General features: G+C 41.9%; 2 protein-coding genes, 1 non-coding gene and 1 pseudogene across 3 annotated transcripts; 2 read left to right on the forward strand and 2 right to left on the reverse strand.

The window, feature by feature from the left end:
* Nucleotides 1-338: 338 nt before the first annotated feature.
* Nucleotides 339-440, forward strand: LOC119065756 (U6 spliceosomal RNA). Its single transcript, XR_005085644.2, has one exon. It is a non-coding gene; the product is annotated as a U6 spliceosomal RNA (small nuclear RNA).
* A 2,963-nt stretch (nt 441-3,403) lies between these two features.
* On the reverse strand, nt 3,404-9,469 carry NANOG (Nanog homeobox). The gene is made up of 4 exons (XM_037167836.2): nt 9,319-9,469; nt 5,889-6,148; nt 3,966-4,052; nt 3,404-3,829 (listed from the first exon to the last, which is right to left on the reverse strand). The coding sequence occupies exons 1-4, from the start codon at nt 9,467-9,469 to the stop codon at nt 3,404-3,406; spliced, it is 924 nt and encodes a 307-aa protein (XP_037023731.2).
* Nucleotides 6,550-7,505, forward strand: LOC128626883 (40S ribosomal protein S8-like; annotated as a pseudogene).
* A 46,480-nt stretch (nt 9,470-55,949) lies between the features above and the next one.
* Nucleotides 55,950-59,861, reverse strand: DPPA3 (developmental pluripotency associated 3). The gene is made up of 4 exons (XM_037167790.2): nt 59,743-59,861; nt 57,245-57,516; nt 56,977-57,009; nt 55,950-56,211 (listed from the first exon to the last, which is right to left on the reverse strand). Exons 1-4 carry the CDS (start codon nt 59,810-59,812, stop codon nt 56,101-56,103), a joined length of 486 nt encoding a protein of 161 aa, XP_037023685.2. The 5' UTR covers nt 59,813-59,861; the 3' UTR covers nt 55,950-56,100.
* Nucleotides 59,862-71,784: the final 11,923 nt, after the last annotated feature.

Consider the following 71,784-nt stretch of genomic DNA (forward strand, 5'->3'; position numbering starts at 1 on the left):
GAGAATCTTACTGTTTTTGCACGTACGATCCTTTCAAACATATTTCTAAATTCTGACTTGCAAAGTTGAAGATGTCATGCTTAGTGAAGAAAGTAGTTTTCAAGAGAATAGAATGCGTGTCCCTGGCCCGGTGGCTCAGTTGGTCAGAGCACCAGCCCAACACACCAGGGTCGTGGACTCGATCTCCCATCGAGGCACGTACAAGAAACCAGCAGTGAATGCCTAAATAAGCGGAACAATTTGATACCTCTCTCTAAAATCAATTACTTTTTAATAAAAAAAATACATGGTATAATCCTGTCACAAAGTATATATATATCCATTAAAATTCACACCTAGTGCTCGCTTCAGCAGCACATATACTAGAATTGGAACGATAGAGATTAGCACGGCTCCTGTGCAGGGAAGACACACAAATTTATGAAGAGTTAAAAAAAAAAGTACTTGTAAAACCACCCATATACAATAGCTGCAGAAAGTGTTTATCATTGAATAGATCTTTTTAGTAGATTATTATGTAGTTCTTAAATTTGTTTTTAATAGCAAGTTTCTTTTCATTTTACAAGCAGAACGTACAATTTTATTAAAAGATAAATCAAAAATGTTCGTTGGCCCTGGCTGGTGTAGCTCAGTGGATTGAGCATTGGCTGTGAACCAGAGTCGCTGGTCGATTCCCAGTCAGGGCACATGCCCGGGTTGCAGACCAGGTCCCCAGTAGGGGTCACGTGAGTGGCAACCACACATGGATGTTCCTCTCCCTCTTCCTCCTTCCCTTTCCCTCTAAAAATAAATATAAAAAATATTTTTTTAATGGTCTTTTCTTCCTTGATTTAATTTTGCTATTTGCTGCCTTAGGTTTTTTTTTCAATCTTTTCTTTCCTTTTCTTCTCCAGTATCCAGCATGATGCTTTGAAGGTGTCCACTTTGCTCCTCTAAACGTTCCTTAGTTCTTAGCCCCACCCTTGCCTGTTCCCAGTGTCTAATAAACCGAAGTTCATGCAGAACACAAGCAGTTAAGCAGGGCTGTGAAGAATTGCTCCATGACAGGAGCAAGTACTGCAGAGCGAAACTGACGTTTCCTGGGCTCAGTCACTTTGTAGTAATAGTTTGTTTTCCCAAGTTTCTAGGCTCTGGTTCACCATTTAGTATTTCCTCAAAATTTTTGTCTACTCTGTGCATTTAGTTAGAGCCAAACACTTTGTAAAAATGTTAGTGACAAATTTTCTTAAAAAAAAAAAAAGCTGTAGCCCTGGCTGGTGTAGCTCAGTGGATTGAGCATGAGCTGCAAACCAAAGGGTCACCAGTTTGATTCCCAGTCAGGGCACATGCCTCGGTTCCCAGGCAGGCCAGGTTCCCAGTGGGGGCCACCTGAAAGGCAACCACACATGGATGTTTCTCTCCCTCTTTCTCCCTCTCTTCCTCTCTTTCTAAAAATAAATAAAAATTTTAAAAAGCTGTAGTTTAATCTACTTTCATTTAATCTTTTATTCATACATTCAAAATTTAAGTGAAAAAGGCAGGTGGCAGGAACAGATGGATGTTTCTCAAAGTCACAACTGAATCTGCCCTTGAATTGTAAGACTAAAAACTGGCGACTTAAAGAATGGCATTTCGTATACTGTTTTTGTAGTTAATAAACTGTTTTGTTTGTTATCTACTTGGTTCATAATACAATGCTTGGCACAAACAGACACCTGACGGTTGAAAGGAACAGCATGTTGTCCTTCGGTCTTGGCAGACATGAATTATCCTGCCTTCCTTTTCTTCTGTGAAATGTCTAGGTAATTGGATTGGATGACATTATAGAGCAATATTGGAAAATTGGGAGAACCGTGAAGAAAACCTACTCTGGTTATTCTCTGCATCCCTGATGCTTCGGAGACCCGGAGGTTTCCATGGAGCCAAAAGTCATGAATGAAAAGTGCTCCCACAGTCCAATCAACCGGGGACAAGCCTGGGTGGGTAAAGGGCAGTAAAAAAGGGTTTATTAGTGTAAGTTATAGGGGACTGCTTAGATTCTTCTAAGATGAGAACATAGTTTACCTGAAAAAAAAAATTATATTTCAAACTAGCCCTAGCGTTTACTTATATATTGGTCTCTGATCCATTTTTTTTCCGTCTTAACATACTTATCAAGTCATACATTAAAATGACACATTAAATTCTGCTGTGTAGTTGGATCTATGAATTTAAATGTCAAAAAATAAAAACATTTTATTTTTAAAATGCTTAAAAATAAGCTTATTTCAACATAGTTACTTCTGGCAGGGTGTAACTTCACTGAATGAAGAAAAGCAGCCACAGAACGTCCTGTGTGATGTTCATTCTGGGGCTGCACCCCAGCGTTTGCCTCTCCCGGCTGCCTCCACACCCAAGAGCTCCGCTCCTCACTTTCCAAATCCTGCAGATGTGCCACTGTTCACTGAAAATAGGCACAGATTTTGTTTCAATATTACACATACCAGGAGGATGAAAATTTGTTCAGGTTAGTCAGTCATCTGTCATATCCTTGCTTTTTCTTTACTCATTTATGAAATAACAGTCTCCCCAGTGGCTAGAGAAAATTTCAGTTAAAATTCCCCCCATCAAAAATGCAGTAAATACCCATGTTGAGCAGATTTGTACTCATTAGATCACTGGGTGAAAGAAAGTAGGATAGAGCCAACTAATGGGAAAATGGATGTTTTATTTATTTGTATTTAAACTTATGAGCCAACCAGCCAAACTGGTAATATGATGATACAGCAAAATACAAAACATCTATCACAAATACTTGAGTAATAAATTGGGGTTGGTAGTAAAACAGCAAAAGGGGCAGAGGAAATCAGTGAAGTGTATTGGAGCGTAACCTCACTCTCCTGAACTGAGGTTTGTAATTGGCCTCCCGATCCCAGAAAACACACATAATCTTTCATTGCACGTCTTTGTACTTTTACTTTCTATTCTTTTTTTTTAGAGAGGGGAAGGGAGGGAGAAAGAGAGAAGCATCAATGTGTGGTTGCTTCTCACGTGGCCCCTTACTGGGGACCTGGCCCACAACCCAGGCATGTGCCCTGACTGGGAATTGAACCTGCAACCCTTCAGTTCGCAGCCCACATTCAATCCACTGAGCTATGCCAGCCAGGGCTACTTTCTATTCTTGAGTTTGAGATTCTACACCCTAGATTAATTCAAAATAGTATTGTATTTGATTATCTATAGCCAGAGGCATCTTATATGTCTATAGCAGCAAGGCTACAGAAATCTGATTAGACTCAGCATACCTCACCCCCACTGCTCCAAGCTGACGTAATAGACATAATGAGAAGCAGCCTGTCGAGGCAGAGATACATGGAAAAATCCCAGGAGAGATACAGCCACTGCCCAGATGGAGACTGAATATACCTGTCGTCACACTGAATGTTCAGATGTTTGTGGAGTCTGGCTGCATATTCACGTAGTAATCGGGGAATAAATCCGTGGGTTGCTGGGTGCTATAATACATAGGGGTTGGCAGTACTGCATCATAGCTTTCCCCAGCAGTTTCCAAGGTGACCTCTAAATCACTGATGGGAGGAGTCTGCTGGAACTGGATCTGGGGCTGCAGGGACTCTTCCCCGTAACTATAGAACTGATTGGTCCAGGCCTGATTGGTCCAGGCCTGGGGGCACCAGGTCTGACTATTGCAGGAATGGTAGTTCCAAGACGGGCTGTTCCAGGAATGGTTGCTGCAAGAGAGGTTACTGCAGGTCTGGTTGCTCCACACTGAAAGGTTTCCAGAAGCGTTCACCAGACATCCCTGGTGATGATAGGAGGAGAAGCCCAGATACTCTGTAGCTGCTGAGCTCATCTGAAAGAGAAGGGTGTGTTAACTGAAAGGGTACAGGAAAACTCAGAACTGTCTGTAACCGGCATTGTCTGCTTCAGCAACAGACAAAACTAAAATGTCATTGAAAGGGAAGAGCAGGAAAAAGGTTTCCTGTTACCTGAGTTAAACGGTTGCTGTTCTTTGGCCAGTTGTACTTCTGCCACCTCTTACATTTCATTCTCTGGTTCTGGAACCAGGTCTTAATCTGCAGGAAAAAAGTGACAGGACAACATAAAATGGTAGTAACGCAGATGTACTGGGGATCAGAATACTATTCACATTTCTCCTCCCTGACAACTACAACTATCTAAAGCTCAGGAACAAAATTTTAATTTCTGGAAGTCTGTCTAAAAACAGATGGCAAACCTATTAACCTGAAAGTGCACATTGAAATGTCTACTCATCTTTCTTTAGTTTACTCATGCCATTAGTCAGCCCTAATCTGTTTGCAATAAAAAAGCCCCCTCCCCATGAACACATCACATACCATACTTTGCTTTGTATAATGTGCACTTTTGCCCAAATTCTTGAGGGAAAATAAAGGATGCACATTATACATGGGTTGTACTAATTCCATATCTATATAAATGTTTTTAATTATTCTATTTATGCTTATGTGTTAAAAGTGTAACTCTAAAAAACATCCTGGCTGGTATGGCTCAGTGATTTGTCAGCCTATGAACCAAAGGGCAGCTGATTCGATTCCCAGTCGGGACACACGCCTGGATTGTTGGCCAGGTCTCCAGTGGGGAGTTCGCAAGAGGCAATCACACATTGATGTTTCTCTCCCTCTCTGCCATCCTTCCCCTCTCTCTAAAAATAAATAAAACCTGTAAAAAAAAGTATAACTCTAGAAAGTAATAATGATATCCATACGCAAAATAACAGCCCGGAATATGATAATCAATTTTGTTATAAAAAATTTCTTGTACATCGCATCTGTTCTTTTATTTTTGTACTTATTTGTTACACAAAATTTCTTGTACCATAATATGTTCAAAAGTAAATGCTAAAATTCCTTTATAGCCCTGGCTGGTGTAGCTCAGTGGATTGAGCACGGGCCTGCGAAACAAAAGATTACGGTTCGATTCCCAGTCAAGGGCACATGCCTGGGTTGCAGGCCAGTTCCCAGCAGGGGACACACGAAAGGCAACCATACACTGATGTTTCTCTCCTTCTCTCCTTCCCTTCCTCTCTAAAGATAAATAAATAAAATTTATTTTAAAAAAAAAGCAAGTATCTAAATATAAATAAATGAATCAATAATTAAAAGGAAAGGTTTCCTCCCTGAATGAGTGCGCATTATACACGGGACCACTTTATTCATGGAAAAATGCAGCACTTCATGATGATGGGGGCATTTTAACTCAGGAATTATGAAACGCACAACTAGGACAGTTAGAAAATATCAAGTTATATGGCAGGACACCATACACTAAAATTCCACATGGTTTGTAAACTTAGGTTAGGAAATGAGATCACGGAAGGACCAGACGGTGTGTATACACACATACACACGTGTAAAATAAGGCCGTGGACTGGAGGCCTTTCTAAGTACGGAACCACAGATAGAAAACGATAAAACATTTTACTGAGTAAAATGCCAAACACGTGTATGAAAAAAGAGACGTGTGTGAAAAATGATTAACCTTATTAGTAATCAAATGCAAACAGATAAAAACAAAAGATGCAATTTTTATTTTAAGGAAAACCAGTTTTGGTCAGGGGCTCTCCTAACCTGGAAGACGAAAGTATGTACCTCTTTCGATTAAAGCAAAATTGGTGACATTTTCACAATTTTGATTTGTGCAACAGGGAAAATTGTCAAACAAATTAGATACATTCCCACAGAAAACTGTTTAATGAAAAGAAAGATGGTTATGAAACATTAACAAAAACATTTCATTCTCATATTAAATTGTGGGTGGTACATAAAAACAAAGGGCACAGAAAGATGCTAGCAATGCTTAGCCATTAGTCAGTCATTAGCTTTATTTTTTTAAATTTCTTATTGCAGAGAAAACAACCCAAACCACCTTACCTGTTTGTAGCTAAGGTTCAGGACGTTGGAAAGTTCTTGCATCTGCTGGAGGCTGAGATACTTCTGTCTCTGAAATCTCTCATTGAGCACACAGAGCTGGGTCTGTGAGAAGACGGTTCTGACCTTCTGTTTCCTGACCTGGCCCTTTTCCTCCTTCGCTACATTGTCCTCTATGGAAATGGGCAGTATTATGTTGGGGCTGGTGGAAGAATCAGGGCTGTTCTGAATAAGCAGGTCCATGGAGGAAGGAAGGGGAGAGACTGTTGGGAATAAAAACGACACTTTTCTCTGAAGCCTTTTAAATACTAATACGCATATTTATTTTCAAAGCATTTTTAAGGTCTTCACAACCTCAGAGCTAGGTAGGAACAAATAATTTCTAAGTAACCTGAATAATATGCCAACCTTTGTACAGTTCAGTAAGTGTATCAGTGTTATCGTTTTGCATGCAATGGTCCTGGCTAATCCTAATGAACTTGGCTAATATTGCTGGGGAACAGAGTGGGATTCAAACCTCTGGGACGACACCCTGGCTGTTCATAAAAGTCAAAATGGATTACTTGACTCCTGCCTACTGTCCCTTCATAACTTCCTTTAATAATCTTAATACCTACATAATTTTTTAAACTGATGATCAGCTTTTCCCAGCCGGTGCTGTGCCATGGGCATGTCTCAAGACAAATGACACAAGTGACAAAGACTGGGGGCAAGAGCAAACCCCATCACAAGAAGCAAAACTCTGAGCTGGGGCATCCTGCTGCCAGCGCTCAGATTGGCCCCACTGCATACACACAGTCCACGTGTGGGGAGGCAACAAGGAGTACCACCTGTGCCTTGAGGCTGGTTGTGAGCAGCTTCTCCTGGGGCTCCAAGTGTTCTCCATGCAGAACAAAGATTACTGATGTTGTCTGCAATGCACCCAACAACAAGCTAGTCTGTATCAAGACTCTAGTATAAAGTCTGCTTGGTGCCCTGGCTTGTGTGGCTCAGTGGGTTGAGTGCCGGCCTGCCAAGCAAAGGGTCACCGGTTTGATTCCCAGTCAGGGCTCATGCCTGGATTGCAGGCTAGGTCTCTAAGAGGGGGCATGCAAGAAGCAACCGCACATTGCCGTTTCTCTCCTCTTCTCCCTCCCACACCCTCTAAAAATAACAAAATAACTGCATTGTACTCATTGGCCACACAGCAGACAGTGGAAATCCCACTGGGCACTGCCCTGGGCTGCAAGAAGGGCGGCAAATTGAATCCTAAGAAGGAAGAGAATTTATTTTTTATTTTTAAAGATTTTATTTATTTATCTTTACAGGGGAAGGGAAGGAGAGGAGGAGAGAAATATCAATGTATGGTTGCCTCTTGTGAGTCCCCTGCTGGGTACTGGCCTGCAACCCAGGCATGTGCCCTGACTGGGAAGGAAGAGAATTTAAACATGATCAAAGAAAATTCAGAAGAAATATGATGAAAGGAAAAAGAATTCCAAAATCAGCAGTCTTCTTGAGGAGCAATACCAATGGGCAAGCTGCCTGTGTGCATCGCTCCAGGACCAGGCCAGTGTGGCCGAGCAGGAGGGCAGGGAGCTGGGGCTGCAGCTGAAGAAAATCAAGGCCTGGGACAGCAAATGAATGCTCCTCCCTCCCATCTCAGCTCAGGTAACAAAGGTATTTAATCCAAAAGATAAATAAACAACTAAACCAATGATCAGATTCTGGGAATCCTATACCATCAGCAATTACAACCCATTACTGAATACCACAACCAACAGGAGATGTGATGTTTGATAGGCTTCTGTTCCGACCCAGACTTTCTTAGCTCTGCAACCTCATCTCCAATATTATTCCTCCCTCAGTCAGTTTCTTCATTGACTGAATGAGGTAATAGACAAAAATGGTCTAGCACAGGACTTGGGTATATTGACTTTGTAATATATTTCCTGTATTACCTACATTTAGGTAGGCACTTTGAGTCTTTTCTGCACTAAGGAATTCCCAGTTCTCCTACTCATGATATAAATGCACAGGCTTTAAAAGGCAAGCACTCGCCCTAGGTGGTGTGGCTCAGTGGGCTGAGTGCTGGCCTGCAAACCAAAGGGTGGCCGTTTGGATGCCCAGTGTAGGGCAAAGGCCTGGGTTGCAGGCCAGTTCCCAGTAGGAGGCGCGTGAGAGGCAACTACACGTTGATGTTTCTCTCCCTCTCTTTCTCCCTCCCTTCCCCTCTCTAAAAATAAATAAGTAAAATCTTTTTTTTAAAGGCAAAAAAATTCACAATCTTGTGCTTCTTGCAAACAGATCTAAGAAGGAAAGCCCTCAACTAATGACTAGAAGTGGGGCAAGTTTTAAAAATTAACCACCTACACAAACTTGTACTTGGCTTGTAACAGAGGACTTGCCCACCTGCTATTTCTCGCACAATCCAGCACTGTTTTTTCAATGTTGAAATTATCAAAGGACATTAACACAAAGTTTAAGGCAACAGGATAGCATTAAAGCCCAGCACTCAAACATAGTTATAACTCTTCCATGACTTAAGTTTTACTGTTGTAATAAGTTTCTATGCTAATTTTTACACTATGTTAAAAATGGCATTCTTGGCTCTAAAAGTTGATTTACCTTTTCATTTCTAACAGAATGATTTCCAAAAAGGTGTTGCTGCCTTTAAGTATCCCAGGCACCTCCCACCCACCATTATTTGGAAGCCTAGGTGCTAGAGTGTATAGGTTTTGAAGCCAGACTGGATTTTAATTCCCAACTCCAGCCACTTTGACTGTCAGCAGACTAAACCTTCTGGAATTATCTACCCTAATGCAAACACTTCCTTGGGACTTAAGAGATTTGAGATAGCATGTGGTCACAGAACTTTCCACGAACTCCCATACATCCAGAGGGTGGGAGAAACGCCAGCCTGCTACTGTCGTGGAAAGTAGAACATTTCAACAAGGTGAGATTCATGTAACCAGCCAAGCCACCTCTGGCATTCCTGGAGATGGACCAGGAAGGTGATGCTCACCAGCGACAACCCTGCCCCCACAAGCCCCCCAAACTGTGATGTTCGTTACCACCTCTGGCTTAGAAACATTTCCTATTACCGTGTGCCTGGCACAATGTTCTGATTCATGCATCAGCTCATTTATCACAACACATTTGTTTCCACAGTGTCTACACACAGAAATTCTCAAATGCCCAGTATGCAGTTGAACTGCCGCATCCCATGCTCCTAGTCTCAGTCCACAACCCCTGACACCTGGGACGCAGGTGAAAGGGCACACATGCTACATTACAACGGAAAGAGAGGTGTCACGAAGATTAATAAACAGATGACACCTGTTGCTGTTAGTGGGTGTAATTGCTCACAGGAGGGAAAGGATGACCCTTACCCGCTTGTCCTCCTTCCTCTCTCCCTGAAGGAACTCAGGCTTTCAAGGATTCAACTTTTTCTTACCAGTCTCTGTGTGGAGTGTCTCAGCAGATGACATAGGCAAGGATGCATAGTCTTTGTCAGGCTCATAAACCTCAGGCAGTGGCGAAGGTTCCCTAGAACTGGACGCTTCAGGGCAGGGCAGGCTTTGGGGAGAAGCCGAATCCACACTCATGCTGTCGAGATGAAGGAGAAAAACACGTCAGGAAGCAGATGGTAAGGTAGAAGAGCTTAGAGAAATACGAAGATAGCCAGGTGTAAAAGTATCAAAAAGGATGAAGTGAGTCACCTTACTTGTAACCAGAGCCAACCAACCCAACCTAGGAAAAGGTGGAAACGTTGGGAGCTCGAGATTTATAAGGGAGGCTCAGCCGCATTCAGACCCGCCCCTCCTGGCCCCACACCCACACACACCCTCTCCAAATCTCAGTTAATCCCGTCTGCCAGTCTCCCCAAGGCCATTGTAATGCAAAAGGTAGCTGCGGAATAACCCAGACTGGGTGGGGAACGCGAAAACTGGGGCCACAGACACAATAAACCCCGTAATGAAACAAACGCTTCTTAATTCATCACTTTTCTACCTTTTAAAATCAAAGGTGTACTTCCAATTCCTGAGGCTATGTCAGGTGAATGCAACTCCCACTAGGACAATTACTTTCTTGATTTCTGGACCCCTAGAAATTGGGCGAGTTATGCAGAAACTTCAACTTCCTCAGTTTACCTCTTTGACTCACCCTGAGGTCGAAATAAAACACATTGTGTGTTGTTAAGGCTTCAATTGATGTTAAAAATAGTACTTGTTTGCAACTTCCACTGAAGTTGCTTCTTGTTTTTATTTTATTTTTTTTTAGCTTTCAGAAAGACAGCCTAGTCTTTCCAACGGGACTGTTGTCTTGTTTTCCGGAAAGAAGCTGCGATCTGCTAACCTAAGATGCTTGGGTGTCCCGGTAGTAATTATGCACATACCACTTCCATGGAAGATTTTTTAGTTTGCTTACACATGTTACTGAATAGAATTTTGGTTCAGCCACTTTAAAAAGTCTCAATTTTCTCATCAGTAGATAGGGACAAAAGTACCTTCTCTGTGTTGTTGTAAAAATTAAATAAAGATAAATGCAATATTTGACACAACAGTGACCTACAAACAGTGGCTGTTCGTAGAAATTCTATCAGAATCCTGTGCCCATGACCTTCCAGTTTGAAATTATCTTTTGTCGGGATTTTTATTCTAATCCAATGGAAAACATGATAGAATGAAACCACAACCTTTTAATTTTACCGGGGGCATTACTAGATGTAAAATAATGAAATTTACTGACCAACCTATTGAAAAGAGGGAATTAAAGAAGAACATCCTCTAGACAAATGATATTCCTGTAATGGACTTGCCGAAGTGTTTGTGATAGGTTCCTTTTAGAGTCAATGTTTGCCTTCCTGTCTATCCCTCTTTCCCAAGCAGTCATAATTTTATGGCCTTTTCCCCTCCTTCTTGGCTCTTTCTTTAATCAGTTTTTTCTTCTCTAGCCTGGCAATTCAGTCAGATCCTTCAACCCTACTCCATCCTCACACTCTTCTTTTGTTGGAACGTCTTCCAAAGAAACAGTTGTTAGAGTGGGTTCCAGCACTAACATATTTATGACAAAGATAACAGTCCACAGCTTTCAATTTCCCTACCCACTTGCAAATCCAACATTTAAGAAACTTGAGATTTCTTCCCCTTTTTCAACCTCCCATCCCTAAAACTAAACCCTTAGCAAATCCCTGTCACGTGTTTTTCTAAGATATAACTCTTAACCAATCCCCTCCGTGCACTTGGCTTCTTGGGTCTCCACCTAGAGCCACTGGCTTTGCGGCCCTGAAAGCTGATTTTTGTTCTGGTTGTCCATTGGACAACCAGATGGACAAGCTTGTCCGATGCTTGTACTGGTTCTAATCCAGTACAAGCTGATTTTTGTTCACGATGCAAAGATGTCAACTTGTGAGCGTAGGAATATTGCCCAAGTCCAAATGAGGGGATGAAATGTTAAGTGATCTTTTCTTCCCTTTTGCAGAGCATCATTCTGGAAAGCAAGGGTCTGGAATAGGGGAGCCAAAGAGAGGGTACATGGAAAGACTTTGTGCTTTAGGCAGATACTCTCTGTCTCATTAGAAATAGGATATGAGCCCTGGCCAGGTAGCTCAGCTGGTTAGAGCATCATCTGATACACCAAGGGTGAGGGTTCCATCCCCAGTCAGGGCACGTTCAAGAGGCAATCAGTGAATGCATAAGTGATTGGAAAAAACAACAAATTGATGTTTCTCTCTTTCTCCCTTCCTCTCATTCTCTCGCTCAAAAAAAAAAAAAATCAAGTAAAAAAAAGAAATAGGATAAGATTTCTTTAAAAGAGGGAATGCAAAGTTATGGATGTTAACCAATTATGGTAATCATTTATTGACATGTACATATATCAGATTATTCTGCTGTAAACTTTAATATAATGTTATATGTCAATTTACATCTCAATAAAACTGGGATAAAAGTAAGTAAGGGGGAACACCTTACTTCCTGGCTCTCATTTAGCAGTTTGGTAAATGAGAGCAGTTAAAGCCACCATAGTTCTCTTGCAGTTCTCTAAACTGCAGGTACCAGAAGCTTTGTTCTTTGCTGACGGGGTTCTTTGCATGAAAGACTGGGACAAATTCACCCCATCGTCCGGCCCAAGTCCCATTGTATCCAGTGTAAGAGCCTCCGGAGTGAAAGGTCAAGAGGAAGGGGGTGGTAGCTAGAAGGCAGACTTACTACATTCTTTGACCAGGAAAGCAATTTAAATAAGTTGAGAATTCTTCAGAAGCTGCCGGAGACCTTGGGTTTGTTTGGGTAGGCTGTGTGGGTGGAGGAGGGGTGTGTTGTCATGTGGTAGAGTCCAGGGCCGTGAGTGTGACTGGGATGAAACCCTTATTCTACATTTGACAGGCATACCTTGGGGATACTGCAAGTTCCACTCCAGACCAACACAATGAAACAAATACTGCAATAACATGAGTTACATGATTTTTTGGTTTGCCCACACATAGAAAAGCTACATTCATTCCAGTGTTGCCTGTAAGTATGCAATAGCATTATGTCTAAAATAGAGTGTTTATACCCTAACTTAAAAATACTTTTTGCTAAAAAATGTTAACCATCATCTGACTGTTCAGCATCATAAATCTTTTTAAAAATTCTTTTAAAATTCCTTTTTTAACAGAAGCAACATTGGTTTATAAGAGTGCATAAGTTTCCGGTGTGCAACATTATAATTTGACATCCGCACGTCCTACATCATGCTCACCACCCATCACCACACAGCTGCGTCCCTTTATTCTATTTCTCTTCTTCACGCCGTTCCACTCTACCTAATAAGCCCATTCTATAAGCAACCGTTCCTTGCTGATTATGTATGTACACAGGTACGTGTGTGCATATTTAGTGATTTAATAAACATTTATTGGTCAGGAAATATATTTATTGCTTATTTGTTGAAATTATAGTCAAGAGACCCAAGAGATAAAGAAATGGCCCTGGGTAGTACAAAAACAAATAAACAAACAAACCTGTAAATTTTAAATGAAATCTCCCCTTGTCATTGGTTTACATTGCTCTGGTATTCCTCCTCCTAACCTGGTGGTTTGCTCTCAGTTTCCTTTCTGGTTCTTCCTTATGTCCTGTGTGTCTGAAAGTGTACCAACTCTTAGTTCTCAAACTTCTTTTCCACTTACATTCGCTGCCTGGGTGATCTCATTCTGTCATAGGGCTTTAAATACCATCCACATGCTTTTGACTTTCAAATGTGTATCTTTACCCCAGACCTCCTCCCATATCTCAAGTCTCATATATCCAACCCCTGACTTAACATCTTTACTTGCATTTCTAATGGGCAACACAAAAGTCACCTTTGCAAACCAAACTTCCAATGTTCCTCCCTATACAAGCTCTTTATAGTCTTCTCCATCAGTGGATAACAATTCCAGCTGTTTAGTTGCTCAGGCCAAGATCTTAAAACTATCTTTGTTTACCATGTCATCAAAATATACTTACAATCAGCCCTGGCTGGTGTGGCTCAGTGGACTGAGTGCCGGCTTGCAAACCAAAGTGTTGCCAGTTTGATTCCCAAACATGCTTGGGTTTTGGGCCAGGTCCCCAGTTAGGCATGCATGAGAGGCAGCCACACATTAATGTTTCTCTCCTTCTCTTTCTCCCTTCCTTACTCTCTCTCTAAAATAATCAATCTAAATATATATATATAACCATTTGTGTATATATATATATATATATATACATCTTTCTTTCTTTTAATTTCTTTTAATTTTTGCTTCTTTCTTTTAATTTTTTTCCTCCACGTTTTATTTCCAGTGAGTGATTTTTTTGATCATCACATGGACTAGAGCTCAGAGAACCAGAGGAGCAAGAAATGGTTATTTCTTTTAACATATATTTATTGTGTTACTGCCTGTGTCACAGAAGAGCTGGGGCTTGAAATTACCTCCATCCTCCGGCCAAAGAGTAAGTTTACATTGGCAACCTCTCTGACATAAGCTGCACTTAACTTTCGGAAGTATCACAAGGCTACAAGGGCTACCACCCTGTCCAAACTGCCATCTATCGCCAGGATTATTCTAACAGCCTCCCAATTGATTTCCTGGTTTACACCATCACTGGCCAAAATGAAAAAAAAAAAAAATTTTTTTTAAGACAAGTCTCATCAAACTATTTCTTTGCTCAGAATCTGTCTTCAGCATTCTCACAGTCAGAGGAACAAGTCAAACTACTGAGATTACATGAATGCTCCTCTAGTCTTGTATTGGACCTCTGTCTTGTCTCCTCCCATTCTTCTCAACCCCATGAAGCTGGATTCCTTGCCGATTCAGGAACAAGCCAGCAAAGCTCCAGAATCAGTGTTTTTGCCCTTACTTTTATCTCTTGCTGCTCCATTTTCCCCTCAGAAATCTAACCAGCTTTATCTTTTCCCTCTTTTTAAATCTTTACTATTGTCTTCTCATTGATGTCTCTTATACCCTATCCTCCACTTGGTTATTTTCATAGCATTTATCATCATCTTGCATAATATAAATTCTATCTATCATCTACCTATCTTTATCATCTACCATCAACTATTATCATTTTCTGTCTCCCCACTACTACTAAAATATGTTACATGAGGGCAACTATTTTAATATTCGTCTGTTTTGTTCAGAGCAGTATCCCCAGCCCTGGGAGAGTGTGGTCCAAAGGCCAGCACCATCGGCCTTGCCCAGAATCTTGTTAGGGACACAAGAGGATGGGCTTTATCACGGACGGACTCTCATGAACAGGAATCTCTGGTGGAGGTCACTGGAAATCTGTGTTTTAAAAGTTCTCCAATTGATTTTTTTCACTTGTTATTGTTTAAGAACTATGATTGCAGGAAAATACTAGGCAAATAGTACTGCTTTGTGTTACTTGTACATGAAGGAATGAGTTTAAATAAAATCTGGAACTTTATAAGCAAGTAAATAGAGGGTGAGTGCCATTTCCTTACATTTAAATATTAAGTTTTACTTCGGTGTGATACATAAAATAACTTTTGTGGGCCCAGAGAAGAAAAATTCACTTGATTTGAACCCCCAAAATAAGTGCATATGCTTCCCTGACTGTTGTGGCTCAGTTGGTTGGGGATCCTCCTGCAAAGCAAAGGGTCACCAGTTTGAATCCCAGCCAGGGCACATGCCCGGGTCGTGGGTTCTGTGCCCGGTCGGGGAGAATGCAGGAGTTCTCTCTCGTGTCAATGTCTCTTTCCCTCTCTCCCTCCCTCCCTTTCCTTCTCTTGAAAAAGAGATATATAAAATCTTACGAGAAATTTATTTGCTGAGATGGACTCCCCCTGATCAATCGAGGGTCCAAATTTTACAAATAATCAGAGTCTAGCAGCCATTTCCTGGCAGGTAGTCTGGGCACTAGGAAGAACCTCAGACCTTACCATTAGCACAAGTTCTGAAGTTCAATGAAAAATGCACCTAAAAGAACAACACGTGAGATATCATTGACATATTCCACCATCCAAACCTTTACTTAGTAAATTAGTAACTATGTCATAGTAGTTTTATTTTCTAACTCTTTTCCAGTCTGTCCCCTAGATGTTCGACATCGATCCCTAGACCCCAGTGAGGGGATCACCTCTTGCCCAGACTGCACCAGCTCGATGGACCTGCAATTCAGCCGTGTCTTCCCCTACTGAAGTCTTCTCTAAGTAGGCTCCCAGTCTGCTCTCGGCCTGCTTCTCAAGCCCATTTGAGGCTTTGGCAAATTGCTCTACACAAGCAATCCCCCCTGCCTTGAATGCTTTTCTCCCCTCTCTTTGTTTGGTTCATTTTTGTTATCTTTCTTTTTTTTTTCAATTTTTATTTCATTTTATTTTATCCTCATCCAAGGACATCCCCCATTGATTTTAGGGGGAAGGGAGGGTGAGAGAGGGAAAGAAATATTGATGTGAGAGAGAAACTTCAATTGATTGCCTCTCGAACACTCTCTGACTGGGACCCCACAACCTAGACATGTGCCCTGACTGGGAATTGAACTCAGGACTCTTCAACCTTTCCGTTTACATGAAAAGATGCTCCAACCAACTGAGCCACACCAGCCAGAGCTCCCGTCTTAGGTGTCTTTCCAGACCCAGATCAGGTGTGACCTTGTATAATCCCTCTTCTCTCAGTGAATTAGGTGCCCTTCTTCTATGCCCAACTCCCTTTACAGCATTTGTAATTTTACACTTGAGTCACAGTTTTGTGTGTCTGGATTCCCAGCGTGGAATAAAAATTCCTTGAGGGTCTGGCTCCTTACGACCACAACCTAGTGCTAGCACTGCATAGTCCACGGTCCCAACTTTCCCGCCACAGTTGGCATCACCTGGAGCTTTTTTGAAATGCAAATCCTTGGGCTGGGTGTTGCCTTAGACCTACTGAATCCAAATTCCTGGAAGTGGGGCCCAGGAGTCTTGTCTTTTAAAAAGATCTAGTTCAGCCGTGGCTGGATAGCTCAGCCGGTTAGAAAATGATCCCAAGACGCCAACATTGCTGGCCACATTCAGGGCACGTTCCAGAATCAAGCAATGAATGTCAGAAACCATGTTTTGCTGTGTATAATGTGCATTTTTTTTTGCCCAAATTTTTGAGGGAAAAATAAGGATGTGCATTATACATGGATAGTACCAATTTGGAATCTATATAAATGTTTCTAATTATTTTATTTATGCTATGTGTTAAAAGTGTAACTATAGAAAGTAATAATGATATCTGTATGCAAAATAATACCCTGGAATATGATCATTAGTTTTGTTTCTGAATATAAATAAGTAAAAAATAGAATTAAAAAATAAAAACAAAAGATTTTCTTCCTGAAAGCTTGGGCCAAAAACATGGTTGCACATTATACATTGGGAGCACACTCACTGTGCACAGCAAAATATGGTCAGTGTGGTGTGGGGGAGGGGTTAAAAGTATGGTCAGTGAAACAACAAGTTGATGTCTCTCTTGAAAATCAACCAATAAAAATGTTTTTAAAAAGAATTCAAGATCAGTTAAAAAAAATCTCTAATTCTTATACACCTTAAATTTTGAGAAGCACTGCTTTGGAATACAGTGTGAGACAGAAAGAAAAATGTTCAGTACTTATTTTTTAATTAATAATTTAGCTCCCATGGCTAAAACAATGATATTCAGAATATTGGGGAATTGTAAGAACTCTCTAAAACAAACAAAACCGCAAATTTCTTTCTTGTGGTTCAGTTTTAGATTTGTCAGATCTTACTCTGACTAAAGGTTTATGATATTTAAGAACTAAATTATTACGTGTACCAAATTCTAAGTTCTCATGAAGAGTTCAGAAACCATCAAGCTGAGTGGTCAGAGTACTTTTTTTTTTTTTTAAGCATGCAAGAATTTATTTAGGGGAAATGCCTATCGTGGAGCAAATTAGGAAGGAGCTTAAAAGGCTGGAGAGCCACAGCGGATCACGAAGCAAGTCTGACCCCAAGTGAAGGAGAGAGGAAGAGAGGGAGACTAAATAGAAACATCCTAGACTGCCTGAAAGTCTAAGCAGGTTTCAGCAAAGCCATCTGGGAGTGCTGGAGCCAAAGTCAACCACCACAGGAGTCCTAGTATACTTCCATACTTTGTCATTGGCTGGATGAATTGTCAGAGTTTTGACCCTGAGCAGCACTAGGGACATCAGGGTATTGCTCCCTTTTTCCCACCTTACCCTCAGGGCATCTTTGACTCAATGTAAAGAGAGATTTCTTTTCCCGCTATTAGGTTCTCCCCCCCTCTGGGGGAGGGGGAGAACATCTGGAAAAGTCTACCAAATCTGAGTAAATGTTTAAAATGGTTCTAGAATGATCTGATATTCTTGACCTAGAGGTGAACACAACTTCTCTGTTTATCAGTAGGTATTAGAGAATGAGGAAGAAGAACTTAGAAAAGTAGTTAAGCCCTGGCTGGTGTGGCTCAGTGGATTGAGTGCTGGACTGTGAAGCAGAGGGTCGCTGGTTTGATTCCCAGTCAGGGCACATGCCTGGGTTGTAGGTCAGGTTCCCCAGAGTGGGGAAGACAAGAGGCAACCACACATTGATGTTTCTCTCCCGGTCTTTCTCCCTCCCTTTCACTTTGTCTTAAAAAAAAAAAGAAAAGAAAAGTAGTTGACTGAGGGAGTTGAGTGAGGTGAGGTGACAGTGTTTGTGACAAGAAGAAAGGGACATCTAGCACCTTAGTTGCTCTGATTTGCTGGTAGTGGGATGAAATAAAGGTATTAATACTAATAATAATGCATCTAAATATTGTACTTAAAATATTTCAGGATGCCAAAGTATTCTACTATTGTAAAGGGGTTAGAAAAAGGAGGAGTGAGAGGTTCCTGTCTCCCAGAAGTAAATAAGTTTAATCGTGTAAAGGCAAAAGGTCAAAGCTCAGCAGTTCGCATAACGTTGAAAAAGGAATTCAAATTTGTGGACACATTTGTTGAAGATACTAGAGCAAGAAGATGAGGGCATATGGCAATGTTTATTTTTTATTATTTTTATATATTTTTTAAGATTTTATTTATTTATTTTCAGAGAGAGGGGAAGGGAAGGAAAAATAGAAACATCCTGTGTGGTCGCCTCTTGAGTGCCCCCTACTGGGGACCTGGCCTGCAACCCAGTCATATGTCCTGACTGGGAATAGAACCAGAGACCTTTTGATTTGCAGGCCAGAACTCAATCCACTGAGCCACATCAGCCCAGGCCAATCACAAAGTTTTAAAAAATTATATTTTATTGATTATGCTATTAAAGTTGTCCTGATTTTTCCCTCTTTGCCTCCTCTCCACCCAGAACCCCCCACTCCCTCAGGCAACACTCTTCACTGTAGTTCATGTCCATGGGCCATGCATTTAAGTTTTTTGGCTGCTCCATTTCCTATGCTGTACTTCACATCCCCATGGCTATTCTGTAATACCTATTTGTACTTCTTAATCCCCTCACCTCTTCAGCCATTCTTCCTCATTCCCCTCCCATCTGGCAAGCATCAAAATGTTTTTCAAATCCATGACTTTGTTCTTCTTCTTCTTCTTTTTTATTTTAAAAGTTTTTAAAAAATATTTTATTTATTTATCTTTAGAGAGGAAGGGAAGGAGAGAAGGAGAGAAACATCAATGTATGGTTGCCTCTCATGAGTCCCCTGCTGGGAACTGGCCTGCAACCCAGGCATGTGCTCTGACTGGGAATCAAACCGCAATCATGTGGTTCGAAGGCCCGTGCTCATCCACTGAGCTACACCAGCGAGGGCTCTGTTCTTGTTTGGTTAGTTTATTTTTTAGATTCAATTGTTGGTAGATATGGGTTTTTATTTGCTATTCTATTGTTTACACTTTTGACTTTCTTTTTCTTAAATAAGTCCCTTTAAGCCCTAGTTGGTGTGGCTCAGTGAACTGAGCATAGGCCTACAATCCAAAAGGTTGATGGTTTGAATCCTGGTCAGGACACGAACCTGGGTTATGGGGCAGGTCCCCATTTGGGAGCACATGACAGACAACTGATGTTTCTCTAACACATCGATCTTTCTCTCCCTCTCCTTTTCCTTCCCTTCCCCCCTCATTTTCTCTAAAAATGAACAACTAATTAATAAATAATAAATTAAATAAGTCCCTTTAACATTTCTTATACTAATGGTTTGGTAAGATGAACTACTTTCATTTTTTCTTGACTGAAAACCTGTTTATCTGCCCTTTGATTCTAAATAATAGCTTTGCTGGGGAGAGCAATCCTGGCTGTAGTCCCTTGCTTTTCATAACTTTGAATATTTCTTACCAATTTCTTCTAGTCTGCAAAGTTTTTTTTGCAAAATCAGCTGACAGTCTTATGGGAATTCCCCTGTAGATAACTAACTTCTTTTGCTACTACTAAGATCTTCTTTATTTTTTTTAAAGATTTTATTTATTTATTTTTAGACACAGGAGAAGGAAAGGAGAGAGACAGGCATGTGCCCTGACTGGGAATTGAACCAGCAACCTTCTGGTTCACAGGCCTGTGCTCAATCCACTGAGCTACACCAGCCAGGGCCAAGATCTTCTTTATCTTTAGTTGTTGGCATTTTAATTATGGTGTGTCTTGGAGTGGGCCTTTGTCATCCACACAATTGGGATTCTCTGTGCTTTGCTGGACTTGCATGTCTATTTTCTTCACAAAACTAGGGAAGTTTTCTTTCATTATTTTTTCAAGTAGATTTCCAATTTCTTGTTCTTTCTCTTATTCTGGCATCCCTAGGATGTGAATGTTGGACTTCTTGAAGCTGATTCAGAGGCTGCTTATAATATCCTCATTTGTTTGGATTCTTTTTCTCTCTTGTTCTTTTTTAAAAAAAAAGATTTTATTAATTTTTAGAGAGGGGAAATGGAGGGAGAAAGAGAGGGAGAGAAACATCAACGTGTGGTTGCCTCTTGTACCCTCCCACTGGGGAGCTGGTCCACAACCCAGGCATGTGACCTGACTGGGAATTGAACTGATGACCCTTGGGTTCACAGACTGGCACTCAATCCACTAAGCCACAACAGCCAGGACCCCTCTTATTGTTCCAATTGGTTGTCTTTTGGTTCCTTATGTTCCAATTCATTGATTAGATTCTTGGCTTCATTCTCTCTACTGTTGTTTCCCTGTAAATAGTTCTTTATTACAATTAGTGTATCCTTTGTTTCTGACTGAGTCTTTTTTATGCTGTTGAGGTCCTCACTAAGTTCCCTGAGCATCCTTATAAACAATGTTTTGAACTCTGTATCTAGTAGATTGCTTATCTCCATTTTGTTTAGCTCTTTTTCTAGAGCGTTGACTTGGTCTTTCATTTGGGCCATGTTTCTTTGTCTCCTCATTTTGGCAGACTCCTTGTATTTGTTTCTATATATCAGGGAGAGCTGCTATGACTTCCTGTCTTGGTAGCATAGCCTAACGTAAGTGTCCTTTAGGGTCCAGCAGCACAGCCTACCCTATCACCCAAGCTGGGTAGTTGAGGTCTACCCTTCATGTGGGCTTAGTACATCCTCCTTTTGTAGTTGAGTCTTGGTTGCTGTTGGCAGATCAATGGGAGGGATTTACCCAGGACAGTCAGCTGCAAGGATTGGCTATGACCACTTACCACCAACCTTCACCATCCATGGAGGATCAGCTGTGCAGGGGCAGGGTGGCGGTGCTGCATTGTGGTCTGTAGCTGTCCAGTGGTTACTTGGCCCTGGGGTTTCCCAGGTGGTGCAGGCCAAGGTCAGGCCCCACCTGTATTTTGCCTGGGGCCACTCTGCCTGAGCCATAAAGCTATCTGAGATGGCTGCTGCTTGAGCGGGGCTTGGAAATTCCCAGGCAAAGCCAAGCTGTAAATCTAGGCCAGCTGCTGCTACTGCTGGGCCTGGGGTGGGGGGTGGGGGGGTCACTGAAGCCAGCCGTTGCCTGTTTGAGAGAATTTAGGAAGCTGCAAAGCATGAGCCAAGATGAGCCATTCATATGGAAAAGAAGTTTAGGCAGGCCTGTAAATTGGGTGGGGCAGAGTCTGTGGGGATTCCTAGGGCAGTGAAAACAGTGTTAGCCAGACTCATGGAGTCTCTGATATGGCACCAGCCTGCTGGCTCTGTAGCTCTGTGGGGGGAGGGTTTAGAAAAGAGACAATGGCTTCTGCTTGCCTTGCTGCCATACACTTTAGTTTCTCCCTGTACACCACTTGTGCCTTTCAGCTGCTACCCTGGTGCTGGAGCTCAGAGGGAGCAAGTCTGAGTTGGTGCATGAATTCTATAAGAGGAACTGCACAGGGCTCCAGCAGTTTCTTCCACCGACTCAATTCCCGCTGGTTTGTGTAGCCAAAAGTTATAGGGATTTATCTTCCTGACACTGGAACCCTGGGTTGGGGGGCTGGGACTCCTCACTCCCAAGTTATTCCTCCTGAATTTTTTCTACCACATGCAGCTGTGGGATCAGCCCTCCTATTGGTCTGGATGGATGTGGTTTCTTTAATTCCATGGTTGTCAGACTTCCGTTCAACTCTGTTTCTGCTGGTTCTGAGTGATGGCTGTTCTATATTTTAGTTGTAATTTTAGACTATTGGAGGTGTATGTTGTAAAAGTATTTTGTAAATGTAGTTAACATCTACATCAGCTGACTTTAAGAAAAGGACATTATCTTTAATAATCTAAGTGGGCTTCACCCAATGAGTCAAAAGGCCTTAAGCAAAACCAAGGTTTTCTTGTGGAAGAAATCCCATCTGTGTGTGGCAACTGGAGCTGGAGCCTGAGAGTTTATAGCCAGCTAAGCTGCCCTATGGATTTTGAATTTGCTACTTCCCACAATCATTTAAGCCAATTCCTTGAAATAAATACCATATCTAAATGAATATATCTATATGTCTCTTGCTGGTTCTGTTTTCATGATAGAAACCTGACTGATTTAGCTGTTAGGTACATCACCAATAAATGAAAGAGAGAGTTAACACCTAGGCATTGACAGAGGCATTTGATTTATTTAGTTTGTTGAATTTGGCATTTGTTATTGACAAAGTTCTTATGATTTGGATTTGTTAGTTTTTCTTGATCTTTAAAAACAAATTCGCCCTGACTGGTGTGGTTCAGCTGGTGGGCATGGTTCTGCAGAGGGAAAGGTCATTAGTTTCATTCCCAGTCAGGACAGGTGCCCAGGTTGACGGTTCAGTCCCCAGTGTTTCTCCCTCACATTGACGATTCTCTGCTTCTCTTCCTCCCTTCCTGGCCCTCTCTCCAAAAGTAAATAATAAAATCTTAAAAAAATACATTAGAAACTTATTCACCTTCAATGTTATTCAATATTAGCAAACAAGTAAATACTATTCTAGATCTAACTTATTTATTTATTTATTGGTAACTGAAAAAAATAACTGTTTTCAGAATAGTTTAAGATATACAGAAAGTCCTGGCTGGTGTGGCTTGGTGGACTGAGTGCTGGCCTGCAGACTGAAGGGTGGCCGGTGTGGTTCCTGGTCACGGCACATACCTGGGTTGTGGGCCAGGTCCCCACTGGGGTACGTGAGAGGCAACAAATCTATGTTTCTCTCCCATACATTTCTCTCTTCCTCTTTCTCCCTCCTTTTCCCTCTGTCTAAAAAAATAAATACAAATTTTAAAAAGATTTACAGAAAAATTGAAAAGATAGTACGCAGAGTTCTCATATACTCCACACCTAGTTCCTCTTATTGTTAACATCTTACATCAGTAGGGCACAGCCGTCACAATGAAAAACCAATATTGATACACTGTTACTAATTACAATCCATACTTTATTCATATTTTCTAAGTTTTCATCCATTTTTAAATGTCAAGACTTTTTATTACAAGAATAAAGAAGGACAAGTGTAATAGAATAATCGATCCAATATAATTAAATAAACAATAATATGAAGAAACACTGAAATATTGAAGAAAGACAGAGTCATCTGCTCACTAGCATGACAATGTCCCCCACCACCTCTTTTGCGATATTCTAGCAATGGCATAATAAGGGTGGTGTTCGTATGAATGGGAAGGAAGGCCCGGTACTCTTGTAGGTAGCACTTTGTTCCTTATTAATCTAGACATGTAAGTTTACACTGGGGATGCGCATATGTTGTTTTGATTTAAAGTCAACCATAGAGAGATGTAACAGCAATTGCAACATGGAAACCAATTGAAAGAAAACCTTTACTTTTTACTGGGGATGAAATACCAGACTTAGTCAATTCTCCAGATGTCACGGTATATAGTATACCATTCCAGGCTAGCTCTAGTGGCCATTATGCCTTGGAGAGTTGAGGAAGGAAAAGAGATGGTGGTCTCAACAATGAACTAACTGGCAGCAATGAACAAAGAGGCAGCGTGCGTGCACAGGCAGAAGTCAAACACGCACTTCACCCCTTCACGCATACCTGGGTGGACGGGTGCCCATCCTAGCATCCCTGGGGCCCAGAAGCAGGCGCCATAGTCATGTAGCCTCAAATGCGGCCTTCAGACCATTGCAGCCCAGGTTGGCTCACTGTCTGGACAGTTCCCCCTCTCGGTATGCCCCCCACCCCCGTGGGCGGGACCCGCCGGGCAGGGCACCTCTGGGGGTGCGCTGCGACCTGTGCCCGGCGGCCCAAAACCAGGGGCACGCGAGCGTTTGAGTTCCGCTTGTCTGCCGCCTGCTGCCTCTGGCTAGGAAGGCTGACATCTCTAGTTTCCGCTTTCTGTTGCAGAATCCCACTGAGGATACCACCACACGTTTTAGTCACTGAGTCTCCTAAAGCCCTGGCCCCTGGCCGGGGTACCACGTGTCTCCATCTGTTCTAGCATTCTGTCTCCCTTTCCCCATCGCCTTTTCCTTGACTTGTATTTATTGCCCACTCCATTTATTTTTATTTTATTTTATTTTTAATTTTTATTTATTTATCTTTAGAGGGGAAGGGAAGGAGAAAGGGAGAGAAATATTAATGTATGGTTGCCTCTTGTGCATCCCCTTCTGGGAAATGGCCGTGGTTGTTTGGTTCTCAGGCCCGCGCTCAATCCACTGAACGCCAGCCAGGGCTTTATTTTATTTTCTTAAAGATTTCATTTATTCATTTTTAGAGAGAGGGGAAGGGGAGGAGAAAAAGAGGGAAAGAAAGGGAAGGAGAAAGAGAGGGAGAGAAACATCAGTGTGTGGTTGCTGGTTGCCTCTGGTGTGCCCCTTGCTGGGGACCTGGCCCGCAACTCAGGCATGTGCCCTGACTGGGAATCGAACCAGTGACCCTTTGGTTCTCAGCCCACAGTAAATCCACTGAGCTACACCAGTCAGGGCCTCACTATTTTTAAAGGAATTATTCTTTTCTTAAGATCTTTACCCCTCTTCTGGATGGTGACTGCCCTCCAAAATGTCAAAGATTATAGACAAAAAGTATCCTGTGGTCACAGTAGATATCTGAATCTTTGAGGATTCTGTATTCCTCTTACAATTTCTTCACATTAGTCGTCCCATTCTTTCACCCTCATTCCTACAAATTTAGGTAGTGCCATACGGTTTTGGGTTACCTGGAAAGGCATGTGCTAGCTTTGAGGTTACTCAGACCTGATTTTGAATTTGAGATCTGCTATTATTTCAGTTACTAGGTGGAAGATCTTTCAAGAAGCTTGGCTAATATTGTCAATGATTACTAAAATTATAGTACAATTTGCCCTGGCTAGTGTAGCTCAGTGGATTGAGCACGGGCCTGTGAACTAAGGGATCAAGTTTCGACTCCCAGTCAGGGCACTTGCCTGGGTTGCAGGCCAGTTCCCAGAAAGGGACCCATGAGAGGCAAGCATACATTGATATTTCTCTCCCTCTCTCCTTCCCTTCCCCTCTAAAGATAAATAAATAAAATCTTAAAAAAAAATTATAGTACAACTTAAAAAAAACCCTGAGTTTATACATTGCTAGTTAGAGAATAAACTTTTAAATACTTTCCATGGAACAATATGAAAAATAATTTCAAAAATGTTATGCTATATCTTACATCTAGAGATTTAAATCAATAAATGTAAAAATTACACCTTTATAGATGATATAGTCTGCAGTCATTAAAGTGTTTTTAAGCACTACATAATTTGAAACTGTTCTACATTTGTAATTTATTTAAAAGGAAAGAAACAGGCGTGCTCTCCCTTTCGGGATTTCGCCCGCACCTTTTCCCCTCTCAGGCTACCAGGTGTACCTGCCCTAAACCCTGAGGGACCCCACACACTGTGACCAGGGGAACAGTACGCAGTGCCGGCTCATCCCAGGCTGGCCCCGGAACCTGCCTCCAAGGCCCCTTTTCTCTGACTCTCCAGTGAGCTGGCTGCAGCCCTTCCCACTCATTTGTTTTCTATGACGTTTCTCCAGAGCCAAAGCAGTCCCGCCCAGTCTCTCTTCTGTGGCTTCTTCTATCCTAATACTCCCCTCTTTCACTATCCCCAGCTTTAATAAATGTACTCTCAAAAGAAAAAAAGAAGAAAAGAGAAGCAAATGATTCAGATAGTATTGATCTAGTTTTAAAAGTAGCCTAGAAGGAAGGCAACCAAACTAATAGGATCGTCTCTAGGTGATAAACTCATAGGTGGGTTTTATCGACTTTTGGGATTTTTAATTCCCCAAAGGACAGTGTCTTAGTTTTATATTTAGGAAACAAAAAGATAAATAGGAAAAGATTATATGAGAATGGAAGAAGATAGAGTTGGAGAAACTCTTGGAGAGGACCCTAGGCTGGACCCAGGGAACCAGAGGTTCCTCCTGTCCTCCCCTGTCCAGGGAATGCACCACCGTTCCCAGAGTGGGGGCCGTTTTCAAGGATGCAGCCTTGAAAGAGCAATGCATTACTGAGACCATTTTACAGTATATGTGACTGAACCCAGTTAAAGTTTCTATATAAACGTTTAAGATTCTGGCAGATGAATATACAGATCTACTTATCTTGTTGCCACTTAAGACAGTGCTTATATGTAAATTCCCTTGCTTATTAAAGCTGCCACCCACCAATCTGGAGTGGTCCGCCTTTTTCTTGGGTTTCTTTTTAACCACCACGGATGGGGGCCAGTTTCAGATTTCATGGGGGAAATGACCAAGTTTGAGTACTAACAATTGGCTAGCCAGCCAAGAGACCAAAAAAAATGAGTCTTGGACTTATCTAAGAAAAAGAAGATAGCCCTAGCTGGTGTGGCTCAGTGGATTGAGTGCCTGCCTGCAAACCAAAGGTCACTGGTTCTGATTCCCAGTCAGGGCACATGCCTGGGTTGTTGGCCAGGTCCCCAGTAGGGGGGTGCTGAAGAGGCAACCACACTTCAATGTTTCTCTCCCTCCCTCCCTCTCTAAAAATAAATAAATAAAATCTTAAAAAAAAAGAAAAAGAAGATAAAAAACATGTACATAAAATGACAGCAAACTCACAATTATTAACAACCACGCCTAAAATAAAAACAAAAGCAAACTAAGCAAACAACTAGAACAGGAACAGAACCACAGAAATGGAGATCACATGGAAGGTTAGCAACAGAGGAGTGGGAGGAGGAGAGAGGGGGAAATGGTACAGAGAATAAGTAGCATAGACAGTAGGTAGAAAACAGACAGGGGGAGGGCAAGAATAATATGGGAAAGGCAGAAGCTAAAGAACTCATGACACATGGACATAAACTAAAAAGGGGAAATGTGGGTGGGAGAGGGTGTGCAGGGTAGAGGGGAATGAAGGGGGGAAATGGGACAACTGTAATAGCATAATCAATAAAATATATTTTAAAAAGTGAGTCTTGGGAAGGAGGTTAAGTAGGGTAAATCCAAAACTGGTCACTGACCTCTTTGTGGGAAGGAGTGGCCCACGTTCTACATGCTTATGGTCTGCGTCCTGAGTAAGGGAGTACGCTGAAAAGGCTGGCCGGTCTAATGTACTTGCTTGAAGAACAGCACATTCTGCTCTGTGACTGAAAGGGAAAGGAATGGCTGCTGCAGTGAGCTGGCCACTATTGTGATCAGTTCAGTTGTTCACTGATGCTCTACTAGATGCTGAAGCTTGAATTAGAAAGTTGGAAAATGCCCTGGCAGGTGTGGCTCAGTGGACTGAGAACCAAAGGGTCACTGGTTGATTCCCAGTCAGGGCACATGCCTCGGTTGTAGGCCCGGTCCCCAGTTGGGGACGTGCTAGAGGCAATCGATGTATCTCTCACACATTGATGTTTCTCTCCCTTTCCTTCTCCCTCTCTTCCCCTCTATCTAAAAATAAAAAAAATAAAATAAAATTTAAAAAGGCAAGATATTCAAATCTGTCCCCAGCATCTACGGGATACCAATATCTATATGAGCCCAGCTGTAGGATAAGACATTAGGCAAATCCATTGTTAATCTGAGAAAACTGACAAATCCTGAGAATGGGTATAGACTATGGGAAAGACTGGAGACAGAGAGGGAACTGGAAAGCAGAAGACCACCCCAGCTGAATGTAAAGGGTCTGATAAAAGTAACCCAGAAGCAAAGGATATGGTTTGATCCCATTGCTATAGCGTGCTCCCACCTGAAAATATAGACTGACAACCCAGTGCTGTGTTTGGCATGTAGAAAGCCTTAGGGATACAGTCCTATTTGGGTTGGGTGCCTTCCATACCCCAGGTGTAAGATGCAGGCCAAAAATGCCTCCAGGTGAGGGCCACTGGAGGTGATCAGAGGCCTCACGTTGAGAGCACTGCTCGCTGGTCTCCCAGAAATGAAAGGTGCTGCTCTCCAGGGAGACTGGGGTCAAATGCTCTCTAACGCATGATTACCCTGAGAAGTTTTCTGGCCCCCTCAGTGCCGTTGCTGGTTACAGAGGGCAGAAGTTATAATCAGGGAGGTCCCTTCAACACTGAAATTTGGGCATTTTACTCCCGCTCTCTGAGAGTATGAGGTTCTTAGCTCTCCAGAACCAGAGAACATATTGGGCGTTAATACCCAATGAAGTCAAACTCTGTAAACCTCTAACTTAGAATAATCAAATCAGTGCTAAGGGGAAACACCAGCTGAGGACCAGTAAGTCTACTGCCCCCAAAACAATGGTAATTGTCGAATTATATAAATTGCCTGGGGGAAAGTAAATGGAAAACAAAATAAAAAAACCCCAAATGAAACAAAACAGGGAAAATAAAAACAAATAAAAAATAAGTAAATCAGCAAACAGGTAAATAAAAATATTGCCGGGGGGTGTGCATAAGAAAATGCGAGAAACTATCCCAGAACTACATTGAATGGGTACTGTACACCCTGCCGTCAGTGCTTCCAACAACGCAGTATGGCTAGAAAAAATGCAGATGGCTCATGGCAGGTGACCACGGACTACCGAGAATTGAACAAGGTGGTACTCCCATCCGTACGGCTGCGTCTGATATTGCCACCATTTTAGATAGCTTGGCCATGGTCCTAGGAGTGTACCAGATTGTACTAGACTTAGCAAATGCTTATTTTAGTAAACTCCTGGCCACTGAGTCACAAGATCAATTTGGCTTCGCATGAGAGGGGCATGTGAATTTTCCAAGTGCCCCCCGCAAGGCTACCTGCACGGCTCTACGATACGTCATGAAATGCCAGCCTGAGACCTGTTTCTGCTATCCTTCCCCACGTCAGTAAAACAGGCCGTTGCATTGATGACCTGATGTTAACATGCGAAGACTTGCTTCTGCAGCAGGACACTCTGCAGACTGCGCTGCAACATCTGCGAAGGATAAAATGGGAGATGAACCCACAGAAAATTTAAGGCCCGGGCACTGTCATAAAGTTTTTAGGAGTCCTATGGTCAGATAAGACACATGCTGTCCCGGAAGCTGTGATAGATCAAGTGCAAGCCTATCTAACCCTTAAGAACATGTAAGAGGTGTGAGCCATTATAGGGACCTGGGGCTTTGGGAGGAGTTTTATTCCCCACCTGGTACAGTGCCTCTGTCCCTTATGCCTCCTAGTTAAAAAAAGGGGCGCGGGGGGGGGGCACAGTGGGACTGGGGAGCAGAGCAGCGAGCCGCCTCTGAGAAGACAAAAGTACCAATGGAGCAGATTAAAGCTCTGGGCACTGCCAGGCAGGGCTGCCATTGCGTTAGCTGTGTCTGTGACTCCGGAAGGTGTGGGTCGGCCACTGTGGCAGAGACAGTGGAAGGAGAGAGTGCCCTTAGGACTTTTGTCCCAGCTCCGGAAGGGGACAGAAACCCCGATATACCTGCACAGAGCAACAGCTCCTAGCAGTGTACACAGGGGTCCTCCAGGTAGAGACTCTCACGAAGGAACAGCATATTATGGTAAAGAACTGCCCTTCCTATCAAAGGGGTGGGCTTGGAATGTTTTTTTTGGACCCATCTCTGCCGTGCCTTGAACTCCCACTTTGACCAAATGGCATGCCTATTTGTGGCACAGGATCACCTTGTCTGCCAGCCACTGCCTGTAAAGATGTGAGTGCCCCTACTCGCTGGGGAGTATCCTGTGGCAGCCCCTCCAGTCTGTAGAGAGAGGAGGAAAATCCCCACTGAAGCCTGGCGTGTGGATGGATCTAGTTGCTGCAATCCATCCTCTAGGACTGTAGTCACTATTCAGCCCAACAGTGACACCATCTGGATGGAAACAGTAATACGCCACAGCTGAACTCAGTGATTTGACTGGTGATCACTCCTGGGCTGGGTCCATTAAACTTTGCACTCCCCGTTGGGCGGATCTAAAGGGATTAACTCAATTGCTCAGACAATGGGAAGCCCAGGGGTGGAGGATCCCGAGTGAGCCCTCGAGTGATCAGGATATGTGGAGGGATAGCTGGGGTCTCCTGCAAGAAGAGCCTGAGGTGCTCCTCACTGTTTTCCACATCCCAGCACTGACACCGCCTGGCAATTGCGGCTGACAACACCGGCCGCATTGCCTGGGAAAAGGTGTTAGATATCTACTGGAACCTGCAACGGGACGTCCCCCAAATTGGGCGGGTTACTTTGCAGCTCTGGGATTCCACGGTCCATTGCCCTGCTGTTGAACCGAACTATACCTGGGGTGGAACACGTGCCATTGAAAACAGGGTCCTCTCATTCAGTCACAGACACAGACAAAAATCACCTTTCAGGAGCCCAGTCACCTTTGGAGAGGAAAGGCAGAGGGCAGTTAGGGACGGACTGACAGACCGAGGGGTGCACTAAACCCATTATATCCTATAGTAGATTTCCCTTTTATTCTCTAACATTTCCACAGAGGTTAGTAATTTCTTCACTGATTTTTTAATTAAATGAAATCAATGCACTTACATTATAAAGCTTCAAATCCACAGTAGTGTAAAAATAGAATGTTTAGAAACTTTTTTTACTCCCCTCATCCAGCTCTCCGAAGAATTAAAAATTGCTAATATTTTCTTGTTTAGCCCTGACTGGTGCAGCACAGGTGGTTGGCGTGGTCATGCAAAGCAAAAAGTTGCCAGTTCGATTCCTGGTCGGGATACATGCTTGGGTTTCAGGTTCCCAGATGGATCACATGTGACAGGCAGCCGATCGATGTTTCTCTCTCACACTGATGTTTCTCCTTTTCTTTTTCTTTCTCATGCCCCTCTCTCTAAAAATAAATAAATAAAATCTTTAAAAACAAATATTTTCTTGTTTATCCTCCCAGAACTCCACTTATACACAAGAATGGTGTCATACGAAGTGTTCCACAGAACAGTTCATATGTTTAACATGTATAAAAATGTTAAATTTGGCCCTGGCTGGTGTGGCTCAGTGGATTGAGTGCCTGCCTGCAAATCAAAGGGTTGCAGGTTCGATTCCCAGTCAGGGCACGTGCCCGGGTTGCAGGCCAAGTCCCCAGTAGGTGGCACATGAGAGGCAACACACACTGCTGTTTCTCTCTGCGTCTTTCTCCTTTCCTTCCCCTCTCTAAAAATAAATAAATTTTAAAAAATGTTAAATTTGAAAAACCATTCCCACTAAAAAACAAGGGGATGTTCCAGAAACACATTTAGAATTTTCAGAGTCAAAGAAGTTATAAAAGTGGAAAGGTACACGAAATTGGAAATATTGTCACAAGAGAATTCTAATGGAGAAAATCAGGAAAATATCAACATTACATGAGAATTTTAACAGAGGAAATAGGAATACACAAACACTACAGATGAGATACGAGTTGACATAACCTAGAATGAAAACGCCTGAGAGATGAAAGTACAGATTCAAGCTTAGACATTGAGGAACTTGTGCTTGTTGGTGAAATCACATTATTTCCCAGCAATTCAGTTCCTTTTTTATGGCTTAGAGTGATGACCAAGTGAGGTAATAAATAAATATATGTATATAAAGAGACATAAACAGTAAGTAGAAATTCTATATACAGCCTAGTGCTATTAAAAATACTGCTGTTTTCCCTGGCTGGTGTGGCTCAGTGGATTGAGCGCTGGCCTGTCAACCAACGGATCACTGGTTCAATTCCCAGTCAGGGCACATGCCTGGGTTGCAGGCCAGGTCCCCAGTAGGGGGCACATGAGAGGCAACCACACGTGGATGTTTCTCTCCCTCTTTCTCCCTCCCTTCCCCTCTCTCTACAAATAAAGAAGTAAAATCTTTTAAAAAATACTGATGTTCTTTTCCTAACATCTTTCAATCATGTGAGTTTCTGTCAATAGAAAGAAAAGACAAGCATCAAACACATTTAATATCTAAATAAAAAAAATAAAATGATTAATTCTATACTATGATGGGATGGCTGTCGTTGCATACGTGGTAATATGACGAAGATGGTAAATGGCGGCACGCCGATGTTCACGCACGCACTTCTGTGTGTCGAGAGGAGTGAGAGAGAGGACAGGAAATCGTTCTTGCCACTGGCTGGACACATGGAAGTGTCTGTGGGTTATCCAATGACCATGTGACTACCGTGTCCCAAAGGTCAGTATGAAGGGTGGGGCAAGAGCAGGTTTGCAGTTGTTCATATGGAAAATAATGCGATAATAAATAAATAATAATACCATAATAAACTCTGCTTTACATACTCACTACTGTAAACCTACTTTTGCTCCACCCCATATTCCTTTTTTACTTCCTTACAACTTAACATCCTACATATAAAACATTCTTACCTCTTAAGCTTTCTCCTATGTTTCCACTTATACATTTCTTTATGGGATTCTTTTTTAAAAAAAAACACTGACTTATCTGGAAAAAAAAAAGGGGGGGTGGGGGTGGGGAGGTGCCTAATCCAAGAATGAAAGTGTTGGTTTGTATGGGTGATACTACCGTACAAGTGACTCTGTCAGTAAAGAAATACGTTGTCCTACCTGTTTTGCTGTCATGTTAAATTCAAATGCAAGCAGCAGGCTCTGTCCTTTGCTGGGGCGTTTGTTTAGCTTAAATTTTGCCCAGGGAGTGTCCATGAGGGGTTTACCCACTAATTTTTCCTCCAGATAGCCTTCCTCATTTTCCATTTTTCCTTCCTTTTTCACCTCCTCCTGTTCCTCTTCCAGTTTGTCTTTTATATCCTTTTCTTCTTCACCTGCTTCTCTCCACTCATCATTTCTCATTTCATCCTCACTATGATTCGTATTTGATTGCTCTGGATTTTGACCACGAAGCAAAGCTGATTGTTTCTGTGCGACAAGATCTGTGGGAGGAAAAACAAATGGCGGCTAAATTTGACTTTCAGATCTTAGTCAATATTCCTCAGGTGTGAGGATATATATGCGATTTTCATGAAGTAGCAATGTTTTCCCTGGTGGAAGGCAGAGAGGGAAGTTTAAGTATCATTAGTCAAAATGCATGAAGATTTTCATGAAGAGAACAATTTAAAAATAATTTATTTTTGGATTTAAATACAAACTAAAGAAAAGGGCTATGTATTAAATCAGTATATCTCCTCGTAATGTTAATTAGTAAAAAGAAGTTACTGTGAAATGATTAAGTTATAAGTGACTAGTTAAAGGATTTTTTAGACTTTCTATTTGTTCTTGAGAGTTTTGGTAAAATATATAGTTTTTAGACATTTGTTCATATGTTTCCATTTTCCCAGGATCATCTGGCATGTGCCCCTGTCCTGGCATAACCTGTAATATAAATACCACTGTCTTCTACTCTGAAGCACTCTGGTGCTATTCTCCCCCTTTTCAAGTTTTTAGTACTTAAAACTGATGTTCCTTCATAGATATATGCATTTTCCTTATATAGATAATAGGAGGACAAGTTTCTTCTCTTCATAACTGATGTAATTATGCCATGATTTCAGGCATGTCCTAGAAGTGACTTTATTGCCTAATTGAGATTGGCTTGTTTATAATAATCATATAATAAATTTACATCAGATTTGAAAAATGTACTGTTATTTTAAAAAGGAAGTCACAGAAAATGAGTATATTCTCTCAATGTGTCCTTTTAACTTGAGCAGTCAAGAGACCTAAATCAATAATTCTGAATCAAATTTTGACTCCAAATTAGTAACTAAAGTAAAAAAACTTGCATTTTTCTTTCCGTAATTTTATATATTTTCTTTATTACATATATTTATTAATTTAACTATCATTGGAGCAGATACATTTGCCAGGCAATTCTCTATGCAGTTAAAAAATTTGGTCTTTTAGCTAAGGACAATGGTAAGCCTTTGCAAGATTTTAAGCAGAGAAAATAACAAACAAATTTGTATTTTAAGGAGATTCTGGCTGCCAAGAGAGAGAAGAGCTGAGACGGGAGCGACAGTGGATTAAGGGGGCATCGGCTGGAATGGGGATGGACTTAGGGTTTAGGGAAAGGACGAGGGTGGTAGAGAAAATGGGGAAGGAAGTGGCACCAAGAGATAATGAGTTTACGCCTGAAAATTAGGGGACCGTTGTGAGGGGCAGAGAAGTGTAACTAATGACTGCCAGGCTTCTGACTTTGTCCATGCGAAAGAAGAGTAGACCCTGACAAAGGCCACTGAGCACTAGATTTACTGAGTCTTATTGTGGATGGAAAATACCGACTTCACCTTTGAAGACTGTATAAGCCAGGAAAGGTGGCAAAATGGTAGCCGTGGGCGGAATTCAACAACACACGTGTTTTCTTTATATTGCGAAGTTTTCTACAGCAACAATTCGCATGTATGGCCAATATTTAAGAATCAAGGTGGGGAAGGGTTTATAAGGGCACTAAATAATAATGGAAAAAAGACAATAAAGATGAAATTAAAAAAAGAATCAAGAGAGTCAACATGAAAATTCAAATTTTCAAGTAAAAAAAACTCTGAAATTTTGGTGATCCTAAAATCCCACATAATCAACAGTTGGCTGCCTCTGTCTTCTTTATATGGAATCTGCTTTCTCCAATTATTTAAGTCTGTGCACAGTCTGCTTAATTTCACTGGTAGGCAGAAAAAAATAACACATCCTCACTTTCATTCTCCGCTTCTGACTCAGATTACATATTCTTTGTACAATAAACCCCTCTTCTCATGTAACTGTTTAATCTGCTGTGGTTAAACCTATACTGTTATCACTGAAAGCCATAGCTATTAGCACAAAAAACACCCCTAACTTTTATTGGATCTACAAATGATTGCAATAAGGCATAATGTGATCAGACTACTAAAATCACGGAGATTCGTGTTTTGTTTTGCGTGTTTCCTTTTCCAACACAATTTTAAAGATAAGGGTTTATCTGAGGGGGACAGAACAAAAAAAGCAAAACCTGTCAGACTGGAAAACGTTCAGGGGGATACAGACGGGCTGTTGGTGAGCAGGGGCACCACAGAAAAGAGTGTAGCCCAGAAATTGTAGGTTTTATCCACAGTTCTATCCAAGTCCCTCAAACAGAGAAACGAGCAGACAAACAAGCCCAAACTCCCAAACTGGCACTGCCAGTGAGATTTGCAGCTGGGATTTCAGCTCAGAGCAGCCAAACATATACACAAAGCTCACATTACACTATGGAATACAATGCAGCATTTTTTTAACAAGTATAAAGTAGGTCAATAAATACAAACACAAAAAGACATCCCAGATATATTTGAGATAAAAGAACTTCAAATTAACCCTGGCTTGTGTGGCTCAGTGGATTGAGTGCAGGCCTGAAAAACCAAAGGGTCACAGGGTAGATTGCTAGTCAGGGCACATGCCTGGGTTGCAGGCCAGGTCTCTCAGCTGGGGAGCATGCAGGAGGTGACCGATCAATGTTTTTCTCCCACATGGATGTTTCTCTTCCCCTCTTTCTCCCTCCCTTGCCCTCTCTCTAAAAATAAGTAAATAACATCTCTTAAAAAATTAAAAATGGAACTGCCCTTTGACCCAGTGATCCCAGTTTTGGGACTATATCCTAAGAACCCTGAAACACTAATCAGAAAGAATATAGGCACCCCTATGTTCATAGGAGCATTATTTACAATAGCGAAGATCTGGAAACAGCCCAAGTGCCCATTAGTATATGAGTCGATAAAAAAGCTGCGGTAGCCCTGGCAGCTTTTTTATCAGCTCTCAGTCCAGTGGCTCAGTGAATTGAGCACTGGACTGAGAACTAAAGGGTCGCCAGATCAATTCCCAGTTACTGCACATGCCTGGGTTGTGGGCCGGTTCCCTGGTGGGGGGTGTGTGAGAGGCAACCAGTCGACATATCTCTCATACATCTTTATTTTTCTCCCTCCCTTCCCATCTCTCTTGAATTAAAAAAACAAAAACAAAAAACGCTGTGGCACATTTACACAATGGAATACTATGCAGCTGTAAGAAAGAAGGAACTCACCTTTTGCAACGCATGGATGGACCTGGAGATTATTTTACTAAGTGAAATAAGCCAATCAGAGAAAGATAAATACCACATGATTTCATTTATATGCGGGACCTAATGAACAAAATTAAATGAGGAACAGGCCCTGGCTGGTGTAGCTCAGTGGATTGAGTGCGGGCCTGCGAACCAGACAATCGCGGTTTGATTCCCAGTCAGGGCACATGCCTAGGTTGCAGACCAGTTCCCTACAGGCCAGTTCCCAGCAGGGGACGCACAAAAGGCAACCATACATTGATGTTTCTCTCCCTCTCTCCTTCCCTTCCCCTCTAAAGATAAATAAATAAAATATTAAAAAAAAAATTAAATGAGGAACAGATGACAGCTGTGAGAGGGGCTCCTCCCTCCCCCCATGGAAGGGACTGGGTGAAAGACAGAAAGATTATCCAAAGAACATATATTCAGAACCCACAGACACAGACAACAGTGTGGTGATGGCCAGAGGGAAAGGGGCGTGGGCTGGGTGGAGGCGGACAAAAGAGGGGGAAAGGGAACGTCTGTAATAGTGTGAGCAACAGAAATAAAGTTAAAAAATAAATCACTAGCAATTAAACCCTCCAGAAAGTGTCCCAAAAAAACAGAAGAGAAAGGAACACTTCCTAATTCTACAAGGCCGTATTAACTACCCTACGTTATATGTTAGAGTTCAGCCAGAGCAACAGAACCAGCAGGTGATAGATATTGAGAGAGACTTATTGCTAAGAGTTGTCTCACATGATGGTGGGAAGCGGCTGGGCAAGTCTGAAATCCTCGAAGTCTTTTAAGGCAGCCATTGGGAGGAAGGCTGGCACTCCTCCTCATGGGTTCAAGTTGCTCTCTAAGGCAGAATCTGTTCCCTTCAGGGAAGCTTCAGTTCACCTCTTAAAGCCTTAACTGATTAGATTAGGTTTACTCAAGCTATCTAGGATAATCTTTTACTATGTATTTAAACTGACATGGATTTAAAGTAGATCTAAAAAATACCTTTAAAATACCAATGGCATCCACATTAGTGTCTGAGTGGATAACTGGGAGTCTATAGAGCCCAGCCAAGCCACACACAAAACTGACCATCACACCCAAACCAGACAGAGATACTCCAGGAAAACTATGGGTTAATATCCTTTGTGGACATAGAGGTAAAAGTCTTCAACAAGTACTACCAATCCAGATATAGCAACACATAAATAGGATTATACATCATGATCCTGTGAGGTTTATCCCAGGAAGGAAGTTAGTTAAATATATGAAACTCAATTAATGTAATATGTCAATGGAATCAAAGGACAGGCCCTGGCCAGTGTGGTTCAGTTGAATGGGCATCACCAGCAAACTGAAAGGTTGCCAGTTCAATTCTTGGTCAGAGCACTTGTCTGGGTTGCAGGTTTAGTCCCCAGTTGGGGTTCCTGTGGAAGGTAGCCAGTTGTTTTTCTCTCGCATCGATGTTTCTCTCCCTCTTTCTCCCTCCCTTCCCTGCTCTCTAAAAATTTAAAAATATAAAATTTAAAATAAGAGACAAAACCATATGATCATCTCAACAGAGGCAGAAAATATTGCTTCTTAAAAAGTTAAGCGTAGAGTTAATTCCTTTCCTAGGTACTATGTATGAGAAATGTCTACACAAACATATGTCTACACAAAAACTTATTTTGTAAATGTTCATAGCAGCATTACTGATAATACCAAAGAGTGAAAACAACCCAAACATCCATCAGCTGACAAATGTATAAAGCAGAGTATATTTATGCAATGAAATATTATGTAGCTTCAGAAAGGGAATAAAGTCCTGATTCATGTTCAACATAGATAAACCTTGAAAACATGCTAAGAGAAAAAAGCCAGATGCAAAAGTTCATATACTGTATGATTCCATTTATGAAATGTCCCGTCTTTGTAAAGCTGTAGCAACAGAAAATAGATTCGTGGATGTCAGGGACTGAGGTAGGGTAGTGTCTGCTAATGGCTTTCTTTTTAGGGTGATTTAAACAGTGCTAAATTAAACAGTGCTAATGGTTGTACAGCATTGTGAATATGCAAAAAATAAATAAATTTTACACTTGAAAAGAGTGAATTTTATGGTTTCTACATTATATCTCAATTTTAAAAAGTGCTCACGGACCCCAGGGTTATAGACCACAGTACACTTAGGCACATTAGAAAATTATTTACTTAAATTCAAGTTTACTAACTCTACTTTAAAACTCTTTTGAATTCCGATCTCTCTACTGTTACCACCTCATGTCTATTTTCTTTTACAGCAAAATTCTTTTAAAGCATTCTCTATATTTGTTATTTGCATATTGGTGATTCTTTTTCTACTCATTCTTTCTTGAATTTTCTTCAATTCAGCTTTCACAGACAAGCTCTGTGGACACTCCTGTTGTCAAAGTCACTTAATTAACTTAACATTGTAAAACCTAACATTGGAAACCCAATTCCCATCCTACTGGAAGTATCAGAAGCTTTTGAAGTATCAAGAGCTCTCTTCATCTTGAATAAGTTTCTTCTCCCAGCTTCACAGATGTGGCTTCCATGAGAAGCCATGAGACATGGCTTCTCAAGGCTTCCCTTTCCTGAGTTTCCATCTACACCAATGGCTGCACCATTGTGCCTCTTTCTTCTCCTTACCTCTCTCCAACCTTGGTCCTACTGAGTCACTCAGGACTAAATCCCTAGATTTCTTCTTCTATATATACCACTTCCACATAGTCCTGGCCTCAGTAACCCGATCTCAAGATTTTTAATACCACTCAAATGGTGATTAGTCCCAGAACTATATCTCAACCCTTGTATATCAGTTCCTACTTCAGTATTTCTGCTTGGATGTCTAATGGGTAATTTAAGCCAAACGTAAAATTCTCAGACTGAGTCATGATGCCCTTCACTAACTGACCCACTCTCTGTTCTCCCCTAGAAGCCAGCTCCATTAGTGCAGTTCATTGAGTCAAAAACCTTGGCAGCACCTTGGACTCCTCTCCTTGTCTCATAGTCCAAACTCAGTTTGTCAGAAAATCTTGTGTTTTTTTCCTTCAGAATAAACCCAGAATACTACCACTTCATACCACCATCATCTCTACATTACATAGATTTAATAAATGTCTCTGCTTTTGCCTTTGTCTTCCCTACCCCAGTCTATTTCCAGCATAGTGACAGAGCAGTCCTTTTAAAATGTGAATTAGATAATATCATTTCATAGCTCAAAACTTGACAGGGGCTTTCCATTTCTTTCAAAGGGCAGGACTTTACAATGGCTTACAAAGTCCTACAGGACTGGGTCCCTTGGTACCTTTCCAATTTCTACTAATACTTCCTTTCACTCATTCTGCTCCAGGTCCCCTGGTCACCTTGTATTTTAGCAAACAAGATGAGCATGGTCCCATTTTAGGTCTTTTTAAAAACATATTTCCTTTTTTTTTCTTTATTTCTAGAGAGAGGGGAAGGGAAGGAGAAAGAGAGGAAGAGAAACATCCATGTGTGGGTGCCTGTCACATGGTTCCCACTGGGGACCCGGCCTGCAATCCAGGCACGTGCCCTGACTGGGAATCAAACTGCAATTCTTTGGTTCACAGCCTGCACTCACTCCACTGAGCTACACCAGCCAGGACCCATTTTAGGTCTTTACACTTACTATTTGCTTTTCCCAGAAAGTTATTTTTCCAGCTAAAAGCACAACTTACTTTACCTTGAGGCTATACTACAAATGTATTTATTGGTTGGCCTGTGACCAGAAATTTAGAGACAAACCAATTATTCCCTGGTAGAGGAGGTTACCAAGATGGTGGTAACAAAAATTAAGGTAGATATCATCTGTACCTTGGATGTCCGTGAGCCACAAAAATGAGCACCCAGTGGTAGGGTGGACAAAGAGAATAAATAATAACTTCACAGAAAGAACACATTTCCAAAAGTTATCTGAAAAATGTTCAATTTAATTAAAAGGCAAGGAAACTAAATCTTAAATGAGATGTGAGTATACAGACATGAAAAATATTTCTTGCATGATGCACTTTTTATAAATAAATTAATTCAATAAATAGTTATTGACCACTTACTATGTAGGTGGCAAAATTGCTGAAACAGCTGATTGGTAGAAAGGCCATTAGATTCCCAAGACAGACCACAGGGGCCTTCACTTGCTTCTGCCCCAAGGAGCCCGACACCTTTGCTACTTGATGCCCCAGTATCACAGGGCACTATGTGTGATTTTATGATTTATAATGAGAAATAGGTAATTGGTCTGTGTGTCCTTCCGGGCCCAGAGCTCCTAAAATCCTTGGAATTTCCTATGTAAGGAGGGCGTTAAGCATACCTTTTGTTATGTTAATGAGGTGACTGGAATGTTCCTAGGCAATCTGAAGGTGGGCTGGTTGCCAGGGAAACCAACCCCAAGATTAGAAGTTTGGAATTTTTGGTCCCACCTCCTCACTGACTTCCCGGAGGGGAGAGGGGTTGAAGATTGAGATCAATCACCAATAACCAAATTCAGAGGTCCCCATCCCCCCTTACCTGTCCGGGCCTGTTAGAAACTGGGCCGCACTGCAGGTGAGCTTGAATGTAATGTGCTCGAATCATCCCGAAACCATCTTCCTCCTCCCCTACCTGTGGAAAAATTATCTTCCATGAAACAGGTCCCTAGTTCCAAAAAAGGTTGGGGACCACTGATACAATCAAATATGTCTACATGACTGATGCCTCCATAGAACCCAAAGGCTGACTCTCAGAGAGCTTCCAGGTTAGGGAACCAGAAGTATCCATGTGTGGCCACCCGGGGCCCTAGACTCCCCAGGGACAGAAGCTTGTTGGATCTGGAGCTCTTCCTAAGTATCTCTTCATCTGCTTGTAATAAACTAGTAATCTAGTAAGTAAGCTGATATCCTGAGTCCTTTGAGCCACTATAGCAAACCAAACGAACCCAAGGAGGGGGTCACAGAAACCTCTAGTTTGTTGCTGGTTCATGAGAAGCACAGCTAATTACCCGGATTTACGATTGACATCAGAATGTGTGGTCAGTCTTAGAGGAGTGAGGCCTTAACTTCTGAAGTCTGATGCTATTTCTGAGTTGACAGTGTCAGAATTGAGCTGAATCATAGGACGCCTGGCAGGTTTCAGAACTGCATGATGAGGGGAAAAAACCACGCATCAGAATTGGTGTCACATTGCACTACGTGTGTATTTTTAGTGTTGAATGTTAATTCTATATACTCATTTACACACATGTAATTAGAGGGAAATCAAACTTGTGGAATGTGAAGCAGAGTTCGGGAGTACATTTTCAGGTGGTAAATATTTTTTAAAAAATATTCAATGTATTTAGGCATAACCCTAAATACATTGTAATCAAATGCAGGTTTAACCTATATATTTGCTGTGGAGTTTTACTGGAACAACTGAACAAAACTCTGAAACACCGAACAAAACCGTACAGAGGCTCTAAGTAAGTTATATTAGGAGATTATAAAACAGGTTTTGTTGTTATTAGTTTACCACCCACTTGAGTGTCTACAAGTGTCAAAGAGAGTAATCAAGAAGGGAGTAGATTTTCTTTAAAAGAGCTTGTTGGTGGGCTCTACTTTCTTTCCCTGTCATACACACTAGCTTCACTCTGGTGGGAGAAAGAGTTGCCACACTGTCAATGTCAGCCAAGGGCAGAGGGTTTCCCAGTCACTCACAGAGTTTGACTTTGTGTTTGGGGAGATGCAGGGACTGGCACAGGGCTCACGCTTGACAACGGTTAACCTGGGAGACCACTGGGAGCTGTCCATGGTAGTTAAGTGTGGACGGAAGGTCTTCTCGGTTGTGGCCCACTAGCAAGCTGATCGGGGGTAGGTAAATCAGTTGTACAGCCGTTGGACAGGGGCCGGATCTGGTCTAACACGTCAGAGCTGCTACTTAGGGCCCAGATTATCCATCCTAACAGCTCTTCTTGAAAGGGACACTGACTACCAGAAGACTGGTACCCAGGAAGGAGTCCCACAGGGCAGGTGTAGGACGTATAGATCTCATATAAAAAAGGCACTCAGGGGACATATCTTAACAACCAACAGAAAACGCCACAGGAAAACAATCCAGAACCACAGTCCGCCTTGCCCAGACAAGAAAAATAGTACTTTGTCCTGTTTTTTTTTTTTTTAATTTTATTTTTTTTTAAAGATTTCATTTATTTAGCCCTGGCTGGTGTGGCTCAGTGGATTGAGCATGGGCCTTAGAACCAAGGGGTCACCAGTTCAATTCCCAGTCAGGGCACATGCCTGGGTTGCAGGCCAAGTCCCCAGTTGGGGGCGCATGAGAGGCAACCACATGTTGATGCTTCTCTCCCTCTCTTTCTCCCTCCCTCCTCCCTCCCCCTTTCTCTAGAAATAAATAAATATCTTTAAAAAAAAGATTTCATTTATTTATTTTCAGAGAAAGGGGAAGGGAAGGAGAGAGGGACAGAAATATTTGATGTGTTTCTCTCCCTTCTGAGAGATGTACAAGGGGAATATCTATTAGCTGCCTCTTGCACACGCCCCCCACCAGAGACCCGGCCTGCAACCAGGCATGTGCCCTGACTGAGAATTGAACCAGTGACCCCTTGTTTCACAGACAGGCACTCAATCCACTGAACCACACCAGCCAGGGCTGTCCTTCTTTAATCTGCTTATCATCTCCCTGAATCAGACCCTGTCAGGATGGGAGACACCAGTGCTCTCATAATTGTTAATGCATTTTCTGTGATATTTTTGAAATAGCTGACTATAAAAGGAATTTCCATGACTGACTCTTATATGAAGAACATGTTATACCTTAGACAAAGAACTCTCTGAGAATCTTAATAAGCCACAGATTTAAATGGCAAATTACATAAAAGTCCAACTTTTGCCCTGGCTGGTGTAGCTCAGTGGATTGAGCACAGGCCTGCGAACCAAAGAATTGCAGTTTGATTCCCAGTCAGGGCATGTTCCTGGGTTGCAGGCCAGTGCCCAGCAGGGGATGCATGAGAGGCAACCACACATTGATATTTCTCCGCCTCTCTCCTTTCCTTCTCCTCTAAAGATAAATAAATAAAATCTTTTTTAAAAAAGTCCAAACTTTGAAGTCCAACATCCTCGGGAACACAAGTAGATGACATATTCAGGCACCTGCCCATGCCAAAAAAAATGCAGACTTCTCTGTCCATCTAAAACCAGGAGAGAAATCTCCACCTGACAGGTGCTCCTCCTCGGGGCTGAGACAACCTTATCACAAGAATGAAAAGAATCCAAAGACAAAGCATATATAAACATGCCTTATAAACCTTTACTAGCTTATTATCCAAACCCAAACTTTGCTTAAATTCCTTTTAAAGAGCATTGTTTTTGCTGTTGGTCTGTGGTTGTTTGGTGGTCTGTAAATTTCGCAAAAATGTATTGTTTCTTTGTCTAAAAAGTATAAAAAGTTGCCTGGTTTGATCATTTCTTTAAGCCTCATTTTGGGATCTGAGTATCACATTGTGATTCTCCTGTGCACACACATTAAATTCGTTTTTCTCCTCTTAATCGAGTCTTGTGTCAATTTTATCATATTATTACTAATCCAGCCTTAAGAATGAGAGAAGGGTGTAGGGGCTGAATTCTTCTCTTTACCCAAAGGGCCAATTTACATAAGTTAATATGTATTTTAACTCCTTTTGTTCTTCTCCAATATGACTGCATATCAAATACAAAAATAATTGCCCTGGCTGGTGTAGCTCAGTGGATTGAGCACAGGCCTGTGAAGCAAAGGGTCACTGGTTCGATTCCCAGTCAGGGCACATGCCTGGGTTGCAGGCCAGGTCCCCAGTGGGGAACATGTGAGAGGCAACCACACACTGATGTTTCTCTTCCACTCTTTCTCCTTCCCTTCCCCTCTCTCTACAAATAAATAAATGAAATATTTTAAAAAAATAGTGTAAAAATGACTGTACAGTAAACTTCATAGAGTTGTGTTACTCTGAGACATTTTCTTCTGCCCCAGGCATGAAAACAGGCGCCCCCAACAAGAAATCATTAGGCTATTTCTCGTTAACTACAGTTACCGGCTCCTCCTTATCAGCCGTCTTGTTTTCTGTGCTTTCAGTTATCTGAGGTCAACCACAGCCTGAAAATATTCAATGGAAATTCCAGAAATAGACAATGGATCAGTTAAATTGTGCACATTCCGAGTAGCGTGATGAACTCTCTTGCTGTCCCTCGGTGTCCTGCCCTGGGTCGTTGGGGGTGGATCGTTTCTTTTGTCCCTCACATCGACCGCTGTGTAGGGTCCCCGCCGGCTAGTCACTTGGTAGTGTTGGTTTACTGTCTAACTGTGCCTTTAATTATTATTTAAATAGAAAATGACCCCTACTTTTAAAAGCCAATTAAGGACATCAAAAACTGCAACAAATCCAGGCTTGTATCAATTTTATTATTTTATTACTAATCCAGCCTTAAGAACAAAAGAAGGGTGTCAGGGTTGAATGTACCTTACCCAAAGGGCCAATTTACATGTGTTAATACATATTTTAGCTATTTGGCTTTTTATTTTTTAAAAGATTTTATTTACTCATTTTTAGATAGAGGGGAAGGGAGAAAGACAGGGAGAGAGATCAGTATGTGGTTGGCTCTTGTGTGCCCCCTAGTGGGGACCTGGTCTGCAACCCAGGCATATATGTGCCCTGACTGGGAAGCAAACCAGTGACCCTTTACTTCACAGGCTGTTGCTCAGTCCACTGAGCACAGCATTCAGGGCCAATTATTTTCAATTGACTACCAGATAGTATGTATAAAAACTTAAGATAAAAACAAACAACCCCCCCAAAAAAAACCTTTAGTGGGTGCATAACCCTGCTCTTTAAATGTGGGCTGTGCATAGTGACTTCCCTCCAAAGAGAACAGTGCGAACAAGAAAAAAAGAGTAACTTTACAGTGCAGTAACCTGACAGACCTTCACTCAGCCAGAGGGTCAAGGTCGACCTTCGCAGTAGTGAGCACGTTGACTGTATGCACTCTGATATCACGTGATAAAAATGGCACTTTATCCAGTTTTCCTCCCCGAAATCCATCATCGAATTTATCATGAGAAGAAAATCAAACAGATTCCAATAGAGAGACATTCTATTTACTTCTCAACATTTTAACTTTATTTACAAACATAATTAATTAAACTTCTTTAAATAAAGATGGGATCAGTATCTCTGATGTTTTTCTTCTGCCTCAGTTCCCCACGTGGCTCTGGTCAGCATTGTTGTTGATCCTCTCTTTAATTAAATTGTAACATTTTGTCTATCACAAATTTTTTGCATTAATTTAAAAATACTTTTTAATTGAATTTATTGGAGTGACACTGGTTATTGCACTCATTTTGAATACTAAGATTTTTTTAGGTGTTCCCTGCATTTGCCCTTGTCTTTCTTGCCCCACCCTAGTCCCTGTCCTTTCTCTACCTGCCAGTAACACTCCGCATAAACAGGAAATGTCCCGATATTGCCAAACGTCCCTTGGGGCAAAACTACCCCTTGTTGAGAACCCCTGCTCTAATGGCTTTAACTATTATTTTCCTGGCTCATGGTGCACTGGTCCCTGTGTGGAATTTTGATTCCCTCAGTTTCCTCTACTCCCTTTCATCCAGGTCAGTTAGGTTTTTAACGTTTATAAACCGCTTCTCTATTTGGTACCAGTTAGAAAAGGTGGAGACATTTTTTTTCAGCTGGTGGAAGGTGGCATCTGAAGAACAGGAAACCCTTTTAATCTCTACAAAGGAGGGTTCTTCCACATCCTGGTCTCGGTAGGACCCACTGAGATGCAATCTTGTGGTGTCAGCACATGGTCTTCTAGGAAAGATAGCGGCCACGGCCACAGCCCTGCCTCCTGAGTTGGAAACACGCACTTGAGAAGCTGGCCCAAAGCATGAGTCTCTACCACACAATTTTTTAACGGATCTGGTTTTAGTTTTCTCATTTCCTAGGTTTGTGACTCAAATATTTTGTTTTTCTAAGACTTAAATTCCACATCTGTATAATGAACATGGCAATATTTAATGCACAACGTATTACTCATGAAAAGCTCATCTTCTTAAAAAACAAACAAAACTTCCTTGGAATCACCAGTAGACAGTGCTCAATAGCAAAGGATTCTTCTACTTAAAAAAAAAAAAAAAAGAAAAGCAAAAGCACCATGGCTGGTGTAGCTCAGTGGATTGAGCGCAGGCCTGCGAACTGGACGATCTCGGTTTGATTCCCAATCAGGGCACATGCCTGGGTTGCAGGCCAATTCCCAGCAGGGGACTCATGAGAGGCAACCATACATTGATATTTCTCTCCCTCTCTCATTCCCTTCCCTTCTAAAGATAAATAAAAAAAATTAAAAAAAAATACTATGGATTTGGATGTTGTGCTTTCAGACCGTGGGAGAACTGTGTCTATTGTGCTCATCACTTTGATGTGTGTGTGTGTTCCTGAAATCAGATCACACACCACTCTTCTGTTAGTAATGAAGTGGCAAAATGGTACATAAAAAGAAAAAAACAACAAAGCCAAAACAAACTCGAATATTTCCTTTAGACACACATATCGGGGTGGGCAAAAGTAGGTTTACAGTTGTAATGCAAATAAGTAATACAATCATTTATACATAATAACACAATAATAGACTGTGTCTCATACTCACGATTGTAAACCTACTTTTGCCAGCCCTGTATTTGAATTCTCACCCAGCTCAGATGCAGGTGTATTGGTCAGAGGCTTATTTTCCTTTTCTTGAAGCAAATATTTCCATCCTCTTCTGCACAGTTTAGCCCTCATCCCCTGAGTGGTTTGCAGCACTGGTGGAGGTAGTTGTGGGAATCTTTCTCTTTGAAAACTGTCTTTTCAACTTGGCCATTTGAGCCTCTGGTCTTTCCCTTTATGTTTCTCCTGGATAGGAGTGAAAGATGGTCTCTGATCACGGATGTCCCAGGAATGAAGGAAGCTCCACTTTAAAGTTTTTTTCTGGATTTGGGTCCTGAAATCGACATGAAAGTCCTGCTTCTCCAGCGTGTGCACCAGGTCCCCCTAGCTTTCGTTTCCCCGGGAGCTCCACATACCAGGGCCTCTATCAGGTTAGACTCACTGCAGTCAGGAACATCGCCGGTTTCTATCAGGAAGGACCCCTTGCATTGTCTTTCAAATTAATCGTAGCCCGGCGTGGCTCAGTTGACTGAGGGTCCCGCAAACTGAAGGGTGGTTGGTTCAATTCTGGGTCGGGACAAACGCCTGCGTTGCGGTTTGTCACCCCAGCTCCCCTCCCCGTTCCCCCGACTTTGGGGCTTTCGAGAGACAAACCAATGGATGCTTCTGTCACACATCTGCTTCTCTTACACACTGATGTTTCTCTCCTTCTCTTTCTCCTTCCCTTCCCCCTCTCCAAAAATAAAATAAAAAAAACAAATCGATCAGAGAAGCTCAAGAAGCATTTTTCCTCTATTAAGTTGCATGTGCCAATGGCACCATCTGCCGTCTGGAAGAGGAACAGCACCCCGCCCTTCCTGTTTTCAGTAAGACGGAGCAGAGGTAACGGCGGCCCTTCACCGCTGCTTTTTAATCAGCATCCTCCTCTTTTGAGGTTTATATTTTAAGTCTCCAGCTGCTACTACATTAATAATATTCCTACCTATTTTTTCCTTTGAGACAAAATTTTAGTCATTTAAAAACACTATATAACTCATTTTTCCGTCTTCAGTTATTGGTATGTTATGATTTCCTAGGAATTATTTTTGTTTTTGAAGTTATCCAGGTAAGGATTTACATGTTCTTTTTTCAGCTCTATTGAGATATAATTGACTTACAACATTGTGTAAGCTTAAGGTATAGAATATGATTTGATACATATATATACCACAAAATGTTTACCACAATAAGGTCAGGTACATCCTTTACCTCACAATTACCATTTTGTTGTTACAGTAAGAATAAAGTTCTCCTCTCTTAGCAATTTTGAAAAGATTTTTATTTTAAGGGAGAGGGGGAGAAAGAGGGAGAGAAACCATCAATCGATTGCCTCTCAGACACCCTTAACTGGGGACCTGGCCCTCAACCCAGGTGTGTGGCGACTGGGAGTCTAACCTTCGACCTTTCAGTCTGGGGGATGACCCCCAACCCACTGAACCACACCAGTCGGGGCTCTGAGCAACTTTTAAACATACAATACAGCACTGTTAACCATAGCGTGTTGTACATTTATTCACCTTCCCATTTCTCCTACTGCCCCACTCCCTGGCAACAACCATTCTTCTGTTTCCATTGGTTCTGTGTTGCTAGATTCCACCTATCAGTGAGACCATACAGCATTTGTTCTCATTTATTTTACTTAACATAATGCCCTCAAGCTCTAACCGGGACCCGATCGGTTCTTTTATGGCTGAACACTCCATGTCTATAACATTTTCTTTATCTATCTATTAATGGACAAGTTGTTCTTATGTCTTGCTTTTTGCAAATAATGCTGCATATATCATGGCGTGCAGTCATCTCTCAGAGGTAGTGATTTTATTCCCTTCAGATATATACCTAGAAGTGGGACTCCTGGCTCACATAGTTGTAGTTTTCATTTGAGGACCCTCCATGCTGATTTTCCCAGTGGCTGTAGCAATTTACGTTCTCAGGAACTCCTTCTCTCTGCACCTCACCAGAATATTGCCTCTTACCCTTTTGATAAGCTGCTCTAACAGGGGGGAGGTTCTTATTTAACATTGTAAACTGTAAACTGAAGAGAAATGCCATCATTTCCATTCTTAAAAATCATTTGTGCCTTATCTTTTATGTAAATATATTAAGTCTTCCTGAAATTTTATCAGTCCCTTTAAAGAACCAAATTTTGACTCTGGCTTTCTTTACTGTGTTGTCATCTTATTATTTTTCTTTAAATTTTTTAAAAAGATGTTATTTCTAGATTGAGCGCGGGCCTGCGAACCAGACAATCACGGTTCGATTCCCAGTCAGGGCACATGCCAGGGTTGCAGGCCGGTTACCTGCAGGCCACTTCCCAGCAGGGGACGCACGAAAGGCAACCACACATTGATGTTTCTCTCCCTCTCTCCTTCCCTTCCCCTCTAAAGATAAATAAATAAAAATCTTAAAAAAAAATAATAATAAAAAAAGATGTTATTTCTTTTTAGAGAGAGGGGAAGGGAGAGAAACATCTATATGTGGTTGCTTCTCACGCACCCCCCACCTAGGGACCTGGCCCACAACCCAAGCATGTGCCCTGACTGGGAATCGAACCAGCCACCCTTGGGCTCACAGGCTGGCACTCAATCCACTGAGCCACACCAGCTGGGTCTTTTAAAAAACAAAACAAAACAAAACAAAACAAAACAAAAACTTTATTTAAAGAGGAAGGGAGGGTAAAGAGGAGAAATATTCATGTGAGTGAGAAACATTGATGGGTTGTGACCTTTGGATTCGCAGACCAGGGCTCAGTCCATGGAGCCACACCAGCCAGGGCACCAGCTTGATTGTTTTTAAGTATTCAGTTCAGTGGCATTAAGTACTTCCACGTTATTGTGACTCCAACTTCATTTTAATTCTTCGAAACGTCAGGCAGGCTCCCGGTGGCTCCCTGAGGGGAGGTGGCAGTCAGCTCTCCTAAGCAGAGCCTTCCAAACAAAGCATGCCCCACTCTCCCTAGATAATCAGCCCAAGCATTAGTAACTCTTACTGGCCATGCAACGTGAAGGCTCGAAAAGCAAGTGGCTTACCAGGGGGCATGTTAGCATGTTCCGATAACATGCTACCAAAAGGGAAGGAACACATACCTAAAAAGCCTGTCTGTGTGTGTACCCATTAACCTGACACACTTGCTGGATTGGTTCTGAGCACTTTAGCTTTCTGAATCAATGTGCTCCTGAGAAAATTGGATATTAGCATTTTTTTGCGGTATTTTTCTTTGATGTCAAAGAGGTTCAGAGATACCTCTTCCTTGTATTACTCATCAGTATTTTTAAAAGTTATGTTTACTGCTTCTAAGACTTTCAGCCAAACCCAAACTTTACTTCTCTTTCACATGTAAATAACTGTTATCTGCAAATATTTGAGTAGCCCGGGCTGGTGTGACTCAGTGGATTGAGTGCTGACCTGTGTGAACCAAAGGGTCACCAGTTTGATTCCCAGTCAGGGCACATGCCTGGGTTGTGGGCCAGGTACCCAGCTGAGGGCTCACCAGAGGCAACCACACATTGATGCTTCTCTCCTTTTCTCCCTCCCTTCCCTTCTCTCTAAGTAAATAAATACATCTGTGCACAGATGAGCCCTTTAGGAGTCCTGGCACCCCAGGGCCGAAATCTGAATTGAGCCACCTTCAAATTCATGTTGAGTGGTCCTTAGCTGTCACCCACAATCTCATACATTCTTTATTTCCTTATCACCTTTTGTCCCAGCCCTTTTCCATAACTGGTCTGGATCCCAGGGCTGAACAACAGCTGAACATTTTACCAGTAGAATCTGCCTTTCCATCTCACCTGCTGAGCAAACCTCACCCTGGACACACGAATGCTACAATCTACAGTGTCTACTACTATTCTTGGTTAGAACTGATAGAGAAAATCATATCACATTGAAGAACTACTTTACTATTAATTCATAGCTTTCAACTAGATTCTCAGTCCCTCTAGTCCGACTCTGTCCAGTATGATAGCTGTTAGCCACAGGTGGCTCCTGAGCACTTGAGATGTGACCCACCCAAGATACACAGTAAGGACTTCTGGCCAAGATGGAATAACAGGGACCAGATTTAGCCTCTTACCTGACACAATGAAAAGACAGCACAAAATGTATGCAATAACATATCTGAACACACCAGGTATCAGGCGGTGAAAGAGTGATTCCTGACATGTGGGAAACAAATGAGGTAGGCCCTGCAATTGTCCCAGCCTGTGATCCGAGCAGTTTCCAAGCCACAACACAGAGAAGAGAAACCCAGCAAAGCCTAGTGGTCTCTGAGTTGGGGGACGTTGCTGGGAGTCCAGGGAGACCAAGATAGGTAGAATTTTCAGGGCAGAAAGCTGGAGCAGAGGGAGCCAGAGAGCGGAGCTCTGGAAACCTGCAGAGGGTTCTCCTGGAGTCTTCAGCTGCCATCAGTTCGTGTCAGGAAACTACCAAGGACTGCAGAAAGGACCTCCCGAGCTTAGCATGAGAGGGGACAGTACCCAGTTCCCACGAGGCCAGAAATAGGGCCTGTTTCCACCAGCCAGAGTGGAAAACCATATAATTCATAGGTGGAGTACTCAGAAGGGCTTTGTCTGTTGCTGGGGAAAAATTAGCCTGACTAGAAGCTGCTCTGACCCTACCTAAAAAGCCTACAGAATCAAACTGTTTGCAGGTAACTGCATCCTTGAACTAAGCTCAAAAATCTTCAAAGGAATATGAAAGCAGATTATTTGAGAAGGTAAGTGATTTGCCTGAGGTCACACAACTAGTAAACAGAGCTCAGGTGTACCATTCTCAGCCACTACCAAATAGTACCCTCTAATAAACCACCAATGGTGATGTTTAAGTAAGGGAAGAATGGATAACACTAAATAAGTGTCATAAAAAATTGTACAAAACTATGCAGGACCCCTAAGTCTAAAGAAATCAAATGCAGGAACCAAGAGGAGAGACTACAAGACCACAGGAGTCAAGAAATGCAAGGTGACCAAACTCAGTCAAAACGGCAAAAATGGGAGGGACAGGGAGAAAGTATGGAAAACTCAACAAATAGGAAATAGGAAGTAGAACAAAGAAAATTAAGGGAAAACAATGAAAGGATTAGAAAAATACAAAAACAGCCCTGGCTGGTGTGTTATCCAAAGGGTCTGTGGTACGATTCCCAGTTGGGGCACGTCCCTGGGTTTCGGGCCAGGTCCCCAGTAGGGGGCACACATGACCCGACCACACTTGGATGTTCCTCCCTCTTTCTCCCTGCTTTCCCCTGTCTAAAAATAAAATCTATTTTAGAAAGTGTTAAAGTGAATATGGCTAATATTAACAACCAGTTCATCTAGCTGAGGTGTGTACAGCTCATTTGGCCTCACCTTAAAATTATATGGCTCTGGCTACCTCAGTTGGTTAGTGTTGTCTTGATACATCAAGGTTGTGCATTCGATCCCTGGTCAGGGCACATACAAGAACCAACCAGTGAATGCATAAATAAGCAGGAAAAAAATGATTTATAGAGAAAGAAAAAATATTAAAAACCCCCGAATTATATGCAGTTTAAAATTTCCAAAAAAACCACAAAAATAGAAACCAATACCTTTCACACATTGCAACCTGTTCAAAAAAATAATAGAAATACCTCAAAACACCTAAGGAAGGAACTAGAGAGTAAAGATATTTAGTAGGAAATGGACGTGGGCTGAACGTGCTGACTTAACTCAATCAGCTTCCATTTCACATGTGCTGCTTATTATGCAGCCTTGAACACACGATCTTCTGCTTGATTTCTATAAAATGAGGATACTAAAAGAAGCATGCTTGCCCTGGCTGGCATGGCTCAGTGGATTGAGTGCTGGCCTGTGAACTAAAGGGTTGCAGGTTCTATTCCCAGTCAGGGCATATGTCTGGGTTGCAGGCCAGGTCTCCGGTGAAGAGGGAGCATGAGAAGCAACCCTACATTGATGTTTCTTTCCCCTTCTCTCCCTGTCTAAAAATAAAATCTTTAAAAGAAATAAAAGCATGTTTCATAAATTTGGTTTGAGGATTAAGTGAGGTAATGCACATAAAATTCTAGCACTGTATAAAGAAAAAAATTAAATACATCTGAAGGCCAGGTAGAGCGTATTTTGTTCAGCCACATTCTAAGATTAGAGTCCCATTAGTTTATGAATTTAACATGACTGCAAATAAATTGGCTTTTTACAAAAACTAGTCTGATTTTAATTCATACAGAAAAGTAGTCAAGATGGCTGTCCTACTAGAAATTTGCAAGTTTAACAAAACTTCAAGTGAACACCTAAGGCTCCGCTCCTCATATGTAACAGGTGCGAACAGATAAAAACATTATGGCTCAAGAAGAACTCAAAGCCCCAGAGCCCATAAATCTAAGTGACCAAGAAATAGCAAAACTTTCAGATACACAGTTCAAAACACTGGTGATCAGGATGCTCACAGAACTGGTTGATTTTAGTCACAAATTAGAACATATGAAGGCTAAACTATTTGAAATGAAGGGAAATGCACAGGAAACCAGTAGTGATGGAAAGGAAACTGGGACTCAAATCAAGGGAGCAGACCAGAAGGAAGAAAAAAAATGACCAAACAGAAAAGGATGAAGAAACAAGAATTCAAAAGAAATGAGAGGCTTAGGAACCTCCAGGACATCTTTAAACGTTCCAACATCCAAATTATAGGGGTAGCAGAAGGGGGAAAGGAACAGCCACCAGTGGAAAACTTATTTGAACAAATAATAAAGGAGAATTTCCCCAATATGGCAAAGGAAATAGACTTCCAGGAAATCCAGGAAGCTCAAAGTCCCAAAGAAGTTGGACCCAAGAAGGAACACACCAAGGCACATCATAATTATATTACCCAAGATTAAAAATAAGGAGAGAATCCTAGAAAGATCAAGAGATAAGGGGACAGTCACCTACGAAGCAGTTCCCATCAGACTGTCAGCGGATTTCTCAAGAGAGACCTTACAGGGAAGAAGGGGCCAGAAAGTATTCTAAGTCATGAAATCCAAAGACCTACAACCAAGATTGCTCTATCCAGCAAAGTTTTCATTTAGAATGGACGGACAGATAAAGTACTTCTAAGATCAAATTCAAGGAGTTCATCATCACCAAGCCCTTATTAGATGAAATGTTAAGGGGGATGAACAACTTAACAGCATAATCAGAAAAATAAGTTAAAGAAACACGAACAGTGAAAGAACAACAAGTTCAGTTATTAACAACCACACCTAAAACGAAAGCAAACTAAAAGGACAGCTAGATCAGGAGTGGAAACATAGAAATGAAGATCTCAAGGAGGGTTAGCAACAGAGGAGTGGGAGGAGGAGATGGGGGGAGAAGGTACAGAAAATAAGTAGCATAGACAGTAGATAGAAAATAGATGGGGGGGGGGGCAAGAATAGCATGGGAAATATAGAACCTAAAGGACTTGAGACACATGGACATAAACTAAAGGGGGGTAATGGTGGGGATGGGGGGGCAGGGTGGAGGGGAATGAAGGGGGGAATAGAACAACTGTAACAGCATAATCAATTTAAAAAAATAAATTAAAAAAATATGAACAGTGAAAGGACAGCAAACTCAGTTATTAACAACCACACCTAAAACAAAAGCAAACTAAAAGGACAGCTAGATCAGGAGCAGAAACATAGAAATGGAGATCACATGGAGGGTTAGCAACAGGGGAGTGGGAGAAGGGAAGAGAAAGTACAGAAAATAAGTAGCATAGACGGTAGTTGGAAAATAGATGGGGGGAGGGCAAGAATAGTATGGGAAATGAATCTAAAGAACTCGAGGCACACAGTCATAAACTAAAGGGGGGAATGGTGGGGGAGGGGTGTGCAGGGTGGAGGGGAATGAAGGGGGAAATAGAACTGTAATGGCATAATCAATAAAATTAAATAATTAAACCCTCAAGACTATCTCACATCTTTAAAAAAAATTTTTATCTTTAGAGGGGGAAGAAAAGGAGAGAGGGAAATATCAATGTATGGTTGCCTCTCGTGCATTCCCCACTGGGAACTGGCCTGCAATCCAGGCATGTACCCTGAACTGGGAATTGAACCGCGATCCTCTGGTTCTCAGGCCCGCACTCAATCCACTGAGCTACACCAGCCAGGGCAAGGCTATTTCTCATATTTATCCATGCTGGTAGATCATGGTTGGAGTAGTTTTTAAGGAGAATAACTTTTGAAGACCTAACTTGGCAGGACATGTTAATATTTAATATCCCTTTAAATTCCACTCTCCCACTTTGCTATTTTGGTCGCACCCAGGCTTGCAGGTTTGTTCCGCTTGTTCCCACTCCATTTTGAACAGTTATTGTTCTTCTCTCTCTGCATTACCAAGGTAGCATGTATTTCTTCACCCCATGTCTCCAGTTGCTTTTCTCTTAAGGAAAAAAAAAGTAACCAAAGAATTGGGTCTGTAAATGAACAAAACACTTCACAGATTCTAGCAAATGTGACGAGTCCCAAGCAAGCGCCAAGTGCTAAAATATTTTTGTCAAAATGTGACAAGTTCTGACACTGATGAGTACGGAGGTATGAATATCTACCTTTTCTATCCCAAAGAAATTCAGGTCTGTGTAGGTGAGGGGTCATGAGAAAAATAAAATAACCTGAGTAAAATACCACTAGATGGCATCTTCCCTTAGTACATGCCACTATCATTCCTTTTTCTTCAACAAAACCTTCTACTTTCCATTTTTTCACATTTCTAGGAAGCTGACATGTGCAAATATCTGTGCCCTTGTTTTCTAACCTCACCCAAGTGTCAAGTTCCTTCCCCATAGGAAAATATCCCCAAATATTAGAATTCCAGAGATTTGTACCGTGGGAATGATGAAGAGAATGTTTGTTCACTGCTAGTAAAAAGTATTAAGTAAGAACTAAGAACACAAAAAGTCTCAAATATGCCTCAAATTTTATTAAGATGCCTTATGTGCAACATTTGTTTGCTACTACATTGAAATAGCACACAGAAACACTTGTCACAATAAAATTAGAGAAATCTACCTAATACACCCTGCACCAATCATGCTCTAGCCAAACCACCCTTTTAATTTTTTTTAACATTCCTTCTGCACAAGTTACTTGCTTCTAATTCTTGGTGTTAGGTTTCATCTCACCAACTTCAGGCTTCTAAAACAACAATGACACTTAAGACCTATTAGTACTTCCTTGAGTCAAATAAAAAAGGAACTGAAGTGTATATTTAAGTCATTCAAATGCAAACCACCCATACATTGATTCCCCTTAAGTTAGTGGCATCAAGGTGGACAAGAAAAGGACATCACAGAACTTCTATTGTAGGCTAACAAAATATTGGTCTAGTCTATCCTAGCCTAGAGTAACTTTCCTAAGCTGCTACATAATGACCTTAAAATTACCGGCAAAAAGCCCAAATTACAAGAATAAGGCTTGTGGCTAAACCAAACCCATGTCATAACCATTCTTCATTTCCATATAATCAGAAACATCTCCATAATGTACGCAGTAAACACAGGAACATCTAAATTTTCTGGTTCTTGCTTCAATCTGGAAAAGAGAAAATGCATTAACTGGAGTAATAAAAATGGACACAGTGACACCCTCAAATTTAATATATTAGAATAGCCTTTGGAATATTGTAAACTAAAAAAAAAAAAAAAGGGGTCAAAACCAAAACCTCTTTGGGGGCAGAAAGGAGACAGGATTTAAATGTATGGGCAGCCAAGACTGCCAGAGTGTGGGTCATTTTGTAATGGTAACAGCTGCTGCTTGTTGTCAACCAGTAGAAACAAACCCCAGCGTCAGTTTTCTGAATGCCCTAAATGTCAGGAACTTATTCTGCTGCACACTCTGCTCAGGTATTTGTCCAATCCCACGCCATATTATTATGACCATTATGTTTGTGACAGCATATAGAAAAGCAAACATACACCAAGAGTGGACCCTCATGTAAACTAAACTATAGACTGTATGTGACAATGATGTGTCAATGCAGCTTCATCAGCTCTGACACCTGGCCACTCTGGGGTGGGGTGTGGATAGTGGAGGGGACAGTGAGTGTGTCGGGGCAGGAGCTACATGGGAACACTATTTTCTGCTCAGTTTTGCTGTGACCCTAAAACTGCTCTTAAATAAATCAAAGAGACTAAGTAGAGATGAACTGATTTTTTTCATAGTGCCTGGTGAGTCAGAAAGTCCAACCCCATTAGTTCCCCCTTCCCTCTCTGCAGCAAAACAAAACAAAAAAACAATCAAGCAAACAAAAACATCAAAAGCCATGTCACCATGAATAGTAAGAAAATTTCTATTTACCTCAAGTTTCCTCTCCTCTGGGGTTTTTTTAAGCTTTATGGGAAAGAGAAAAAATAGACGTATTAAACGCTATCAAGAAAAAGCTGGATTATTTATGTTAAATATCTTCCACAGCAGAGAAGCTGGGGAAACACGTTATTCACACCCTGGGACCCTGAGTGGAGTTTGATGAGTGATTGGTAATCAGTTACATCTTCATGTATGAGCATGTCCCGTCCCCCCCACCCCACCCCTGTTGGGTCCAGCTGCCCTGATTACAGAAACTCACCAGAGACAGGGTGCGGAATCTAATCACTTGTAAGGCCCTTCGCATCCTTTCTTTCCGAACACTCGCCACTGTCCTCACTCCATGCCCTTTTTCGAAGAGCAGGCCTTCACCCGGCCCTGGCCTTAGCCCAAGGCCAAGGCCCTGTAAGCTCTTTCCTCTCTCCTGCTTTTTGGGTGAACTTTCTGGTGGCAGTGGAGACAGTTTGATGTCAGGGTTGAGAGTCAAGTCGCCAAGGTTCTTTGCTAGTAGTTCTGAGACAGCTTGAGCGTCAGCTGAAATAAAAGAGAAAGTTAAGATCCGTTAGGGTAAACTGCAATATCCTAAAGTCTCTAGTCTTAGGCTCAAATTAGGTCTGCTCTTAAACAGGTGGACAGGATACGGAGGGGTAGCTCCTTGGGGGTGGAGGATCCTGCAGACCCCTGCTGGTCTAGCAGGCTGTACGGTTCAAAGCCTACATGGAGAAGATGCTTAAGAATCCACTATAGGAAACACTTCATTCTCAAAATTTTTCTCACTTTCCTGTTACTGGTAATTCTGAATGTCTTTTTTCCCATGAGGTCAAAACTAACCAAGTATTATGTATGATTTCAAGTGGAAAAACATGGGACAGAAATCAGGTACTGGTAGTTATTCCATTTTCTGTGTGAATTTTTAGTATAAATGAGGGACATAAAGTATTAATACATGTCAAAATATTCCAGTGAATAAGTTTCCGCAATTCAACTTTAGAAGAATTACAATTTCTGGAAAAAGAGCCACGCCAGTGAAATAGCCAAAGAAATCCCAATTGCAAACGTCTCTCCCATCCTCTCAAGCTGAGTGAGGAAGTTGAAACAGCTGTTACCCCTGCCAGTTACATCCGCTTTGTCATAGTAGTAAGTCTACTATGAGAAAGCCCAATATTATGAAAAAGCAAGCATGTAACTCTGGCCTCTTTCATACAAACCATTATGTATACCCCATGCAAACACTCTATATCATCCAATGAGGCAGCTAGTGAACGTGCTGCCTCACATTAATACAAATATAAATTAGGACTTTCCTAGAAGCAGTGCCCCAGGGATATTGCTAATCAGGTCCCCACCCTCCTGCCTTTCTGGGAGCCACACCCAATCCCAGCCAGCCACTCCTTAGAAATCTCATTATTCTAACATCTACCCAATCCCAGCCAGCCACTCCTTAGAAATCTCGTTGTTCTAACATCTACCCAATCCCAGCCAGCCACTCCTTAGAAATCTCATTATTCTAACATCTACCCAATCCCAGCCAGCCACTCCTTAGAAATCTCGTTGTTCTAACATCTACCCAATCCCAGCCAGCCACTCCTTAGAAATCTCATTGTTCTAACATTTACCCAATCCCAGCCAGCCACTCCTTAGGAATCTCATTGTTCTAACAGCTGAGCATTGTAGGTGGCAGTGGGTGACCTGGAACATGTTCACTGGCTCTTATAAAACCGTTCCTTTCTTCTTTCCCAAAAAGCTATTTCCCTGTTAAAGCCAACCCGTAAAATGTTGGTAAAATTAAGAAAATCTTGAGGTTAGTCCTGGCTGGTGTAGCTCTGTGGATTGAGCGCGGGCCTGAGAACCACACCATCTCAGTTGATTCCCACTCAGGGCACATGCCTGGGTTGCAGGCCAGTTCCCAGTGGGGGACTCATGAGAGGCAACCATACACTGATATTTCTCTTATTCTCTCCCCCTCTAAAGATAAATAAATAAAATATTTAAAACATTTTTTTAAAAAGAAAGTCTTGAGGTTAAATTGAAGTTTAGGTTTCATGTCTTGTTTCTCTTTACCACTCTCTTTTGACCTGTATTGCTGGTGGAAAGACTGATTTCAAGATGTTATGAGCCAGGTTCTAGCAGAATCCCAGTTGTTCCCCAGAAACTGGACTTAAAAGCATAGTAAGTGAGTGACACAGTTTTAACATCCTTTCCCCATTTTCCTGTTTGCCCTCCGTGGGTTCTCATTTCCCCCACAGGAGGGACCTATTAACTGTATTCTTTAAAACACTAAAGTCAGGCACGGGCCAAGTACCTCCATTGGTTAGAAGGCCATCCTGATGATATACCAAGGATGAGGGTCCCATCCTGGGTCAGAGCAAACACAAGAATCAACCAATGAATGCATGTATTAAGTGTAACAACATATATGGCTCTCTCTCAACAAACAAAAAGCCAAAACAGTTTAGTTAGTATGAAAATGGAAGCCCTGGCTGGTGTACCTCAGTGGATTGAGCACGAGCCTGTTAAGCAAAGGGTTGCTGGTTCGATTCCCAGTCAGAGTACATGCCTGGGTTGCAGGCCGGGTCCCCAGTAGGGGACACATGAGAGGCAACCACACATTGATGTTTCTCTTCCACTTTCTCCTTCCCTTCCCCTCTCTCTAAAAATAAATAAAATATAACAAACAAGCAAACGAGAAAGAAGATGGAGGCAGCCTCTTTCTTAACTTCCCCAACTCGTTGTAGTCAAGAAAGGCACCATCTTGCTTACCTGAATTTCCTTCAGCAGGCACCTGAGTAGACTCCATGTTCCAGGTTGGGTTAAACGTCGGTGAGTCCATTGGAAGTCTAGTCACAGGCTGAAGCTCCTAAAGAGTTCAGTAGCTGGTGATACTCAGAACTCTAACTGCTACAAAGTAGCTTGAAAAGAACTCTATAGCCTGGACAGAGCAGGAGAAAGATCAGATCCCAGCACAACGCAAAAGAGCAGACTGAAAGTTTGAGTCCAGTTTCCTTTTAAAACATGGATAAGCCAATCGGCCCGCCTATTTTTATGCAAATGATGCTGGTTAAAGGGATTTCAGTGGGTGGGAGTAGCCTGTGGGACTGATAATTCTTCATCCCCCCACCCACCTTCTGGTTACCATAATCACGTCCTCTATCAAATAGGATAGAAAATGTACCTAGTGCCTCTGGGGTTGCGTCTCCCTCAGGTTGCCTTAAAATTTAGTTTAGTTTTGGTTTTTTGAACTCTAGTTCTGGAGGTGTCTACTGGTTTGTGAACTGTACTTTAAATGTTTTAGAGCAGAGAAGAACAGGGCAGTTTTCTCCCAATTTTGGATGAACTCCCAATTAAGTTAACTGAGAAAGTTTCCTTTAAGTTTTTCTTGCCCGGCTCATCTTAAATCATTGGATGCTTATGAGGGGAAGTCTGCTGGTGAGGGAAGAGTAGGGGAGAAACAGGTGCCTATGATAAACAGCTTATTAATTAGCTTGATGTTTGATGGATGTGTATCTTAGATTTGTAATTTTAGTTTGTTTTACAAACTATACATATAACAGCATTCGACATTTGTAAGTGACTAAAATTAATTAATTCATAAATCTCTCCCTCCCGCCCTGCCTAAGTCTCGTGTTGAATTCTAACAAAAAGCTCCCACACTAACTTCTGTTTTTCTACAGGAGATAGAACAAGTCCCCAGCTGCCCCAATCTTCTTTTTCCCATCTCCTATTCACTGTGCAACCTCCCTCATTCCCAGTTTAGCTAGAAACTAGGAGAAAATATGCATTGGCAATTTTGTCCCTTTACAGTAAAAAGCAAGAGTTGAAATTATGATCAAGAAATATTTTTGTAGGGGATGAGGAGTAGCCATAAACATATTATGTTGCAACAACAACAAAAAAAAAAGAATAAAAATGAAAAGAATAACAGAATAAAACATTGTTACTTTATTCAAAGTAATTCTCAACAGTGTGGCCTCCAGGCAGGCAGCATCAGCGGCAGCTGGTAACTTGTTAGATGTGATTATAAAGCCTCAAGCTCCAACCCACACCTACTGAATCAAAGACTGAGGCTGCTAATCAATCAATCATCATTTTCACGTTCCCTGGTGATTCCAATGTGTCCTCAAGTTTAAGAAGCAAGATTTTTATGGTGCTGTTAACTTTCTACTCCTGTTGTTCATCTCTCAGCTGTTCTCCCTTTTTCCTTGGGACCCTCTCTTACAACCATCTCAGAGTCTTCCACTGGAGAAGTGAGGGCAAAACTCTCATTGCAGGAGATGTAAGATTGAGCGGTGAGACAGTGAAAAGGACTGACATAAAGACTCTCGCTGAAGACACCAGATTTAAGAAAAAGGTGAGGGAACTAGCTACAGGAAGGTGTGGGGTATAGACGGTGGACTCTGGGCTCACTTAAACATGGCAGAAGCTGAGCAAAAAGGAAATACTGAGAGGATTGCTCAGAAACACAACCCCTAAATATGCTTTAAGAGCATATTTAACAATCTTAAAAACTCACACCTTTCTGGTTAACATGTTTTTTTTCCTTATAGTTTGTAAGATGAGATAAAAAAGGCAAACAGCCCTGACTGGTGTGACTCAGTGGATTGGGCATCGCCCCACCAACCTAAGGGTCTCCGGTTTGATTACCTGTCAGGGTAAACGCCTGCCTGGGTTGCAGGCCGGGTCCCTGGTTGGCAGCATTGGCGAGGCAACTAATCTTTCCCTCTCCCCTCTCTGCAATTAAATAAATAAAATCTTTTTTAAAAGAATCAAACAGAATGGGGAGGAAGGGGAGGACTGGATGAAAAAATGGTAAAAGGATTAACCAAAGAACACTTTGCATGGCCCAAGGACATGGACAAAATATGGGGATTAACTGAGGGAGGGGAAAGGGTGAGGCTGGGCGGAGTTGGGAAAAGGGAAGAAAAGTGGGAACAAATGCAATGGTATAAATAATAAATGAACAAAAGAAACCAAATAGAATAAAGCCACTTGAAAAAAAAAGACTATTGAGAACATGTCAAAACTATTTCTCAAAAAATTTAAAACATAATGTTTTTTAAATAAACAGGATATTCTTTTTCTCCTCTTTTTATTGAATTTATTCGGGTAACACTGGTTAACAAAATTATATAGGGTTCAGGTGCACATTTCTACAATACATCATCTGTACACGGAATTGTGTGTTCACCACCCCACAGGATGTTCTTTTTTAAAAATTTTAAAAATTGCCCTGGCTAGTGTGGCTCAGTGGATTGAGTGCAGGCCTGTGAATCCAAAGGTCACTGGTCCAATTCCCAGTCAGGGCACATGCCTGGGTTGCAGGTCAGGTCTCCAGTTGAGGGTGTGCGTGCAAGAGGCAACCAATCTATTTCCCACACACTGATGTTTCTCTCCCTCTCTTTCTCCTTCCCTGCCCTTGTCTCTAAAAATAAACAAATAAAATCTTTAAAAAAAGAAAAGAAAAAACCTAAGACATTCCCTTAATAAGTAAAGTAAAACCATAAACAAATGTAAAATAGGAGAAAAAATATAAGGAAATGAGAATCTAAGATCAGGAAATATAATGGCTTCCAGTTCCCTAGCCACAACACTGGGTACTAGAAGATAATGGAGAAATACCTTCCAATTTCTCAAAGGAGATGATTTCTTACCAAGAATTCTGGGCTCAGACAAACAATTGAGCAAGCATGGAACATTTGTAGACATGGTTTCTAAAAAATGCTACCACCTACATAGACTCCTTTGTCATGAGAGAAATTAACTTGCTACAAAACACTACCAGGTGAGCCATTCGAAGGTCACGAAACAGAAGGGCTCACAGACCATCTTAAAAGGTTGTTTTGGGGACACGGCTGGAAAGGGGGCCGCCCCCTGCCCGAAACGCACCGCAGGCTGGTGCTAAACCATTTGTGGAAGACCTGCTTCTGGGTCGGGCTTCCTCCACGTCAGAGCAGCTTCCTCACTGCGAACAAGTGAATGTCAGCCCTGGACAGAGAGGTTTCAAAAAAGAAAAAAGAGAAAACAAACAAACAAACAAACAAACAAAAGGTTGCTTTTGTTTTTTAAAAGTTTCCTAAGAGTTTATTTAAGCCAAACTGATGACATAGGCTGGGGAGCCAGATCTCAAATGATCTTCACGTAAAAAAGTTTTTAATGTCCATTTAAAACAGCAAACAGCAAGGCGAAAGGAATGAGGTAAGCAAACAGATTTAGAATGCTAAAAACAAAACAACAGGCCCCAAATAGAGTAGCTTATGCTAAGCCCTGTATCACCAAACTTAGACTACTGACAGTTTCAGCTTGCTCAGAAATGGAACTTTTATTTTCTTTTATTGAAAAATATTTATTGAAAAAATTTATTGATTGATTTGAGAGAGAAAAACACCCACTTATTTATGCATTCATTGGTTGGTCCTGGTAAGTGCCCTGACTGGGGATCAAACCTACAACTTGGGGTAGGAGGACAATGCTCTAACCAACTGATCTATCTGGTCAGGGTTTGGAACTGCTATTTTAAACCAGTTAATTAGGAATGTCGTGGTCAGCTCTAGTTAGGTAACCTGCCCTGTAGACCAGAGCCATGCCATAAAGTAACTTTGGAATAAACAATCTGCTTTTTGGGTCTCATACAACTTCCTTATATCCGCTCCCATCCGCCTATAAAATCTCTTTCCTTGTATAGCTCTTTGCAGCTCTGTTCTATCTGCTATATTGGATGCTGCCCAATTCATGAGTCATTGAATAAAACCAATAAGATTTTTAAAATTTAGTCAGTTGAAATTTTTATTTTATTTTAAAATTTTTATTGATTGATTTTAGAGAGAGAGGAAGAGAGAGATGGAAGGAGAGAGATATCAATTTGTTGTTCTCTTATTTGTGCATTCATTGGTTGACTCTTTTTCTTTCTTTTTTAAAGATCTTATTTATTTATTTTACAGAGAGGAAGGGAGGGAGAAAGAGAGTGAGATAACATTGATGCACATGCATGAGAGCTACAATGATCGTTCGCCTCTTGCCCCGACTGGGGACCTGGCCCACAACCCAGGCATGTGCTCTGACCAAGAATGGAACCAGCGACCCTGTGGCACTCAATCCACTGAGCCACACCAGCCAAGGTCTTTAGCTGATTCTTGTATGTGTTATGACCGGTGATCAAACCTACAACCTTGGTGAATTGGACAACGCTCTAACCAACTGAGCTACCCAGCTAGGGCCTTAATTTTGTTGTTAAGAATAGGAAACGAGCTAAGTGGAAGGGTTTTACTTTCCAAGTCAAGGGCTACATTGAGATGGTCCCAGAACTGCTACCCTAAAATATAATACATGGCACAATGGAATATTTTAAGCTGAAGGAGTTTGAGAAAACAGCTGAAACAGGAAAATCTCTCTAATCTTCCTCTGACCTCCTCCCCTGAGGCAGGTCATAAGATCCTCAGGTGAGAGAGGCCTGCTCTATACCTGAAGGGCAGAAACACCCTCACCTTTCCCACAGAGGGATACTGAGAAGAAGCCAGATGAACAGGACTTGCTTGGTTTCCTAGCTTTCTATACTCTTTGTTCTATCATATCTTCCCATGACTTCCCATTCATCACACCTAGCCTAAAAACACTCAGGTTAACTATTTTTTTCAGGTCTTCATTCCTTAAGAAGACTCCTGTGTCATGTAAAACATACATTAAATAAATGTGTATGTTTTTCTCCTGCTAACCTGCCTCTGTCTGTCTAATTTTCAGACCCTGCCAGGAAGGAACCTTAACAGTGTCAAGAAAAATGTTTTCCTTACCTACGCAGTGTTCATATGTCCTGTCTCTCCATTTTCCCATCAGTGGGGTAGTTATAGACCCAAAAGTGAAGTTTGAGGAAGGGGCCCCAGACAGAAAGCACAAGGTACCAATGACACACTGATTCTGCCAGGGAAATGGGCTTGGTTTTAGCTGCAGCTTGTCAGTTGGCCTGGAGAACAACCATACATTTTATTTGCATTTCTGAGGTAGAGCACGTGGGACGAGAATGGATAGTAGTGAGTGCCACTCATAGGTGACTGATTTGGGGGTGACAGAGTTGTTATTCTATGGGTGATATGATTGTGATTTGTTCTTTCCATTTTTTTCCTGTAACTAATAACTTTTATTTTCTATCTTACAGGTGACTGTTTTACTTACTGTCTATTTAGACACATGTTATGAATCCTGCATGTCTCACTTGCTACTTATTTACTCAATAACCACAATTCCATGAGTTTCACCTCTGTCCCATAAGCTATGAGTTTATGTCTATGCTTAACACTAAAGAGTTTCACCCACCCAACTTCTTTTTTCCCTCTGCTACAGAATTGAATATGTCCAAAAAACACTGCAAATGCACATTAAACCCATTGCCAGGAATGCTGATGTACCTAAAATGAAAATAACAAAATTACAACAGAAGGATGAGGGGATGGGAGATACGCAGGTATGTGTTAGGGGAGAAAGGAAAAGGCTAAATCTCTGTGTTGGAAGTCAATCATAAGGCCTAAAACAAACAAACAAAAAACCCAACAAGTATCATTATAAACTTGCTATTTGGAAATGCAGTGACAAACACACACATACCAATGCAGAGGCAAATATTGCTTCTGGGAAAAAGAAAATGGGGTAGGCAGCAGAAGACAGCAGTGGTCTTACCCAATCAGAACTGCACAATTTTGATAACTCATTTACATAAAACAGACCTAATTGGGACCTCGGGCAGGAATTTAACTGTAAAAGGCAATCTTCCCCCTTTTCTTGGTGGAACATAATTTAGGTTGTTACCTGAATCTGTGTCTCCCAGGCTGCAGCTCCTTCTAATCAAATGAATACTTTTTATTCTTTATTACAGGCTAAAATTAATTTTGGCTTACGAAAGAAGACATCTGGGAAACGGTCCCAATTCATTTAAGGATCTGAATTTTCTCAGATGTTGGGGCTCTGTTCCAGACACCAAGACTGTTCATGTGTCAAAGGAATAGTTTAATTAATTAAATGGAAGGAAAGGCGAGACCGATTTATCAAACTTAATTTACATGGAAAGAGAGAGAGAAATATCAATGTTGCGAGAAGCATGGATTGGTTGCCTCTTATAAGTGCCCTGAGTGGGGACTGAACCTGTTACCTTTTGCTTTGTGGGGACGTGCCCAACCAACTGAGCCACACTGACCAGGGCAATATTAATTTCTTGAACTCTGCATGACTTACTCTTTTGGAGGGAGGATGTTAATGATATGAATTTAATTTTTTAGATATATAATTGACAAAACTTTGTGTAAGTTTAATATATACAACATGTAGATTTGATATGTTTATATATTGCAATATGATTATTTCCATAGTGTTAGCTAATACATCTGTCACATCATATAACTTATTTTGTGTTAGGAGAACAATTAAGACCTGTTAGTTGCAACAACATGGACGGACCCAGAGGGTGTGGGGGATTCAGAATAAGCCATTCAAAATGTGCCTCAGTGGCATACTGATTACTTCAAGCGAAAAGCAATTTTAACTTCAGGCTCAAGTGAAACTTTTGCCTCTCCCCTTAACTACTGGAAGAACTGGAATCAGAGGCCTTGCCCATACTAAGAAATGATTGGAAATAACCTCTTTTGACCTATTTACAGGGCAGGACAAACTTCTATCTACTAAAGGTCTGCTCTGCTTTTCTGCAATGATCCTTTGAGGCCCCCAAAATGTATTACCTCATCCTCGGCTCAAAATGTCTTACATACCTTGATCTTCCTTTTACCTCTGAACCTCCCCTGCATGTGGGTCTTTGACTCTCTTAATCTTTTTTTTTTAGTTTTCAAGAACATTTACTTTAGTTTTTCTTTTTTTTAAAATTTTATTTACTTATTTTTCAAGTACAGTTTTCTGTCTATTTCTCCCATCCCAGCCCAACCCGCCCCGTGTTCCCCACCTCCCTCCCATTTCCACCCCCCTTGGTTCTTGTCCCTGTGTCCTTTATACTTGTTCCTCCAAATTCCTCCCCCTTGTTCCCCTTAAATTCCCTCCCCTGTCCCCTCTGGTCACTGTCCCCATGTTGTCTGTTTCAGTGTCTTTTGTTTTTATTCTGCTTGCTTGTTTGTTTTGTTGTTTAGCTTCCTGGTAAAGGTGAGATTATATGGTATTTGTCTTTCATCACCTGGCCTATTTCACTCAGCATAATGCTTTCCAGTTCCATCCATGTTGTTGCAAAGGGTAGTAGCTCCTTCTTTCTCTCTGCTGCATAGAACTCCATTGTGTAAATGTACCACAATTTTTTGATCTATTCATTTACTGATGGACACCTAGGTTGCTTCCAACTCTTGGCTATTGTAAATTGTGCTGCTATGAACATTGTGGTGCATAGGTTCTTTGAAATTGATGTTTTAGGATTCTTGGGATATAATCCTAGCAGTGGAATTACTGGGACAAAAAGCAGGTCAATTTTTATTTTTCTGAGAAAATTCCATATTGTTTTCCATAATGGTTGCACCAGCCTGCACTCCCACCAACAGTGAACTAGGGTCCCCTTTTCCCCACAACCTCTCCAACATTTGTTGTTTGTTGCTTTGTTTATGATAGCCATCCTGACTAGTGTAAAGTGCTATCTCATTGTGGTTTTAATTTGCATCTCTCTGTTAGGTAGTGATATTGAGCATCTTTTCATGTGTCTCTGGATCCTCTGTATGTCCTCCTTGGAGAAGTGTCTGTTCAAGTCCTTTTCCCATTTTTAATTGGGTTGGGTGGTTGACTATCTTAATCTTTACAAGGTTCCCATACATAAGTATGTATGTATTAGATTTGGTTATTTTCTTTTGCTAGTCTGTCTTATGTTTACTCGATTTATTAGACCAGGTAGAAGAGCCTTGACAGTAGAGAAAAGTTAGTCTCTCCTCCATAAGGGTATTATGCTAAGTGAATTCAGTCAAAGACAAATACCATTCGATTTCACTTATATGCAGGATCTAAAGAACAAAATTAATGAGCAAACAAAACAGAAAAAACTAATAGGTACAGAGAACAAATTGGAGGTTGCCACATTGGAATGGGTTTGGGGGCTGGGCGAAAAAGGTGAAGAGTTTAAGAAGTACAAATTAGTAGTGCCGAATAGTCTCAGGGATGTAATGTAAAGTACAGCCTCGGAGATATGCTCAATAGTATTCTAATAACTACCCTGGTTGGTTGAGCACAGCCCCATGAACCTAAAGGTCACAAATCATGGCACAGGAGAGAGGCAGCTGTTCAACATTTCCCATACATGTTTCTCTCCATCTCTTTCTCCCTTCCCCTCTTTCTAAACCATAGATAAAATCTTTAAAAATATTTTCATAACTATGTATGGTACAAGGTGGGTACTAGAGTTATCAGGGGTTCACTTTGTAAATTATGTATCTGTCTAACCACTAGACTGTGAAAGGGTGAAGCCAGAGTCATTTGCTATTGTGGCACCATTTGCTGAGCAGGCCTGTGACCTTGTTAAACAGGACTCCCATTTTACTCTTCTCAACCAGTCTACTGGACTGGAAGTCACTGGAAAACAAAAACTAACCACTCCCTACAGCCACAGGCAGAAGATAACACTGGAACAAACCACAGCCTCCAGTGACAACGCCCCAGCAGCCCAGGGGCCGCCCAACAGCAACCCCACCTGTTTTGAATCCAATTACAATCCAATAGAAGCTGAAAGCCCCCACCCCTCAAGGCTGGTGTCTCTCTCCACACCCTGTTCTTCTCCTTTCTTGGAGTGAGAACCAAAACTTTATTCTCTACACTTTCTTCTCTTTGTGGATTCTTTCACAGCCCAGGTCACTGACCAGCCTAACATGCTACACACCTAAAATTAATATAAAATCACATTGAATGGCAACTGTTACTGAAAAAAAAAAACAAAAACAAAAACAAAAAAACCCCCAAACAACCTGGTCTGTTAGCAACTTTAAAGTTAACATGCAGTATTGTTGGCTATAACAGAGATATTTTGTGCATAAGATCTTCAGGATTTATCTGCTAGTTGCACATGACTTAATCGTTAGTGCCTCAATCCTTTGCAGCCTCTACCTTTGTATGTTCTGTACTCCCGAGCAGAAGACAAAGTGGGACAGGTACAAGAGGCTGAAGAACTTTGGCAAGAAAAAATTTGAAGGAAACCAGCTCAGTAAATTTAAACTTTTTCTGTGTTGGGGTACATCACCAGTATTCTTTCGTTTGCCCTAGAACACCCAGGCTCACCTTGCAAATCACGGAGGTTTTAGGCAACCACAGAGATACAGCTACACAACATAGGCTTTTAAAATTTTTCAATAGAATTGTAGAAGGTATAGAATCTAAAGAACTTGAGACACGTGGTCATAAACTAAAGGGGGGGATGGTGGTGGAGGGGTGTGCAGGGTGGAGGGGAATGAAGAAGGAATAGGACAACTGTAATGGCATAATCAATAAAATATATTTAAAAAAGAGAATTGTAGAAGGTATAGTGTTAGTGAGAAAATAGAATTGGAATGGTATCACTTCTTTTTTAAAATTTTACTTATTTATCTTTAGAAGGGAAGGGAAGGAGAGAAGAAGAGAAATATCAATGTATGGTTGCTTCTGGTGCATCCCCTGGTGGGAACTGGCCTGCAACCTAGGTATGTGCCCTGACGGGGAATTGAACAGTGATCCGAACGGTGATCTTTTGGTTTGAAGGCCTGTGCTCAATCCACTGAGCTACGCCAGCCAGGGCAGAATGGCATCACTTCTAATTCAATCTCAATACCCAACCACTTAATTCTTCCAGTTAATTGTTCTTTGTTTTTAAATGGGCTGAAGATAGATTTATTTGATAGGATAATAGGATGTAGAAATTTATTTTCTAGGGCAGTTCCACCTACCACTTATTGGAAGTCTGCACTAATGGAGCTAAAGTTGTTTTCAGACCTACCTGAAACAATTTGGAAGTCCAGCATGGCACCTTTCTATACAGATACAAATATATATATGAAGGTCTTCAAGCTGTGACTAGACCTCCATGGACCCCCTACAGTTTACCCTTGAACCCGAGTATTCCCAGGTGACTATGGGAGAAAAATTTTAGATAGATACAAACACGCCATATAACCCCCTTCTTAGCAACAAAGGAAATCCAGATTATTTGTATTAATTCCCAGCCATTGAAGGAGGAATATAATTAAGGAAACCTCCTCAAACAAGAAGAGAAAGGACCGTAGGTCCCTCCAGAAACACAACAGGAAGGCAAAGGAAATATCTGTAAGTGTGAAAACTGTCAACCATGCACAGAACCGCACAGTCCTCAGACTCATTTCTGGGGCAGGGCAGCGGGAACGCACTGGGGGCAGACTGAACTCGGAGCCCGCACTCGGTTTCTACCGGCTCTTTTCCCCCATCAAAAAAATGTCCTTGATGGGAGAAAAGAACAAAATACAAGGAAGTTTTAAAACTTCAGTTGGAACTGGTCCCCTTAACTTTTCATCAATCTCCCTAAGATTGCTTTTCTAAATTTACCCATTCCAAATTTACCCTTTAGGAATGTTAAACAGTGAAATGGCTTAATCTGCCTGAGGGCTGAAGGAGGGATAAAGGCTTTAAAATCCGGAGAACGCACTTGTAAAACTCCAATCTGCCCCAGAGATTTCAACCTGGTGACCTCAGGAGTCCGGTCTCCACCTTCTCTCTTATCTGCTGACCCCACCTTGTCTCCCAGGTGTCTTTTCTAGCTCAGAGATCTTTTCCTCCCACCGGGCGTGGCTGGCTTCAGGTCAGGTGGAGAGAGCTACAGGCAAAACCCAAAGTTGTGGTTTTTTTAAATGATTTTTAAAAATTTAATTATTTTCAACTACAGTATTTTTTTACTCCCATCCCAGCCCACCCACCCTCCCCTGCCCCCACCTCCTCCCCATTTCCACCCCCCCTTAGTTGTTGTCCATGTGTCCTTTATACTTGTTCCTGTAAATCCCTCCCCTTTTTTCCCCTGAAATTCCCTCCCCTCTCCTCTCTGGTCACTGTCCCCCTGTTCTCTATTTCAGTGTCATTGTTCTTATTTTGCTCGCTAGTTTTATTGTTTAGCTTCCTGTCAAAGGTGAGATCATATGGTATAAAACCCAAAGTTTTTATCTCAAGGAGCACACATTCTGCCGGGGACAGACGCTAACAAACCCTGGGTACAAAATGTGAGGAGTGAGAAGTATTCCAGGGAGAGGGAAAGAGGGACAGGCAGACGGGAGGGCTGCTCTTTCGAAACCTCCTCCCAGACGCTACGTTAATGAGTCACTAGAGTGCCCTCCGCCGGTCCCAGACCGTGTCTGGCGGGGCGGTCCTCCCGGGGCGAGTCCCGCGCCCCTGCGGTGCACCCCGCGCCCCCCCCCCCCCCCCCCCGTGTCCTTAGTGCCGGAGGGCCGCCCTCCCGGTGCCCTTCCAGCAGGGCGTTTCCCCCAGGCTTTGGGGCCGTCCACCCTGAATGCGGGCGGGTGAAGCCCGAGGGGCAGGGTGGGGCGAGCCGCCCATCCGAGAACCAGAGCGCGGGGCGAGGCCCGGGCCACCGCAGACCCCTGAGCCGCCCTCCCTGATTCCCACTCCCTCCCGCAGTTTCATCCCTTTTCTGGGGACCCACCCGAGTTCTTTCAGTTCCACAACCAAGACTCTATCCTCCCAGGGGTGTAATCTTTCCTCTATTACGAAGTATTTAATAGCACAGTGGAAAGCATTTAATGACGTCTTTGGAATACGACCGCGCACTAGAGAGCAGCGCGCTGGTCAGGATTCTGATGGGAAGAGGGCGGGGTGGTGACATTTCCCCGTTGGCGGCCAGCT

Source organism: Artibeus jamaicensis, unplaced genomic scaffold (assembly GCF_021234435.1).
Source record: "Artibeus jamaicensis isolate MK-2021 breed Jamaican fruit bat unplaced genomic scaffold, CSHL_Jam_final contig_233, whole genome shotgun sequence".
NCBI lineage: Eukaryota > Metazoa > Chordata > Mammalia > Chiroptera > Phyllostomidae > Artibeus > Artibeus jamaicensis.

What these genes read in the sequence shown, in the direction of transcription:
- NANOG (XM_037167836.2), bottom strand. Translation starts at nt 9,469, where the DNA reads ATGAGTGTGGATTCGGCTTCTCCCCAAAGCCTGCCCTGCCCTGAAGCG. An exon ending in TGAACCTTAGCTACAAACAG is followed by an intron (nt 4,053 to 5,888) that starts GTAAGGTGGTTT and finishes TTTTTCCTGCAG; the next exon opens with ATTAAGACCTGGTTCCAGAA. An exon ending in ACAGCAACCGTTTAACTCAG is followed by an intron (nt 3,830 to 3,965) that starts GTAACAGGAAAC and finishes CTTCTCTTTCAG; the next exon opens with ATGAGCTCAGCAGCTACAGA.
- DPPA3 (XM_037167790.2), bottom strand. Translation starts at nt 59,812, where the DNA reads ATGGACTCACCGACGTTTAACCCAACCTGGAACATGGAGTCTACTCAG. An exon ending in GCCTGCTGAAGGAAATTCAG is followed by an intron (nt 57,517 to 59,742) that starts GTAAGCAAGATG and finishes CTTTTATTTCAG; the next exon opens with CTGACGCTCAAGCTGTCTCA. An exon ending in GATTCCGCACCCTGTCTCTG is followed by an intron (nt 57,010 to 57,244) that starts GTGAGTTTCTGT and finishes TTTCCCATAAAG; the next exon opens with CTTAAAAAAACCCCAGAGGA.